This window comes from Paroedura picta, chromosome 7 (genome assembly GCF_049243985.1).
Source record: "Paroedura picta isolate Pp20150507F chromosome 7, Ppicta_v3.0, whole genome shotgun sequence".
NCBI lineage: Eukaryota > Metazoa > Chordata > Lepidosauria > Squamata > Gekkonidae > Paroedura > Paroedura picta.
The window spans coordinates 48193071-48265159 of NC_135375.1; the positions used below are offsets into that span (position 1 = coordinate 48193071).

General features: G+C 41.7%; 1 long non-coding RNA gene across 2 annotated transcripts; it reads left to right on the plus strand.

The window, feature by feature from the left end:
* Positions 1-8260: 8260 nt before the first annotated feature.
* LOC143841786 (uncharacterized) lies at positions 8261-57776 on the plus strand. Of its 2 annotated transcripts, none has more exons than XR_013232829.1 (5): positions 8261-8985; positions 11121-11200; positions 19424-19534; positions 31582-31668; positions 57482-57776. It is a non-coding gene; the product is annotated as an uncharacterized LOC143841786 (long non-coding RNA). The 2 variants fall into 2 exon arrangements; XR_013232828.1 differs by lacking the exon at positions 57482-57776 and adding an exon at positions 35030-35393.
* Positions 57777-72089: the final 14313 nt, after the last annotated feature.

The window sequence follows — 72089 nt, forward strand, 5'->3', positions numbered from 1 at the left end:
AGTGGCAATTGGAGAGGTTTCAGGGAATTCTGAACTATGTGCTCTGAGAATTCCTTTGTTTAAGATGATTTCTGCCCACTTCCTGCTTCTTCAGGAAGAGCAAGCAAGCAGCCATTAGACTTCACTCTCTCCATTTGCTGATGTGTAGTATGTAGTCCAACTGCAATCTAGCCACATGAGGCTTGCAATGTATTTCTTTTGTAAGTACTCTCTAAGCTTTTGTACTCTGCTTCAGTAAGGAGACTGAAGCTGATGAATATGATATGCTTTGTAAATAATCTTTCCCAGTAAAGATTATTCTCTTTCAAACCTCAAAGCACTGTGAGTCTGGATCTGTGCCTCATCCACTCATAACTGCATACTTTCAAATGCTCTGTTACTTGTCAGCTCCATTTTTCTGGAGGGACTCAGGACCAAGTCTAGTCCAAAAGTCCCAACAGGATGTTTACTAGCAGTGGGGTGGAGGCCTAGGATGGCATCACCATGGCATAGTTAGTGGGATGCCTGTGCTAGTGGATTCTGGTAAGTGTCAAAAGTGATATCATCACATCACCAGTGATTTGGGACAAGCTAATAATGGAGCAAAACTCTGTGATAGAAGTCATTTTACCTAGAGTTTCTGCCCAAATACCAGAGTATTATACACCACCAGCAATGTTATGACATCATTTCCAGTGTTCATCAGAAGTGATGTCCCTGTATTGCCAGTTATACTGCTGAGATGCTAACCTAGGTCACCCCTACTGAGAGTAAATACCCCTGCCAGTCATCTGATTGTTGGTAGGGGAAAGACCCCTGGTGGAGGCCTGGCAACCCTAGTTCTAGCCTTCATAAATACTACAAACCAAAGTGATCCATTAAATGTTATCAAAGAAACTGGAGGAAAACCTGTCTCTACTCTGTTCTTACTTTCCCCATGTAGACAAGGAAAACTGCATTTTCCTGGCTGTTCCCACTGTCAGCATAAAAGTACTGCTGTGTGGTTATTGTGATTTTCCCTCTAGCTTGTGGCATACTATTATTGCATATAATTGCCTAGTTACTGTAGTTGCTAGGTAGCCAGATCCTGGGTATGCTTACTGAGTAAGCGACAGTGAATTTAACGTGGTTTAGTGCCAAGAAACAACAGCAGCTACATGACTGTAGTTGCCAAACTTCAGGAGGTATATGATGGTTACCTGTTTACACTGATAGCTTCTGCTTTTTCCTGGACAGAATAGCCACAGAATATTCCATCCACAATGCAAATTCCCACTGAAGTCATTAATAACAAAAGGCCTTGGATTTTGGCCTGAATAGTAATTAAAGTTCTCTTTATAGAGATCAAAAGGCAAAAAAAAAAAGGTACAAATGAAATTAGTTAAGGTGGAATGGAGTTTTGCTTGTAAACAACTTCATCTCTATTATGAGGACAGTATGCCATCTATCAGCATTTAAAAATAAAGTGAAAGATAGCAAGGAAAGGAAACCCCCTAAAATTGATTAGCCAGAATGGGGCTTTTGATGTCAATCTTGTGGGATTCAGTGTGTTTTTCATTATTTAAGCCATAAAACATTTCATATTAAAAGAGTGGTTGTCATGGATGGGCTTATTATAAAGCACTAAAGTCTGGAATTGAATTATTTTATGATAACCACATATCCTAGAATAACCTTTCTCGCCATTATAAAAAAAAACAAGAAATCTTTATAATGTGGGCAAAGTATGTATTTTTTTATGTTTGGAGAATTTAAAGTGGCAGTTCAGAACATTTAATAGCAATTTGAGCTGACTGCTGTGGTTCAGGCAGATTAAACTGCTTACTTAGCATGACAATAAGACAACCAACTCAAATTATCCTTCAGTCTAAGGAGGTTTTTTTAATGTGGTATAATGAAGACCAGCTTAAAAAAAACACAAACTCTACCTATGCATCAGACTTGTTTTGCATATTGTCTTTTTTCCAATTAATACATGCAATACATTGCAATCAAACACATTTCATGCATGTATGTTCTTATGCAGCCCAATAGGAGTCCTCATTCCCCTCACATGCATGCCATTACTGTGCTCTGAAGCCACTGTAGTGATGTGCATTCAGGTATTCCAAGCCCCACCCCCCAAAAAAAAACCCCAAAATACCTTTTATTAAACTTCATTAAACAATCCTGATTTCTTTAATGGAAAGGCAAGAACTCCCTCCAAAAAACTTAAAAACTACAGGACAACCTAGAAGGTAATTTGTCTAAAAGTGCTTGCCTTTACTGAAGCTCAGAGTATTACACACTACTTTTGTTTGTTTTTTTAAAAAAGAAGTTAATCTAGACTATTATACCATTGTTTTGAAGACACACAACGTTGCCTCTTTTAGTATCCTCCTAGATCTGGCCTAGTTAGGGAGGAACTAAAGCCTTATTCAAAAATTTAATTAAAATTGTTTAAAAATTAAACAATTCCTAAAACAAACCCTTATTAGTAAAAGACTATTTAGCAGCACTTACCCAATAGCCCTGGAAACCAGAAGCACTTCCTTGGAACAATAACAGAACACTGAACCTCAACATTGTTCCTCCCCAAAAGCAGCCTTCTAGAAATTAAAAGGAAGAAATAGGGGGTGGGGGTCTTGGAACTACTGGGGGGAAGTTGGGGAAAGGACTTAAGGTAGAAAGCAAGAAAACTCTAACCCAAAAACCCTTCATACACCCAAACCACTCCAAAAGAAGAAAAGGAGGGAAGCAAAGGAAACAAGCAATGAAACCCCACCCCCTAACTAACAAAAAGAAGAAGAAACAGGAAAGGATGGTGGAGAAAAAGAATTCAAGTAAAATAATAGAGTTTTTTTTTTCAAGACCACGCAGAGAACCACACCTACACACATAAGCCCCCCCCCAAAAAAAAGAACCAACAATGAATACGTTAAGATGTTTTTAAACCAAAGAACCAAAGGCAAGAACAAAAGCAGAAGGAAGTTTCAGGAACCCTTGGCCTCCCCTAACACAAGGTCCAACCCACAAAAATTCCACAAAAACCCTAACTCCAACAACAACAAAACTCCACAAAAATAACTACAGCCAGAAGCCATAAAACCAGAGGAAACTAAAATCCAAGAATAAAACCAGAGAACAACAACAACCAATAAAGCCCTGAGGTCCTTGACCTCAACCTCCCCCGCTGCAGCCACAAGGCCTCAATAACAACAAAGATTCCATAAAATGCCAGAAGCCACAAAATCAAAAGGAAATCAAACCTAAAAATAAAACCAAACAGGAAAAAAACACGAGGCCCTTGGCCTTACTTCCTCACAACCTCACTACTCCAAAACCTATCACCCACCAAGCCTAAAGAATAACTAACAGTAAGATAAGAAAACTTTTTAAAAATGTTTAGTCAAACCAGTTGCTCTCTTCACTCTTCTCCAGAATGGCAGGCAGAATCTGATTCAAAGTCTACAGCAGAGAGTCTCTCAGGGAGCAAGAGTCAGGCTCAGAGCAGCAAATGAAAAGAACATGAGTGCACGCTCCAAAACCTTATCAGTGATGATGTCTAGGGTGTAGTCTGCATGGAGCTTTTATTGCAATCCCAGGTCGATTCAGTCCCTGCTGTCTACACAGAATCCGATTTCGGTTTTGATTTTTGGCAATTTAAATATTTCATCTGCAACAACCAGGATTGATCCGGAGTGACCCTACCTTTTCTTCACGATATCCTGGGCAGAGTCTGCACTTACTTTGTTTATTCCATTGTCAATCCTGTTGAATTCAGATCAATTTGAACTCAAGTCTTGCTCTCCCTCCCCTCCCCAATGAAACAGGAAAGTGTTCTGCACGTGGTTAGGGAGGCTCAGAAGAGGGGGGGGAGGCAAATGGAGACTCTTTCTTTGTTTTCTTGAATGGGGGAGAGGATCCAAGAAGTCAGAGGAGGGAGGAAAAAATCCTTTCTTTTCTTGAAAGTGGGGGAGAGGATCCAAGAAGGCAGACAAATTGAAGTTGAGAGAAATTAGGGGCTTCTCCTTTAAGGTAAGTTTGTCACATGACCACCTGTGGCCAATCATGGGTTCTCTACCACAGAGGAGAGCTCAGATTCAAAACAATGCAATTTTAAAATATATTGAGGGTTAAAAGCACTCTTAAGATATCGTACAATAAAGGTAGGGTCACTCCAGATCAATCCTTCTTGCTGCAGAAGGAAAATTTAAATCGCCCCAAATCCAAACAGAAATCGCATTCTGTGTAGAGGGCAGAGACTGAATCGACCTGGGGTTGGAATAAAAGCTCCGTGCAGTTTACACCCTGGAGTGGTTTTAACCCTCAATATTTGAAAAATCACATGACTAACGGTGCAGCTCTCTGCTTTTTCTGCTTTTCCCCAAACTAACTTGTTGTCGAGCCTCCAACATTGTACAAAAGCCCTGATTGGTTAAGGCATCAGTTCTAATGCTTCCGGTTGCAAAACTTTCCTCCTAAGATTTATTTTTTCTCTTTGATTCCCTCTGGAATCTGAGCTCCAGCAAAAATTTGTCTTGTTCTCTGAGAGGCTGCTGGCTGGCTGGTTGGCTGCTCGGCTCTCCCCCCCCCCCCCATGCTCATTAGAGAAAGAGCCTCGTGGTGCTTCTCCACTGGCAGTCAAAAGAGGAGAAAATTCCTCCCCCCTCTCAGCTCCCCAAATCAACTGCAGAGCACTTTCTATTTCAAGTAGGGGGGAAAGTAATGAGGAAGACCCAAGTTCAAATCGATCTGAATTCAACAGGAATAAACAAAGTAAGTACAGATTCACCCTAGGTTGACCAAACACTTGCTTTTATGCTCTTTGGCCATGCACAGAAGAACTTCAAAAAAGAACAAACTTCTTTCATTGGCTAAAGAGCAATGTTCCTCCTAACCTCAAATCCTATTTGCCAAACCCTTTCCCCCACCTGTTCTCTGAGGAATGGGTGGGGAATTGGAATTCACATTTGAAACCTTTAAACAACCTTTATTCATTTTATTTTTATTTCTTGAATTTCTATACCACCCTTCCATAAGGCTCAAGGCAGTTTACATAAAATGTCATAAATATACAACAAAATCAAGTGACAGCAACATAACAGTGGTTCCAAAATTGAACATACCAGATTATAATAAATTGCAAGCTGCAAATTGCAATTATGAGCTCTAGTTTCCCCAAAAGTACTTTTGCCATTGGGATGCAGAGATGCTGCCTTCTTGTTGCCCTGGAGACCAGAGCCAAAGGTGGAAAAGACCCCTAATGGATAGAACTGAAAGTTAACTTTTTAGCCCTTTAAAGTTTAAACCTCTCCAGCCAGCAGCCATTCGGTATAGCCAAATAAAAGCTGGATATTTTTGGCTTTATTTGGTATCTTCTATACCAATAGACAAAAGGATTCTCTAATCTGTGTCGATCTTAAAACACCCTCCGACTGAAATACCAATAAAGCCTTAAACTTTTTTAAAGCTTTGCTATTCCATCTCAAGGATAGTTTATTAACCATATTTGGGTTTCAGGACATGAAGTCACTAGTTCTAAAAAAGACATAACCTTCCCCTCCCCCAACAAAAGAAAGAAAACCAAAACTGAATCAAGGGTAAGTTATATTATTTCAGAAGCAAAAACTGAGTTTCTGGGATGAAAGGTTCGTTTTAAAAATTCCAGTTCTGTTAGGTTCAGGTTGCAGTGCAGGTAGTTAGGTGCATAATAGTATATCCCTTTCACTTGCTACCTAGAAAGAGTTTGGCCTAGGATTATAATGAGCAGCAGGAAAGAAACACAATGGGACACTGGGGGCTAAGGAGAAGGCTAGAGAGTAAGGGGAGGAGAAGGAGGACAGCTCCATAGCTGCTTTCCACCATTTTGTCTTCTGGCAAGAGTGCTGCAATGAGGAGGTTGCACAAGGTCCTCTTCACTGAGGGTGCTGCTGGAGCACCCACAGGTGCTGGCACTGGGCAGGGGTCTGTTGTTCAGGCAGCCTTTCCTGTTGCTGAGGCCCAGAAGGAAGAGGAGGAGCTGCCTGAGCAGTTTTTTGGGGGTGAGTCTTGGGGACTAAAGTGTTCCAGCTCTGGAGATGATTCCAATGACACAGAGGTTTCTGGAGGAGCTAGAGGAGAAGTTGGATGCCCCTGTTCTGGGAAATACCAATATTTTTCTGGTACAATATACTTGGATCTAACCCCCCCCTTATTTTTTTTTACTTGCACGCTCCTAGTAGACAGTTGTTTAAATAAGGAGTGGACAAACCAGTCAATCTTTGATTAGAAATAAACAGTATATTTTTCAAAAAGACTTTGATATTATATGTTATCAATTCCTGTTGTGCTTGTATATTTTCACAAGCCTTATGGGAGTTGTAGTCATCCCTCTGCATGATTTAATTACTTGACCATTGAAGTATCCATGATCCTGGCAGAGAATTTATTTCATTTACTACACAGTTGCAAAAACAACTGCAAGGCTGAAGGAAAGGAAACTATTAACACCACATTTACTATGCAGTCACAAAATTGTTCATCAGCTGTTCAAGGCAGACAGCAGTGAAGCAAGGAGATTCAAGGCTCAGTTCATGAGTGAGTGTGGCTATCAAAGTTCATGACACCTCTAAGTATGACTATTTTTGCATAATCTCAAACTTACTATTCAGCATACAGACCCCTGTGGGGGCTAGCAAATGATGGGAAAGGTTTTCTAAGAATATAAGATCGATTTTTTAAAGTATTCTCATTGCATTGTTCATCCATACTGAAAGACTCTTTTCACACTGGAATGAACAGACAAGCATATTAATAAATCAAACACTGGTTCAGTTTATCAGTCTCCCCCCCCCTCTCCCAACTGTTCCCCCCCACAAACACACACATTACTGTTGTTGCCGCCTCTTCCTTCTCTCTTGGAAAAAGTTAATCAACACTCTGTGCTTGGGTGGTTGAGATGGAAGCAAAATATCCTTCTTCCATATCAGGCCCAGGTACACTCTTTCTCCAAATGGAGAAAGAAACAATAGTAAGTCAGTGAGCAGGTAAGCAACTAAGGGATGGGGGGAGGAAGTATAAGGAGGCTCAAGACAGGTGACTTGAACCAGTGCTCAGTTCTGCAGCACACCAATTTCATCTTCACTCAAGCATTATAGTTTAGATAGATGATGCTGGCCCTGCTTCAGTTATCTCAGATTATTCAAAAGCTTGGATTAGTGGTACCACACTCTAGATCAGTGGTCCCCAACCTTTTTATCACCTGGGACCGGTCAACGCTTGACAATTTTACTGAGGCCCGGGGGGGGGGGGTAGTCTTTTGCCAAGGGACGTCGCCGCCACCGCCTGAGCCCCTGCTCTGCTTACTTTCCTACCAGCACCCCTGACTTCCCGCCACCCTCTGGGGGGCACTGCTAGCAGCAGCTGCACAGTGCCAGGCTGAGGGGGAGTCCCGGCCATGGCGGCTGCCGGACAGCACCAAAGGTGAGCCAGCGGCAGAGTGGCAGGGCAGCCCCGGAGGCAGCAGCTGGGGAGGAGGATGAGGAGGAGCTGCGGCCTGGTACCGACTGATCCACGGACCGGTCCCAGTCCCTGGACCGGGGGTTGGGGACCACTGCTCTAGATAACCGGTGAGACTACAGTCCATTACTGGGGATGTGGACTAGGGGAAAAATTTGATTTGTGTTTTCCTGATTTGATACAATTTAAATCAACCGAATCACTGATTTAGCATAGCAATTTGAGTTTGGCTGATTTGGGGAAACTTGAACTGATTCAGCTGAATCAGCCACCAGACGGCTGTTCCTGCCATACTGCTGATCCTCAAAAGGCTCTGCACAGTCTCCAGATCAGCTGTTTATTGGGATATTTCTTCCCCACAGAACCCTCTGAGGCTAGGCAGAGCCTGCTCTCCTTAGCTTCAGATGAGTCTACAAGGGCAACATTTAAAGTCCCCACCAAATAGTTAATCATCAATCACCTGATTTCTTAATCAGCTGAATCTTGAATCAGCTGGATCTAGCTCAGATTGATTTGGGCTTCTCTCAGTTGATTTAAACTGATGGGATGTGTGATTCAGCTTAGATAAACCCAAAGGCTTCATCACATCTGGGACATTGCAGTGATGTTCTGGTATTTGGGCAAAAGTCCTATTGGTAAATTTGGCTTATACCATGGCGTTTCCCCCCCAAACACAAGAGTATCACCCTGATGGAATATCAAGGGCTAATGCTTCAAAAGCCTGATAATCTTTGAGTGACAGTAAGTTCAAATAGAATTCCGTGGAGAGTGTCAGCCAAGAAATGACTGTTGAGAATGGACAGTTGAAGAAGGGATAGTTTAGCACTTAATGAGAACAAGGAGGCAAGGGCAGAGTGAGGATCATGGAAGATTTCCATTCAAGTGAAAACAAGACAGAGCTTCTAGTCTAGAGAAGTAATCCTTGCCCAGTGAAAAGGGAGATTACACTTCAAAGAGAAGTGGTCTCTGGTTTGTGTATATAGGAGGATTTGGGGGAATTTGTTGTTGATTCCTGCCTTCTGAATGTTGTGTTAGTGTAACTCAGAAAGCTATACTTGTGAGTTAAAGCAGAAACTGAAAAGACAGCTTCCGTCCCAAAGTTTTCAAGACACAGTTGAAAAAACAAAAATATTTTTACTTGTTGGCAATGTACTAGTAGGATTACAAAGTTACCTCGATTTTTGTATTGGTTCACCTCATACATCCTACCCCTGATTCTACTTGAGCTTTTCCCCTCCAAGTTAAATAAAATATTTTGTTTATTTTTGAACTTTCAAAAGTCTCTCATATTCTATTACAAGCGTAGAAGATTAGCAGGTATATTTATCTCTTCCGTCAAGTCCCTGGGCTTGACCAACATCAAATTATATAATTACGTGACAGAGTGGGATAGCCATAGACCAACAAATAAGAAGAAAATAGATGTAAGGGCTGCTCAGCAAGAAAAAGAAGAAGAAAAAAGGGGAGAAAAAGGTAACATGGCGACATCACCATCATCTGGATGTAGTGACGTCACTTCTAGGTCACGTGAGTAGTGACATACACCTGTTGCTGCATATCAAATGAATCTTTCTTTTGATATAAGTTTCCCCAAACAGGCCAGCTGATCAGCAGTGGGAAGTGGGCCTCCACTAGGGGGTCTGGCAATCCTATTCCAGGGCTCTTATCTTTATTATAATTTCACTGCCAACACATATAATAGCTGGCCAGGTGCTGGAGCTGAGCTGGAGTGTCTTTATAGGTAGACAAGTGAACAAATCCAGGGAGTTTCCAAAAAGTGGGGTTGTTTCAGGTTGGGAGTCCAGAAATCAGTTAGAGTTCCAAGGTATGGGAAGTCAGCATCTGAGTATATTTGTTTCCATCCCTCCTCCGCATCTTTCAAGCTAACTAGCCACCTGCATGGCCTTCATTTTTAAAGCCTTAACCCTTTAAAGCCTTAACCCTTGGGCATAAAATTACTTTTTTACTGCCTCTCTGGTTGTTTTATAAATAAAATGATATTTTAAAGCATATTCACATCGTTTCATTTTAAATAGTGGCATGGAAACTTTAATGTTCAAGAGCATTTACTAGTACAGTGTGTGTGTGCTGTCCTCCCCCATTTTTGTTATTACATCTGTAGCCCATCTTTCTAACATCTGGGATGGTGAATATTCCATTAACCAGCATAATCAGTGGCTAGAACTGGAAGAAACCTCTTGTCCCCACAAGATTCCCAAAATATTAGAAAAATGTCAGAAGTTCTACTGAAATTAACATATAAGGAAATTAAATGGAGGAAAACAGCTGTTCCTGAAATGACTGTTATGAGAAAGTGGTTGACTAAAAATGCTTTAAGACCTCAGAGGCTAATTTTCAAAAGAACAAAAATGTAAAAAGAAGGTGCACACCGACAGTGGCTGGAGCATACAAAGCAGGGAGTCGAATAAGGTTCTCCTTACATTGTTACCATTCATTCATGAGTAGTATCTCTTGAATAATGGGCATCCTTCTACTTCCCTCTGCTCTAAACAGTTTCAAATAACCATGAATGAAAAGGCCAGCTTGATGTAACAGTCTGTTATTTTTAGGGAAGAGCGCCCTTAATAGGAACAAAGCTAAAATTCAGTTTTGCATTACCAAAGAAGCCCTAAAAGGAAATTTAGCTTTGAACAAATGTATTGCTAATGGGATTTAGTTTGTTCTATCTAGACAGACTTTATTACATATTGATGTCCGTCTTTACTGGGAACAGTTGTATATTTGCTTTTCAGCAATTGTTTTATGACAACTTTGCACAGAAAGGCTCCTTTTCGTTTTTTGCTACTCTATTCTCTAGTACTCAAAATGTGTAACAGAACAAAAAAAAATGATTTGGAGCCTAGCCTGTTCCTAAATAGCTTTGGATACTACTTTATAGTTAAGAAGTGAGTGATCGTGTACCACTCTCAAAATCCAATAACTGTTGATGAAAGGCTGGTCAACATCACCTATGGAAACCTGTTGACTAGAAAACATAGGTTGACATTTTACAAGCCTTTTAACTCATGAGAAGAATAAGGTCATTTGGAATGCGGTCATACCTATTTCTTTCCCTTATAAGAGCTACATTTGTGTCCAGTAGCATGTTAGAGATCAACAAGATACCTGATGAAGGGAGCTTTAACTCACCAAAGATCCAAATCTTTTTTGGTGTCCAAGTGCTACTAGACTTGGATATAGTTCTTCTTCTGCTGATCAACACAGTTATCCCTGACACTATTTGCCTTATAAGTTACCCATCAGGTTTATATTATATTAATCATTGTGGCACAGAGAATAAAATGTAGGATTTGGATATAGGAAATACAGATACTCATACAATTCTTATATTTGGAATATGAGCTTCAATGATTCCAAAGTGAATGTTGCAGTCTTTGGGGTTCTTCTCTGTGTCCAAGAAAGACAAAAATTCATAATCCTTTTCCATGGCCAGATTATCTGCTGCTGCCAGACAAAGAAAGGAAGAGCTCGTTCCTCTTCCTCAGTATTTTGTCATCTTACCTGTTTCATCAGTCACTGATAGGATATTCCTGAGCAGAGTTTCTAAGATCATTGACATAAATCAACTTAGATGTAGATATGTTTAGAATAGCTCCCTGTGTTCTGTGTGCTCCTGAACATACACTTGTAATATTTTCCAGGATGTCTAACATCACAATTTACCAGATTGCATTGGATGCTTTAAGCAGTGATTGGAAAGAAGAGAAATGGAAGAAGGAAGGTTGTAATATTTTTCCAAGTAACAGCAATTTTGGTGGTGTTTCTGGGCCTCAGCCATAGGCCTGGCAGGATAGATATTTCTTACAGGCCCTGCAGAACTGTCTAAGATCATGCAAGGCCCTGATCTCATTGTGTAGAATGTTCCACCAGGATGGGACTGGGGTTGAAAATGCCATGGCCTGGTTTAGGTCAGTTTAACTTCTTTGGGGCTGGGAACTTTGAGTAAGTTTTGCTCACTAGTTCTTAAACTTCTAGGGGGGATATCATGGAGGTCTCTCAGATATGCATATCCCAGACTATTTAGGCCTTTAAAGATGCGAACCAATACTTTGAACCTGATTTGGTCCTCAATCTAGAGCCAGTGTAGTGTCAGGAATCAAGCTGAGCCCAGCCCGTAGAGTCCATGGTAGAGAGACATCCAAGATACAACAGGCAGTTGAAAGTCCAAGGAAGATCTTTATTAAACGGAAACTATAAAATCACTGGAAACAGCCAAGATCTCCAGAGCAAAGATCTTGGCAGTTACGAAGATACAATAGACACCTCAGGATTATTATAGAGTACATTCGATAGGGGAGGGGGACATAGGCATTTAGGCGGGAGAGCATAGGGCACCAGAGGTGCAAGAATTCCCAGCTGGCCAGATGGCTCGGCTTTGATCCCAACAGTTACATTTCTGTTGAGTCTCCACTGTCTTTGCAAGGTCAAAGGAGCAATTCGATAAGGCAGGCAGATAGTGACACCCCACTGGGAAAGCAGGGGAGACATGGAGACATAACTGCATTCTGGACCAGTTGAAGCTTTCAGATCAGCCTCAAGGGCAGCCTTGTGTAAATCAAGTTGCAGAAATCTAGCTTGGAAGTGACCATTGCCTGGATCACAATGGCTAGATCAGGGTAAGGTGCTAAGTGCCATGCCTGACAGAGATATTGCCTAATGGTAGAAATGGCATAATGGTGTAACAATAAAATCAAGGCAAATTTAGTTTTTAAAAAATGGTGTCTATGGAAATCAGTTCAGATGGAAATGGGCTACCCTGTGAGGTAGGTGAGGAGGAGGAGGGGGAGGAGGATGACGACAAGGACGACAGATACCCTGTGGGGTAGGTGAGGCTGAGAGAGCCCTGATATTACTGCTCGGTCAGAACCATTGAGTCTGCCATGAAAATGCTAGAGGGTGTCACCCCAAGGGTCAGTCATGACTCAGTGCTTGCACAGGGGATACCTTACCTTTTTACCTGTCCCTAGAATATTTGGCCACAGTGATCCATGCAATGGTTATTTCCATATTAGACTTCTGTAACTTGCTCCGTGTGGGCCTTCCCTTGTCTCTGACCTGGAAATTGGCAGTTGGTGCAGAATGTGGCTGCTAGGGGCCTCATGAGATCATCTTGGAGGGCCCATGTCCAGCCTATGCTGAGGCTGCTGCACTGGTTACCAATTAGCTTCTGGATCAGATTCAGGGTTTTGGTTCTTACCTTTAAGGCCATCCGCAGCTTGGGCCCTGCTTATCTGAGGGGCCCAGATAACCTTATGCCCCCTGCAGGGCCCTTTGCTCTGCAGGTATGAATTTGCTAGTTATCCCCGGCCCCTGGGAGGCATGACTGACCTCAACCAAGGACAGGGCTTTTTCGGTCCTGACCCCGACCTGGTGGAATGAGCTCCTGGAAGAGCTGAGGGCCCTGATAGAACTGGCAGTGTTCTGCGGGGCAAGTAAGACAGAGCTCTTCCACCAGGCATTTAGTTGAAGCCAGGCCAGGAAGATCAGGTCCCTCCCTATATAGGCCCTTGTAGAGCCCTGTAGGCATGCCTTTAGTCAACTGAGCAGGGGCACCTCTCCTGAGGATGACGGATATCGGTTTTCCTTGGCATTATAAGATGTGGTCAGGATAGTGGGAGGGTTATAGATTGTTCACCATCATTGTTTTATGGGGGTTTATTCTTTTATTGTAAAGTGTCATGAGCTGGCCTGGTTTCGGGAATGGAGGTGAATAAATCCAAATATAAATAAAAATAAATTGAATGGATGGCATTTGGGCTACTGAATCTCCAGCCATGTCAAAAGAGTTTTCATGGGTAAGTGCAGTATATAGTCAGATAATTAGTTTACCATTAGTACATTTCTGAGCCCCAAGAGAAAGCAAGCAAGCTTGCAATGAGCACAAAGACTTTGTGACTGTGCTTTGGGAGTTTGCATTAAAAGAAATCTAGAGAAAAAGCCATGAGATCAACTGTCCTCTGAACCTGATAGAGTCAATCAATAGTGATTTTCTTCTCAGCATGTGACACAGTGTCCCTGACTTTTGTACAGAGTCATGGAGGGGAGGGGGAGAAATCGTTGAATTTGTTATTAAGAAGAATTCTCCCACACCCGCATGAATTCATCCTTAATTATTTGCTGAAACTCATAAAAGAGAAACCACATCAGATCCTCCTTAGTGCATAACTCCTTATTAAATACAAAACCCCAAATACCACAAAACTTAAAAGAAAGCCAGCAAAATGACACAATGTTAATGTACTGTGAATGTGAATGTTACAACATATGGAGAGCAAGTATATAAAACAGCAAGACTTGCAGATCTAAAATTAACACACTTCAGGCGCCTGCAGAGATCAGAGTGGACTTCAGAAAGAACACACTGATTAAGCTAAGAGGATCTAATGAACACTGTGGACATACAAACAAACACTGTATGCTCAAGAGGAAAAGGTTCTTAGTTTAATCTTACTCCTGTGAGCAATAGAAGCAATCCCAGTGATAGTTTACAAGCACTGAAGTGAATTTGTTCAACATCTAGACTGTAAATCTAAAGAACAATGAGCAAGTAGGAGTTAAGTTATCCAGAAATCAAAGACAATGCTATTATGTTCTGATGTTCTGATAATTTGTGATAAAATCTGGGGGAGCAGCGGAAATGATAGAAAGGGACTGTCTTTTCTTCCCTTCTTCCCTTCCAATAAGTTCTCATTCTCTCTCACACTCACACATGCACACACTCTCTCATGCTTAAACATTGATCATTCTGCCATGACTTGGAAGGGCCTAGCATTTCCTTGAGACATCAGGGCCTCTAAACACGCACCTTTATCTCTTTTACTAGTTTATAGTTGTGCAATACTTTCGGGTAGCTGGGAAGCAGACTTGTGCCAAGCCGATGCATCTACCATCTGGGCCACATATTTGATGTGATGTTTCAAACGAGACTGTGTTCAGTCTACCGGCAGGAGGGGAATAGTGATACAGAAGCAAAAAAAAAAAAAAGGGTAGTTAAATACTAGTCATGCAAAGGAGCAACAGAGCAGCAGAAGATATTTGTAGCAGCAACATCAGTATTCTAAGAACATTTCTGAAGTGTTACAGCTTCATATTTTATCTATTTAAAATATTTAAAATATATATGCCTACTTTTTTCTAACCACCAGTGGCACTCAACATGTGTGGGTGTCTGGAAGGCTGTCCTGTGGTCTTTAGCAGGGGAGTGAGACAGCTGGACCACGGCAGCACCAAGTGAGCGGTGTGGGTGGGTGGGTGAGTGGGTGGTTATCTGGTGGCAGTGGGGCTGGGCAGAATGGCTCGAGTCCCCATGCTCCAGGCAGAAAATGGTCTCGGTCCTCAGCAGTTTGACCAAGACTCCCAATACACCATCCCCTAAGGATGATGCCTCTCTCCAACCTTACCCACCTGCCAATGAGGGAACCTCTAAAGGGACCTGGGAACAGAAGGACAGGCAAACACTGCCAAAGTAGCACAGATCAAGACACTGGGTTTTTTCCAGTCCACAACAATCTTGGTTACTCCTGGGTGGCCAGGCCCACCAACACACAGAGGTGACAAGTTCAGGCAATTGAAGGAAAAGAGAGAATGCTGTCTCAGCCCTACAGCAGCCTGAGGCTTAGTGGAACTGCAGAAGACCCATAAAGCTCCTTGTCCACTCTGGAAGGAGAGGAAGGAGACATGGGAAGATACCAGTCCTGCAGAACAGAGTTCTGAGATGGTGAAAACAGGAGAGAACATTCACCCAACATGGAAGAGTTCTGAGAAGTCTCCAGCTTCAATAGGAAGAGCATGCCTTTAGGCACAGGACTGGCATTCAGGCTGGGAAAGAAATCAAGGTAGGGTCAAAGAGTGGAGCCCTCTTGTAACCCCAGACCAAGAAACAAAGGAGCCAGGCTTAGACCAGGGAGAAGGTTAAAAGGGGAGACATGGGAATAGTTGTGATCAAACATGGGAACAGAAAGGAGCATGGAAGACTTTGCTGGTGGAGATTCTGAGAGATTGAAATTGGAGTTGACAATTGGAGTTGTCTGCATATGGCAAGCTTCTATTGCATGCCTGGAGTGAAGTCTTTGTGGCCAGACCAGATGAGGTAGAGCTGGAGGGTTGAACTGGAGGTATCCAAAGGCAATCTCCACAGCAGCAGGAGTGGAACCCCAGGACAGGCAAGGGCAACCTCACGAAATCATAAAATTCATAGAATCATAGAATCATAGAGTTGGAAGGGGCCATACAGGCCATCTAGTCCAACCCCCTGCTCAATGTAGGATTAGCCCTAAGCATCCTAAAGCATCCAAGAAAAGTGTGCATCCAACCTTTGCTTGAAGACTGCCAGTGAGGGGGAGCTCACCACCTCCTTAGGCAGCCTATTCCACTGCTGAACTACTCTGACTGTGAAAACATTTTTCCTGATATCTAGCCTATATCGTTGTACTTGAAGTTTAAACCCATTACTGCGTGTCCTCTCCTCTGCAGCCAACAGAAACAGCATCCTGCCCTCCTCCAAGTGACAACCTTTCAAATACTTAAAGACGGCTATCATGTCCCCTCTCCACCTCCTTTTCTCCAGGCTGAACATTCCCAAGTCCCTCAACCTATCTTCATAGGGCTTGGTCCCTTGGCCCCAGATCATCTTTGTCGCTCTCCTCTGAACCCTTTCAATTTTATCTATGTCCGTGAAGTGAGGCCTCCAGAACTGCACACAGTACTCCAGGTGTGGTCTGACCAGTGCCATATACAATGGGACTATGACATCTTGTGATTTTGATGTGATGCCTCTGTTGATACAGCCCAAAATGGCATTTGCCTTTTTTACCGCTGCATCACACTGCCTGCTCATGTTTAGTTTACAATCCACAAGTACCCCAAGGTCTCGTTCACACACAGTGTTACCTAGAAGCGTATTCCCCATCCAGTAGGCATGCTTTTCATTTTTCATTTGATCAGTAGTCCCTCCACCCCCTCATCTAGATCATTAATAAATATGTTACCGGGCCGAGCACCGAGCCCTGAGGTACCCCGCTACTCACCTCTCTCCAGTCTGATGAAACACCATTGACAACAACTCTTTGAGTGCGGTTCTCTAACCAATTCCCTATCCACCTAACTATCTGAAAACTCAGATTGCAGTCCTTCAACTTATCCATCAGAACATCATGGGGAACCTTGTCAAAAGCTTTACTAAAATCCAAGTAAATGACATCAACCGAATTTCCCCGATCCAGCAAACCTGTTACTTGGTCAAAAAAGGAAACTAGGTTGGTCTGGCAGGACCTGTTGGAGACAAAGCCATGCTGACTTCCTTGGATCACCAAATTGTCCTCCAGGTGTTTGCAGATCGCTCCCTTTAATATCTGCTCCATTATCTTCCCCACAACAGAGGTCAGACTCACTGGTCTGTAGTTTCCCGGGTCATCCTTCCTCCCTTTTTTGAAGATCCAAATAACGTTTGCTCTCTTCCAGTCCTCCGGGACATCTCCAGTCCTTAAAGAGGTCCCGAAGATGATGGACAAGGGCTGTGCAAGTTCTCTGGAAAGTTCTTTGAGTACTCTCGGGTGCATTTCATCCGGACCAGGGGATTTGAACTCATCCAGTGCAGCTAAATGCCTCTCGACAACCTCTCTATCCATGTTAACCTGCCACCCAGACACTATCCTTTGGCTACGGCCATCTCTAGATGTGCCTAAACACTTTGACCTGTGGAAAAAAAACAGATGTAAAATAGGCACTAAGCCTTTCTGCTTTCTCTGCATCTTCCGTTGGAGTTTGTCCATCCGCACCCAACAGTGGGCCTATTGCCTCCTTTATTTTACGTTTGCTCCTCACATAACTGAAAAATCTTTTCTTGTTACAATGGGCTTCCCTGGCCAATCTTAGCTCACTCTCAGCTTTGGCCTTTCTGATGATTGATCTACAGTGCCTAGTAACCTGTAGGTACTCTTCTTTAGGGCTCTGTCCTTTCCTCCATTTCCTGAACATTTTCCTTTTCTTTCTTAGTTCCTCTTGAAGTTCTCTGTTCATCCAAATAGGCTTCTTAGAGCTCCTGCAGTGTTTTCGTCTTTCTGGGATAGTCATTGATTGAGCATGCAATAGCTCTTGTTTGAGTAGTGCCCACCCTTCACATGCTCCCTTCCCTTCCAGCATTCTCGTCCATGGTATGACACTCATCATGTCTCTGAGTTTATTAAAGTTTGCCCTACGAAAATCCAACATCCGCGTGTGGCTACAAGCTTCCTTGGCTCCCCACCTCAAAAGGAATTCAATGAGGACATGATCACTTACCCCTAGGGTCCCCACCTCCTTCACCTCATCCACCAACTCTTGCCTGTTGAAACTGCTTAAAGGAATCTCTTCCATGTCCTGTTTTTAAATCCTTCCCCCCCCTTCCCATGCTTCCTTTAATGATGCTTACACTCTAAATGGATTTGGCCATAGTTATTCATGACCTCATCACACCCAGATTTATGTGTGGCTGTCTTTGAGGAATGTTTATAAACTATAACTGGTACAGAATGCCATGACAAGATTATTGACAAGTCCCAACTACAAACTGGTTCCAATCCACATGACATTGCCAACCACCCACATGTGGGAAGCAAACTGGTTACTATATCCACCATTTTAAAGCATGAGTTGGTAAATCCCAAAAAGTGGATTCAGCAACCTAAAAAGTGCTATCACATGGCAGGCAACCAGCAGCCCCCAGCAAAAGAAATCTGTGGAGGCAAAGAAGGGCTACATCTGCCTCCAATGTCCCATCTTCTCAACCTCCTTCCTTTCCCTTCTTCCCGGGGATGGGAAGTGCCTGGAGCAATTAATAGGCAGACACATGCCTCAGCTGTTATTGTTCCTTGTCTGTCACTGGCTTCCCCAGGCTGGCTGCCGGGAGGAGAGGTTGGGAAGTAGACTTGGGCCCACCAGTGGCACTCAGCATGTGTGGGTGTCTGAAAGGCTGTCCTGTGGACTTTGGCAGGGGGGTGAGACAGCTGGACCACGGCAGCACCAGGTGAGGGGTGTGGGTGGGTGCGCGGTTATCTGATGGCAGTTGGGCTGGGCAGAATGGCTCAAGTCTCCATGCTCCAGGCAGACAAGGAGCTGCTCCAGGCTAGGCTGGCAAGCTTTTTGTTGTTGCCGTGGCTGGGCATACACAGTGTGGCAGAAGAGGAGGAAGAGGAAGTAAGTGGTGGTGAGGAAGGAAGTTGCAGTGAGGGAGGGGAGGGAAGGAGGGTGGTGGACGAGGAGAAGGCACTAGCAGCCTGGAATTAATGCAGTGGGGGGTAGAAGGGTAGGCATGTAAATGAATAAGAGTGTATTTTTTTAAATTGGCAATTGCAGGAAGTTCTTCTTTCAATCAGCCTTAGCTCCCTCTCCTTTCTTCCTGGGATGGGAAGTGCTTTTTAAAAATGAAGAACTTCCTGTAGCAATGAATACACGCACACCGCCTGTCATTGGTTGTGCCTCTATGAATATGCAGATAGGTGTTTAAACGAATATGCAGATAGGTGTTTAAACGAATAATTACATTAAAAAGAAAACAGTAATCATGGGAAGTTCACATGTCAATCAGCCATTTGGACTGGTGGGACAAAGTGATTGACAGTGGTGGGCAGGCCAAAGCACAACAAGCCTAAAATGTGTTGCTCTCCTTGCATTTGTGAGGAGTGCAAGATGTGCGAAAACATGCGAGACAGCTTGAGAGGTGTGGAGTGCCAGTAAGTCACTATTTTTCTCACATTTTGTAATACAGCAGGCTTCACGCTACAATTAATTATGTGCGTAAAAGCTCCAAATTAGATTTTATTCATTATTATCTTTAAGGACTTTAGTATTATAAGTAGGAAATCCAGAGTAGCATCTTGTTCCACACATTCCTGCCTATACTTTGAGATTTTCACCTGTGACTGTCTTTTACCTCTCTCCTTTTTTTCTTTTCTTTTTTTTTTGGAAGTGAGAAATGGCTAAGAGCACAGTTGTTGCCCTTCAGCTTTGGAATACCCTCTCAAGCACTCTTATGGCCAGATTTGTTGTCGTCTGGTACAGGCTAAAAAAAAATCTCTTGGTGAGTAGTTCCTTTTCCCTTCAATCTTAAGTATGCTGTTTTACATTCGTCCTGATGGCCCATTATGCACGGCCGCTGAAACGGCGATTTCAGGTCACATGGAAAACGAGGAAGGGGAAGACGCGAAGCACACCGGTTATGCATGGGATGGGGCGCAACGGCGGCAAAACCCAGAGTAACCGATTATGCACGCGGTGCTCCCAGCGCCGCCTCTGGTTGCTTCCTGGTCACCTGGAAGCTGCGCTTTTTCGGCGGCATGCACCGAAGCTGCAGCCGGTTGCATGCCGCAGCTGGCACCGTGCATTATTGGTGATTTTAGTCGCCGCCATTCCACCCCGAATGTGCGTTATTCCCCCCGTGCATAATGGGTCGATGAGTTGCTCGTTCAAATGTGTCGTGTTGTGTTAAACTTAATTTTCTCAATTTTTAATAATTTGATTGTTGTGGAATTACTGTTGTTTATAGTAGTTGCTATTCACAAAACTTTGATTGATTGGGAGCTAAATTCTTTAGATATGAAGCAGAGCACATGGTCTATGCATACAGTAGTCTTGACGCCTTTCTTGGTCATGAGTCCTTTCAGAAGAAAAAATATACCTGATATTTGATCTTTGCATATCACTGTAAAACAATTTTCAATACATCATATATATTGACAGTGAATCCCTGAAATAAAATGTTCATTCTTCCTCATCATAAGTTGACTCAAGTGTGACAGCAATGACTGAACTGTAAAAAACGTATTGTGCAGCTATGTTATAACAAATACCATATGTAATGTCAAAAGCTTTCATAATGGTATATTTCTGAACTATATAACCACAATTTTCAACAAGCAATTCCTCATAGCAAATTGTATCAGATACTCCAGGAAATATGGAACCTTACTGCACCTTTAAAAGGAAGACTCCTGTATAGTTATTTAAATATTTAAATTTTCTTATGGATATAAACAGAACATTTCAATAATTCAAGCTCTTCATATTCAACCTCACCCAACTAAACGAACATGCTTTCTGTTGTGTTATTTGCTGGTGTACCTGTTACATTCATTACATGCAACGTATTTCATCCACTTAAAGTATCCTGTCTTCACAATTGCTCCTTTTCTTGTTGCTTCTGCAAAGATTGCTGTTTATGCCAAAGTTCAATTACTGTTCTCTTAGTGCATGTTTACTAGTCATTATCCTTTTAATGAGAGTCAGCAGAATTACTAATCCTTGTGAAACATATTAGCTGCAGCTGGTTTGATTCCTGGCTGTATTCCTTTTTCCTTTGTTATTTTTCATAGTAGCCTGTTCCTTTAATAGTATGACAAGATGTGTGAAAATGCAGTCATTTGACCCAAAATGTCAGGTGATCTAAAAGGCATGTTGTCAGTGCTAGAGCTAGTTTGTATAAGAATGTTTGGCATCCATTCACTGGCAGCTCAAGCTAAAAATGATAAAAGGGATTCCCATATCACTTGCGTCTCATTGTATTTTCTCTGCAGATGTCAGTTCCAGCACTGATGTCTCTCTCCCTCTCACCACTGGTGAGAGCTTCATCTTCTCTTTTTCTTTCAACATATAGTCCCAGGGTATGGTTGGAGGGTGTATGATATAGTAACTGTGCTGAAGCTAAGCCGGTCCATGCCTAGAGGGGAGACTTTTCAGGAACACATTCATTCCACATTCATTTCTGTCACTCAGGAAGAAAAATGGATTATACATAAAACAAATAAATTCTGCCCCATTCTTCAAGTTCAGCCGGTCTGACAGCATAAGCATGATGTCTTTTCCTAAACTTCAAACTATTCGCCAATTTCTGTTTTGTTTTCAAATATATTTAATCTTCTTTTATCCCTTTATTGCAATTGTATTGGGGTTTTTTTTGCTGTTTATATGTAAACCGCCATAAGCCGGCTGTGCCAAGAGTGGCAGTCTATAAATACAAATATAAAGTCCCCTATTTTGCAGCCGCATCTACTGTTCTACAACATTAAGTGGCTGAACAGTGTTCAAAACCTATTTAATGAAGATTGCAATCATGAAAAGGTTATGCAAGAGCAGCATATGAAACCTTCTGAACCTGCAGCACGGCAGGACTCAAGGCGAGACCTGTGGAAGGGAAAGAGGAGGCCAAGTGGTTGGAGGAGATCTTTCTCCCTCCTGTCTCCCCAAACCTGCTTACTTGGGGAGGGAAATTTAAAATAATTTATATTTCATTTTTGAGGGCATAATTTTTTGGTGCCAATATTTTTGAAACCTAAAAATGTCCCCAAATGTACTTCTAAACCAGGGGTAGTCAAACTGCGGCCCTCCAGATGTCCATGGACTACAATTCCCATGAGCCCCTGCCAGCGAATGCTGGCAGGGGCTCATGGGAATTGTAGTCCATGGACATCTGGAGGGCTGCAGTTTGACTACCCCTGTTCTAAACGGTATCAATGCTCCCAAAACTTTTGGATAAAAGTGTCATGCCCTTTTTGCCATCCCAAAATGAAATTAAAGCCATTTTTGAAGCATACACCACAATACAGATTTAGCCTGTTCATAACACTTGCATGTTATCTTAATCAGGCACCATTTCCAGAGTATTTCTTTTTGGCTCAGAATGAAAAATGTGCACATGCATGTTCTTCATTCTTCAGCCAACTAATTTGTAGCTACATGCTTGGAAAGTTATTTCTGTTAACCTCTTAATCTTGAGAAAATAATAGGACACATGATGACAGGCAGAAATCCAACTGGTGGACTGAAGCACCCCTCCCTCCATCTGGGACCCAACCTGCGACCATCCCATATGGAATCATTATCATGAGGTCAATTTAAAGGATACCTGAGGGCTGTAGGTATAAAGGCTTACCTGTTCCACTACACCTTTTCACTTTGCAATTCTGTCCTTATCTATCTTCACACGTGACACAAAATTCAGCATGCAAGTGTGCCCAGTCATCCACATTTGTTCTAGCCAATCAGTCACAGATTGTCAATAGCCACATACCAAATGTTCAATCAAATTCTAAAGCAAATCAAAGTATAATCCTCTAGAGGCAGTAAGAAAATATGCATGCATAAGGCATCATGTAAAACATACATAGGGAGTATTCTTGGGAGGAAAATGAAACTTTCTCTAAGCAGTCATCAAAGGAATGTAGAAGGACGGAGCCAATTTCAAATTAAGCAGGGAGTAACATGCCCATCACTAAATTGAATTGTCTTTTGCCAGTTGCTAAATGTTTATACTGTGAGACATTACAAGCCGGGTGAGAAGATAAATCTGAGCTGTATAGTTCTTTCCCTCTAAAATCTGTTTTTATCGCTGGCACAGCAATAATAGTTCCAAACATGCCCCCCACTCTAAACAAGGAGCCTCTAACATAAAAAAGGTTCACAACTCAAAACATTTCTTGCAGACATTTTTCATAAAATCCAATGAAACAAAATTTGAGCTGACTCAGAGCTTCTGGAAGGGCATTGAAAGAAGAAAGGAGGCTGATTATTATAAACAGACATCTATGTTTTATTTATCCAATCCTTTGTGAAGTGTATAATATATCTCTAACTTAGCCTTTCTCGACTTTTTTATCATTGAGAACCCCCTGAAATATTCCTCAGGCTTCAAGAAACCCCAGAAGTGATGTGATCATGCAGAATATGGTTGGGAGGCATAGCTGTGTACATGCCCACCTGGGCCCCCTTTCCTTTGTACCTCCTCCGGGCCCAACATTGGCAATTTAGGGGTTCAACAAGACCATCATACCACTCAATAAATGTTTATCAAATTAAAAAATATATAACAAATGAATTAACCCCCACCCATTCAGGAAACCCTTCCAGGGCCATCGAGAAACTCTAAGGTTTCATTAAAGCCTTGTTGAGAAAGCGTGCTCCGACAACATTTTAGTTGGAATATTTCCTTGCAATGCCTTCTTAGGCAGAGTTTCACTCTATTATGTTCATAGAAGTCAATGGGCTTATCCAGCTGTAACGCTACAGAAACTGCAGTGTTAGACTTTGTCCCTGCCATGTGATGAAACTTTCCATCAATACCTCACTTAGAATCATAGAGTTGGAAGGAACTTCCAGGGTCATCTAGTTCAATCCCCCCTGCACAGTACAGAAACTCACAACTACCTGCCCACCCATGGTGACTCCAATTTCATGTCTAAGTGATCCTTCACCAAAAATCTCCATAATCCAGTCTGGCCTGGAGCAAATTCACCTACCCACAGTGACAATTAGCAGTTCCCTGAGTATGAAGGAAGGGCCACAAGGATACAAACACTGGCACATCCCTTCCATCCCACCTACTCATATCTGCCTATGTTCATAGAATCAGGATTTCTGTCAGATGACTAGCTTCTGCTTAGAAACTTCCAAAGAAGGAAGAATTCACCACCTCCAGAGAAAACATCTTCCAATGCAGAAGAGCTCCATAAGTAGTGATTCAAATCCCTTCCTGAAAACCGATTGAAAGACAAAAGCCGATTGAAAGACAAAAGCATAGAGAAGGAAGCATGGTCACTCCTACCAAATTACCCCAACACCTTAGCCTTGGAGAACTCCATGTACAGACCATAGTCTCCCTAGGCAAAAGCAGCCACTTATTGCAAAGCAAAGAGATACATGCATCAGATAGGAACAAGAAAACACACAATGGGGTATTCCCAGAAGGCCTTCCCTTAGCCATAAGTAATACTACACAGCAACAGTTCCCCAGGAAAAAAACAAAACACTAATGTGAGAAACAGAAGTGATGGCAGTTCATCCTCCAAGGGAACACAGAAAGTAAGACACCTTCTCAACAGCAACAAGTTGGTTGACAACAAAATTACACATAAAGCAAAAAGATGTTCCATGGGGCATTTAAAATTTTCCACTTGTTCTGGTATCAAAAACTATTAAAGCACAAAAGACTATTGTGAAAGTCATGGCAATGTGGAACAACATTGTTCAGGCTTCCCTTGTTGTTAGCTACAAGGTAGCCTTGGAAGAAGTTCCAAGCCCAGCTGAGGTTCTGCATTGTCAGACCCAGTTACTGGAATGGGTTGTTGATCATTTTCCTTGTTGCCTTTCATCACACCTCTGCTGAATTTGTTAGGTTGGTGCTGCTTTGAACAGCTACTGATTGCTGCACGCCATTACCCTGCCTGGTTTAATCACATACCAGCAGTGATCAGGGGTGTTTAAACCTGGAGAAGGCTGTATGTTCCTCTTAGTAGACCCCAGTTGTGCAAACATTAAAGGACCCTCAAAGTGATCAGCCAGTGTGAGTCCCATGTTGGAGATTAGGATGCAGCAAACAGTTTACAGACAAGCATACAATGTTCATCAGCCACAATCATTCGAAAGCCAAGCTTCAAATATATTTGTCTGTCCACTATCTACCTTGAACAGCTGCTGAACAGCTTTGTGCCTGTGCAGTAGCTGTTATGGCAGAGTTTAGTTTCCCTCTGCTTTGCAAACCTCTTTGTCTTTTGCAGTCAGTAACAATATGGAATTAGGGATCGTAATAAAATGGCATGGAGAATACTATGAATCCTATTAGATTGTGTGGAAGTGCCCATGTGTGAAATACCCTTGATAACATGGATTTAGACTTTAAGTGCTTATTTATACTAACTGGCTGTGTTATTAATTTGGTCCACTAATATGATTGCCTGATGAGCAGCAAGTAGAAAGGACAGGTCTGTGGGGTAGAGGGAAAGTAGAACTCCCAGTGTGAAAAACTGTCAATTACACTTTACTGTTTGAATACATGAAAAGTATCAGACTACATAATATGTGAAGAGTACTTCTGATGACATGCCAGTCCTCTGATTGACCCTCATGGGGGAGGTCCCTCCCCACTGAGAGCCACCAAGAGGGGCTGGAACACCATTTGAAAGCACAAGAGGGTCTTTGATTGGCCCTCACTGGGAGGGCCCTTGCCCAATGAGAGCCACTCACAGGCTATGCCACTCTCCAATGGTGAAGTCAAACCACCATCAGCAAGGGCCTCCACCCCCTTGACAGCAATGCCACTTTCCCTGATCCTTTAGCATTCCAGCTGCTGTCTCCACTGACCTCCCCACCCCTTCCAAAAATCTGCCATCATTATCCCTGATTCACTGCCACCCTCTGAGCCCTCGCTACCCATAGCTGGTGGGGAAGGCTCCCACCCCCTCCATGAGTATGCCATGATTCCTGCCCTCTGGGAGCCTGGGGAATGCCCTCCTGCTGCATCTCCCATCCCTCTCTCCATGACCTACTGACTGCTAGGGTAGGCTGGGGAGGGCTGAGCATGTTCTTGTATCTCTCCTGGTCTCCAGGAAACAGCAGGAAGCTAGGTGTACATTCTGCTCTAGCCACACACAGCCTTCCTGGCCTCTGTAGAAGGAGCTGGAGCCCTCCTGGCTTCCAGAGAAGAAGGCAGGAACCTGGGTGCATACTCCACACTGTCCGTGTTGGTCCAGCAGCCCTCCTGGCCTATTCATGTGCACCTGCATCCTTTCTAACCTCCAGGGGCAGGAAGCCAGGTGCATGTTCTGCTCTGGCTCCACCATTCCCATGACCCTCCTGTCTTCTGAAGAAGGGAGTGGGAGAGTGTGGCCATGATCCATGCCCCCCACCAACTTCCTGGATTCCAGGAGAGCTAGGGGGTCTGTGAGGGCCCTTGCCGTTTAAAAAATGGATTTCCCTACTAGTTTCAATATATAAAAGGGCTCCTACTATTAATGCAACTAAGATACATATTAGACGTGATATTTTTCACCTATATACATGGAAGAAGTATTTCTCTGATAGAGAAAGCTCTCCCCTGACATAAGATGACTCTTCAGTTAGTGAAAGGATAACTCAACTCAGTGTTGCAGTAGAGGGAATAATCTACTATTCACCCTTAAAAGTGGTAATTCCTAAGGGTGGTAATTCCTAAATTTCCTGTGGAGAACACATAGAGTCCCTTTGTTGTCTATACACTGCTAGTGACTGCAATATACATGCCTCTCCTCAAGACATGACCACTGCAATATCTATGCTCACAAGCATGGGTAAAATTCTTTGAAGCAGCAACTTTTTATTACAAAGAAGTGGGGAATGAAGACAGAATATATTTTTCATCATAAACCAACCAACAATTTACGTTTTGTAAATGTTTTTAACCTTTCAATAAATGCAGCCTACTCTAAGTGATTTCTTATCTCTTAGCAACTGATTATTACCTGTCACACCCTGTGATATTTTATTGCAAATGACATCTCTCATATGGCAATTCAATCATACTTTCAAGTAATGTTCTGAAATATTTCCACTGAAATCAAAATGCACTGCTAAACAATACAAAAGTTATTTTATCATATGGGCATTATTTTTAAGTGGATATCATTTGCATATTGTATTATTTTTTAGAACCCAACTTTTCCTCATCACTACTTCTCTAACTTGTACCCTACATGAAAAAACAAATACAGAACACATGTATAGCCATAAACCTTTTTTGTGTTTAACTCTGTGCACACCAATATACAAACCCCTGCTAATAAAGGGAGCATTGACTCTCAAAAGCTTGTTGTTGTTGTTATGTGCGAAGTCGTGTCCGACCCATCGCGACCCCATGGACAATGATCCTCCAGGCCTTCCTGTCCTCTACCATTCCCCGGAGTCCATTTAAGTTTGCACCTACTGCTTCAGTGACTCCATCCAGCCACCTCATTCTCTGTCGTCCCCTTCTTCTTTTGCCCTCGATCGCTCCCAGCATTAGGCTCTTCTCCAGGGAGTCCTTCCTTCTCATGAGGTGGCCAAAGTATTTGAGTTTCATCTTCAGGATCTGGCCTTCTAAAGAGCAGTCAGGGCTGATCTCCTCTAGGACTGACCGGTTTGTTCGCCTTGCAGTCCAAGGGACTCGCAAGAGTCTTCTCCAGCACCAGAGTTCAAAAGCCTCAATTCTTTGACGCTCGGCCTTCCTTATGGTCCAACTTTCGCAGCCATACATTGCAACTGGGAAGACCATAGCCTTGACTAAACGCACTTTTGTTGGCAGGGTGATGTCTCTGCTTTTTAGGATGCTGTCTAGATTTGCCATAGCTTTCCTCCCCAGGAGCAAGCGTCTTTTAATTTCTTTGCTGCAGTCCCCATCTGCAGTGATCTTGGAGCCCAGGAAAATAAAATCTGTCACTATCTCCATTTCTTCCCCTTCTATTTGCCAGGAATTGAGAGGGCCGGATGCCATGATCTTTGTTTTCTTGATGTTGAGTTTCAAGCCAACTTTCGCACTCTCCTCCTTCACCCGCATCAACAGGCTCTTTAGTTCCTCTTCACTTTCTGCCATTAGAGTGGTATCATCTGCATATCTGAGGTTGTTGATATTTCTCCCTGCAATCTTGATCCCAATTTGTGACTCCTCTAATCCCGCATTTCTCATGATGTGCTCTGCATACAAGTTAAATAGGCAAGGCGACAGTATACAGCCTTGCCGAACTCCTTTCTCAATTTTGAACCAGTCAGTGATTCCATGTTCAGTTCTCACTGTTGCTTCTTGACCTGCATATAAATTTCTCAAGAGACAAATAAGATGCTCTGGTATTCCCATCTCTTTAAGAACTTGCCACAATTTGTTGTGCTCCACACAATCAAAGGCTTTAGCATAGTCAATGAAGCAGAAGTAGACGTTCTTCTGGTACTCCCTAGCTTTCTCCATGATCCAGCGTATGTTGGCAATTTGATCTCTAGTTCCTCTGCCTCTTCGAAATCCTGCCTGTACTTCTGGAAGTTCTCGGTCCACATATTGCTGGAGCCTAGCTTGTAGGATTTTGAGCATAACTTTGCTAGCATGAGAAATTAGTGCAATGGTGCGGTAGTTTGAACATTCTTTGGCATTGCCCTTCTTTGGGATTGGAATGTAAACTGACCTTTTCCAATCCTGTGGCCATTGTTGAGTTTTCCAAATTTGCTGGCATATTGAGTGTAGCACTTTTACTGCATCGTCCTTTAAGATTTTGAATAGTTCAACTGGAATGCTGTCACTACCACTAGCTTTATTGTTGCTCAGACTTCCTAAGGCCCATTTGACTTCACATTCCAGGATGTCTGGCTCCAGGTCAGTAACTACCCCATTGTGGTCATCAGGGATGTTAAGCTCGCTCTTGTATAGTTCTTCTGTATAATTTTGCCACCTTTGTTTAATCTCTTCTGCTTCTGTGAGGTCCCTACCATTTTGGTCCCTTATCATACCCATCTTTGCATGAAACGTTCTCTTCATATCTCCAATTTTCTTGAAAAGATCTCTGGTCCTCCCGATTCTATTGTTTTCTTCTATTTGTTTGCACTGTTCATTTAAGAAGGCATTCTTATCTCTTCTAGCTTTTCTCTGGAATTCTGCATTCAATTGGGTGTATCTTTCTCTTTCTCCCTTGCCTTTCACTTCCCTTCTCTCCTTAGCTATTTGTAAAGCTTCCTCAGACAGCCATTTTGATTTCTTGCATTTCTTTTTCTTTGGGATGGTTTTAGTTGCTACCTCTTGTACAATGTTGCGAACCTCCGTCCATAGTTCTTCAGGCACTCTGTCTATCAGATCTAATTCCTTAAATCTATTTGTCACCTCCACTGTGTATTCGTCGGGGATATGATTTAGTTCATACCTGAGTGGCCTAGTGCTTTTCCCTACTTTCTTCAATTTAAGCCTAAATTTTGCAACAAGAAGCTCATGATCTGAACCACAATCAGCTCCTGGTCTTGTTTTTATTGACTGGATAGAACTTTTCCATCTTTGGCTGCAGAGCACATAGTCAATCTGATTTCTGTGTTGACCGTCTGGTGATGTCCATGTGTAGAGTCGTCTCTTGGGTTGCTGGAAAAGCGTGTTTGCTATGACCATTGTATTCTCTTGACAAAATTCTACCAGCCTGTGCCCTGCTTCATTTTGTACTCCAAGGCCAAACTTGCCAGTTATCCCGGTTATCTTTTGGCTTCCTACTTTAGCATTCCAATCCCCCATGATGATAAGCACATCATTTTTGGGTGTTGCTTCTAGAAGGTGTTGTAGGGCTTCATAGAACTGATCAACTTCATCCTCTTCAGCAGCAGTGGTTGGGGCGTAGACCTGGATCACTGTGATGTTGAATGGTTTGCCTTGGATTCGAACTGAGATCATTCTGTCATTTTGGGGATTGTATCCCAAGACTGCTTTTCCTACTCTCTTATTGATTATGAAGGCTACTCCATTTCTTCTGCGAGATTCTTGTCCACAGTAGTATACCTGATGGTCATCTGAATTAAATTCACCCATTCCTGTCCATTTTAGTTCACTGATTCCTAAAATGTCGATGTTCAGTCTTCTCATTTCTTGTTTAACCACGTCCAGCTTGCCTTGATTAATGGATCTGACGTTCCAGGTTCCTATGGAATAAAAATCTTTACAGCATCGGACTGTCTTTTCGCCACCAGTTACTTCCACAACTGAGCGTCCTTTCGGCTTTAGCCCAGCCGCTTCATTCATTCTGGCGCTACTCGTACTAGCCGTCTGCTCATCCCCAGTAGCATATTGGACACCTTCCGACCTGAGGGGCTCATCTTCCAGCGTCATATCGTTATGCCTATTGGAACTGTCCATAGAGTTTTCATGGCAAAGATACTGGAGTGGTTTGCCATTTCCTTCTCCAGTGGATCACCTTTTGTCAGAGCTCTCAGCTATGACCTGTCCGTCTTGGGTGGCCCTGCACGGTATAGCTCATAGCTTCACTGAACTACGCAAGCCCCCTTGCCACAACAAGGCAGCGATCCTTGAAGGGGGCTCAAAAGCTTAAACCCCCTGAATCTTGTTGATATCTAAGGTGCTAATGGATTAGAATCCATATCTTCTACTGAAGACCAATATGGGTACCATCTGAAACAAACCCCTTATCATAGAATCAAAGAGTAGGAAGGGACCTTCAACCCCCCTACATAATGCATGAACTCATAACTACCTGCCTATCCACAGTGACCCCATGCCCAAGTGATCCTCACACCACCACCAAGTGACCCCATGCCCAAGTGATTGCCCACCACCATCAAGTGACTCCATGTCCAAGTGATCTCCGAAACACCAAGTGACCTCATGTCCAAGTGATCCCCACCTCCACCACTACCAAAAATCTCCAGAATCCAGCCTGGCCTAGAGGAAATTCACCTACCCTGCCACAATACCTTTCAGCACACTGTCCAAATTTTTGAGCTGAAAAAGCTGCCTGGTTCTTTGTCAGACCACTATCATTTCAAATGCATTCATCCATGCAATTTTAGTTATTGGACGAAGAAATCTAGTATGGATTTGTGAAAATATTTTAAAAATTAGATTCATATATGATAGCTTTCTAAGCCAGATGCTTTAATATACTTAGAAATAAAGCTAGTCATGTTGAGAAATCAATCCAAGGGCCATTCCCATTAATTTGATAGAGAAACATGTCTACTAGGTGTAACCTCCTCAGCACACGTACAAATGTTAAAATGTTATGTAGAAAAATGTTCCATCTTCACATGACAATTTTGGTAGCCTAATGGAGAAAAATGTTTTGGAGAATCTTAATAGCCATAGAGTTACATCCTATTCTTAGTCCTATATAAACTTCCTGGTGTCTCTAGATTTTTATGACAGAATGTAAATGCTGAATGAGGAAGAACACCTGTCCCAATTAAAAATGCGTTGCCTATCACAATAATGTGGGTTGCAGAGGGTTCATCCTTAATTGATACTGATCTGGGACATGAAGTATCAGTGTAATATTGCACAATTAGCTTGACTAGCTCTGCTCAGTGATTACCTTTGGTGAGCTAAACCTTTAAAAAGCCATTCAGATGGGATTCAGGCATGATTCTTTAATCAGTACTAGAACTATAGTGGCAGGGGGGAAGCACTACTAAAGCTAATCACACACAGTGTCTCCAAGGGAGGCTTCATTTGTGAATTTCCCAAAAGAAGGATGGCACAGCTGTCATGGGTTCATGACTCCCCAAATGCATTTCTTTTTCTCTTCATTAATCTGTCACTAATTCAATCTATCATGCCTGTGTTATAATCATATCTTACATTTCTCTCCATTACAGTGGAACAAATTACAACATTCTTCATTTCTGAAAGTCTCAGCAATTATTTTGGCTGTCGATACCATCTTCATGTTAAGGTGCCTTTCTGTAAGTAAGTAAAAGGAGGAAGGCTGATGGCCAATGGGTGGGAGCTCAGTCCAACAAGATGGGGTTTTTGATGGGGTGGTTCAGATGACTCTTGATGTAGAGGTTGTGTTTCTCCTTAAGGATCCTCTTTGCAGCTAGGGAGAATTGCCATTGGACCTACCTCTGGTCCTGAATGTCCAGGTGACATTCAGAGTCCCATGTGTCTGTCATTAATTTCAGTACCTATTGCATTCCCTTCAGGAAATTGTTATCAACATTAAATATATTGCCATCATTCCTTTACTGGTAATTTCCACATTATATGACTGCATTCATTTTCCATAGGGTTCCCCTAGAAAAGGATTTGTAAACTATAGTGTTTCAGAATGAGTTTTCTAGGTGGTTAGCTGGGATTCACAATTTTTAGCATATCATTCCTGTTTACAAAAGTGACCTTACTTCCTGTTGTCTCTGAACATAATTTAAAATGCCACCTTTAAGCAGTAAAGACCGAAAGAGAAGAAGAGTTGGTTTTTACATCCCACTTCTCATTACTCAAAGGAGTGTCAGTGTACCTTACAATTGCCTACCCTTCCTCTCCCCTCCACAGACACCTTATTGGGCTAAGAGAGCTCTGACTCTATGAGAGCATCTCTAAAATGACTGTGACTAGCCCAAGGTCACCAAGCTGGCTGCATGTGAAGAAACAGGGCATCAGACCTGGCTCTGCAGATTAGAGGTCACTACTCTTAACCACTACTCCAAGCTGGATCTCTGGGATTAGGGAAGCAGAAAGACTGCCTCCGAGAGATGACTTTGCTTTTGATGTCCCCATCAGAAACATAACTTGAGCTGTTCCTAGCTAGGTAGTATATAGAGATAGAGCTTCTCATTGATGGTGCCCATGCTATGGAATTCCTTCCCTAGAAATATTAACCTGCTGCCAACCCATATCTTCAGGTTGCAAGTTGGGGGACAGAATACTGTAAAATTATCTAAAGTTGCCACTTTGCTAGCATTACATCTCATTTTATTTGATATGTTTGATAGAAATCCATGGGATGGGACTTGGTAGTAGCCAACTAGCTTCATTGGGTTTGATTCCACATGAATTCTGTGTATGGAACTGCAATTTACCCACCTACCTCCTCCCCAAACTGCTTCTTCTCTTTCCCAAACAGCTGCTTTCTACCCAGCTTCTCCCCAAACAGCAATTTTCCCACTCACCTACTCCCTGACATGGTACTTCTGAAGGATATGAAGGGAGAGCAAAAGGAATAGAAGATTATCCAACCTCTTGCATAAGCATAACTTTATGATAAAATTGAACCCACTGATTTGAGCTATAGCTAGTTTTCTCAGACTACATGCACTCATTGTTAAATTTCCAAGTCTAAAAGTAATTATTTGAAACACCCAACTAGATAATAGTATCTTGATCATTATGTAAAGCTGACAAGTTTCTAATCCATTTTCTGGAGACTATATTATTATTGCGACAGACAGCAAAATGAATCTGTGTATCACTCTAACAAACCATCATGTTCAGTGTTTCAAAAAGGATACATTTATTTCCAAGACATTGAGATTTTGTTTGGTGGGTTGCATTTCACACTCATTGTCTTGATGTGCATTTAAAAAAATGACAACACAGCAAAACATCAAACAATCGGCAGCAATTTATCTATGTAGACTGTCTTTCCAGCTTTGCTTGAGTAAGTAGAAGCATCCTGCTGGCCACTGATCCCTCTCAGTTTTCCAAAATGATGACCATAGATCCAAGCCACACAGCAAATTAAATCTCCTGGGAGACCATCAGAATAAGGCTTAGCAGCTCAACATCTATATAAATCCTAATGTCTCAATGCAACATTTGTTTTTCATTTTTTTCTTAGAGCAGTTAGGTGAACACAAGATAAACACACTTCGGCAGTTTGCGCCATTAGCTTTATGTACAGACTTCATCCAGTCTTTAGCTTCTATTTGTGTAGGATATGGATGTTCCACACAGTTGTGCTTCTCCTAGACTAATTATGCACAGTGGCAACCAGGCCAGGCTGCCAGTTTCTCATGGCAGGGCAACATGGCCTACACTTCCCGTGTATGCATGGGAGATTAAATCCTTCAGCCCATGCACTGCTCCAGGGCTGGATGGTTCTCCCACCTCACAGCAGCGGTGGCAAAAGGGGGAGGGGGAGGGATGTGGAGGTCCCACTGCAGGACAGTGGGACAGCGGCATGCCAATATCCTACCATCATGTGGGTGTATAAACATCCCATTCGGCTCCGCAGCACCATGAAGCCTAATGGGGCATTTTGTGTCCCCATGGGGACATCGGGAGGAAAGAGCTGGGCCTTGAAGGCCTGGCTCTTCCTGCATGCATGGGCCTGGCCTTGTTGGGCCACTGATGGCCACCACAGCAAAAAAAGGAACACAGAAAAACCAGCATTCCCATGCTGCAGGCCATCAGAAACCCTAAAGCAGGCCAGGGCCAGGAGGGAGCCTTGATAGCTCTGGCGTTGTGCATAAGTGAGGAGTAGCCCCACTGTCATGCAGCTACTGGCCCGCCCTTCCTTGCCCATGCATAATCGGTCCTATTGTTCTACAGTGTCCCACTCTAACCCATCTGTAGGGCAAAAATGTCCCTTTTCCGGTAATAATTTTTATTTTCAAAGAAAGAACAAACTCAGAAACCAGTGTGTATACATACGCACATTCTTTAAAAAATTGTCAGAATCTTCCTTCATGTTGATATTGCAGTCAGATATAACTCTGGTTACCTAATCAGTTTAATTGGGTAGATTATATTGATTATCTACAGAATAGAATAATCTCAGTCGTTAAAAATGGCTTTGTGAAGATGTTAATTGAAGTTGACATTCAATCGCAAAAACAAAACAAAAATTGTTTGAAAATAATCTTAAACATGTTTCCTGATCAGAAGTTTTAATTATATTATTTGTTATGCCACATTAACCCACGATTAATCAACTAACCAACTAGACTGAACAACTCACTAAAGCCTTCAAAGAGAACTGAATTTTTCCCCATTTAAGTTGCAGAGATAGTTATTACATATCTAGAATCATTTTTAAGTACAGCTTTAAGTGTGCTATCTTACTTAAAGTAATAAATGAAGAAAGATCTCTTTTTTTGGTAAATGAGCTTTTAAGTGCACAGCTGTCACATAACATTTGCAAGCTCTGCCTAAATCCTGAGGGCTAGAGGCTTTTTTTAATTCAATGAAAGCAGCAATTTTAATTAATTAGCAGCTGGGGCTTTAAGGATATAGTTGAACTCAAAGACTCCTCAGTAAAACTGGAGGAGTATTCAGGATTGGTCTAGTGAACAGGAACAGATTTTTCACTTTGTCTATCCACAGATCAGAATTGATTTTAAAATTCCTTGATTTACTATCTGCAATGGCAAGCACAATGTTGTGGCCTTCTGAATGATTTGCGATGTCAATACAGCAGTTTATGATATTGGCTTGACTGACATGAAGCATTTCCAGAACCATTCAGATTAGCAGATGTTGAAGGCAATTCTGAATTTTCTCAGGTGGATGTGGTCTGGGAAATGAGAAATGTTGACTTTCTTTGGCTTAAGAACATAGATGTGCTCCTCAAATTTTTGAACTTCTGGGAAGGCAATGATCAGCTGGCCAGTGAATCACCCATTGTTCAGTGCCCTAATTGATCCTGCCTGGAATGTCTGTCTACACTGCTGTGAGAAAGAAAATGATGTCAGGAATAAAATGAAACTGGCAGAACACTTCTAATATCTGACCTAGTTTGTTTTACTTATTATTGCTGTATACCAGTGGTCCCCAACCTTTTTATCACCGGGGATCGGACAACACTTGACAATTTTACTGAGGCTGGGGGGGTAGTCTTTTGCTGAGTGACGTCACCGCCAACGCTGCCTGAGCCCCTGCTCTGCTTGCTTTCCCGCCGGTGCCCCTGACTTCCCGCCGCCCGCTGTGGGGTGCTGCCAGCAGCAGCTGCACAGTGCCACACCGAGGGGGAGCCCCAGCCATGGCAGCCATTGGAGAGCACCAAAGGGGAGCCAGTGGCAGAGTGGCAGGGCAGACCCTGAGGCAGCAACCCGGGAGGAGGATGAGGAGGAGCCGCGGCCCAGTACCGACTGATCCTCGGACCGGTCCTGATCACCGGACTGGGGGTTGGGGACCACTGCTGTAAACGAGCCGCAAGGGAGTGGCGGGCTATAAATCTAATAATAATAATAATAATAATAATAATAATAATAATAATAATAATAATAATAATAATAATAATAATATGCAATACTGGTATTTATTTTTGTTCTTCATTATGGCACCTACGCTGCCATCTTAAAGCGGTATAATCTTTTGCATACATTCTTCCCCACTGGGAGCAAAATTTTCCACACAGAATTTATCTCCTATTTAAAAGACATAACCAAAGAATATGAACAAATAGATAGCTAATTACTAAGTTCAGTGTTTGAATACAAAATGTCTCCAGCAGCCACAGTACCATATAGCTTCTGTCCATAGAGGTTCCATGATGCCTAGCATAGCTTTTCCAGTGGTCAAAAGGGATTCTTCTTCCCTTTTCCACTAGCCTAAAACCTAATTGGATTCATCTGCAGATATGTATCTCATCTCTTTCTACCTTACTATTATGCACAAAAGGCCGGTGTTGGGGCTGGACCTGGTGTCATCTATGTTGACACTAGTGTTCTCGCAATTTGTTGCTGGTCCACCCATCAAGCAGGTCATACCCTGGATCTTTGGTGCAGGGTTGGAAGTAGAGTTGATGGTGGTGAATTCCATCCCATGGTCAGATCATCCTGAAGACCTGCCATCCCTTTCTGCATAGGTGGAGAGCCAGTTTGGTGTAGTGGTTAGGAGTGCGGACTTCTAATCTGGCAAGCCAGCTTCGATTCTGCGCTCCCCCACATGCAGCCAGCTGGGTGACCTTGGGCTCGCCACGGCACTGATAAAACTGTTCTGACCGGGCAGTGATATCAGGGCTCTCTCAGCCTCACCCACCCCACAGGGTGTCTGTTGTGGGGGGAGGAATGGGAAGGCGACTGTAAGCCGCTTTGAGCCTCCTTCGGGTAGGGAAAAGCGGCATATAAGAACCAACTCTTCTTCTTTATTTTAGCCTACCCACAAAGATTTATAGATCCAGAAGTTTCCTGAATGCTCTGCAGGATCCTATACCCCCTGGAGACTCATTAGGTGAGCTGGTCACTGACTAGCATAGCCAGATACAGCTGCCATTGACAAGATCGCTCCCTGGTACCCTCTCCATCACCACTTAAAGTGTGCTTCCTGGTATTCTGTGGAGTTATGCAAGAGGATAGAAGCTGAGATGGTTAGAGCAAGTGTGGAGGAAGACTTGTGACAAAACCAAAGAACTTGTCAGAGGTTCCTTATGAGATCCTATGAGATGGCAGTGAAGCCTATGAAATGTGAGTTTTATGCAATCTCCATTGTGTCCACCAGCTCTCACCCATCTCAATTGTTTTGGATAATTCGGTCTCTTACCACCCTGGAAGATGGGCACTCAGCTATAAGGCATTTGTAGGCTATTTCATGGATACATCTCACATTCTGCCATTACACTCCGCTCACTTTTAATAGAGTAAAAGAACTGGAAGCTCTGTGGCCACCTTTGGAGGATACTTTTGATGGCTTCAGGCAACTCACACAGACTGAGGTGGATAGGTTGCTAACTCACCACCTGCTGTCTTTAACTCTGTCCTTCTTGATTGCTCAAGATTAGTAATGAGAGGATAGGAAGCTGCCTCTGGGAGATTGTCAACCTCTCCATGGGGTGCTCCTTAGGGAGCTAAAACAGGCAGTGGTTTGACCATTGCTGGAAAAAAAACATTATTGGATCAATGGGATCTGGCCAACTGCTCTGGGAGTGATTTTTGATGCCTCCTTATCTATGGAGGCTCACCTCACTAGCATAGTACAGCTGATGTTTTATCATCTTTGCCAAGCTTACTAGTGCCCTTCCTGTCCAGAACACCTAGCCACAGTGATCCATGCAGTGGTCACCTCCATGCTGGATTACTGTAACTTGCTCTATGCAGGTCTACCCTTCTCCCTGATCCAGAGACTGCAATGAGTCCAAAATGCATTACTGAGGGTTCGTATGAGAACACCATGGAAAGCACACATCTATCCAGTGCTCAGATAGCTGCACCGGCTCCTGACTGAATTCCAGATCTGGTTCAAGGTTCTAGTATTAACCATTAAGGCCATTTGCGGCTTGGGCCCCACATACTTGAGGGACCACCTGACTGACTATGCCCCTGGAGAGTGTTATGCTCTGCCAATTCCAACCAGCTGGTGGACCCCGGCCCCTGAGATGTATGTTTGTCCCTGACCCCATGCTGATGGAATGATCTCCCAAAAGCTCTGCGGGCCCTTCAGGAGCTTTTGCAGTTCGTAAGGGCTTGCAAAACAGAGCTGTTCTGCCAGGCATTTAGTTGGGGGCTATAAATTAACTACGATATAACATATATTGGCCTCCTCCCATGAGACCATGGAAGACCCCCACTGGAATAAATAAGATCTGAAGAACTGTAACACTGGCAAGCTAATTATGCTGAGAACTGGAATCCTAAGCTTTTTTACAATTGTATAAAAATTTAATTGTTCATTGTTTTCTTCATTGTGATCACCGTTTTAATGTGTTCATTATCTTGTAAACTGCCCTGAGCTATCATCCAGGAAGGGTGGTTATATAAATCTAAATAATAAATACATTAATTAATAAAAATAAATTATTGGTTAAACTTCATGCATATGAACATATAATAACATCAGCCAACTGAATAAATGAGAACACTGATTGTCAGATAAGCCAACAAGTGTATTATGTTATTGGACCCAATTAAACATGCTCTTCTTTAAAGAATTGGTCCTATGTGGGCAGTTATTGCCCCATTTTTGTTGCTGAATGTGCATGTTTGGCTCTTCTTATCCTGTGGATATAAGTGCTTCATCTATTTGTTTGTATAGCCCCAATGAGATGTATGATTTTGTCAGGGTTTAAAAAGAATAGTCTGTGCTCCAAGGAACCTGAAATCTTAACTTTGAGGCAAGTAGTGAGGAAAGCAAAGGGTATAATAAGATTTCATTACATTGATATCTACTTAGTCTTCATAAGATAGATAAAGAGGGCATATGAAGCCAGTGATGGCTTTAAAGGGTGTCACTGCAAGTTCAGAAAAACAAGTGTGACACCCACAGCCCTCCCTTTTGGATTTCCACTGGCTGGGTTGTCACTGTCAGGGTCCAGGGCATGGTCAGCTGTCTACAAAAGGGTGCAGAGGAAGGTGTTCCTCTTAAGAGTCCTTCTCCAACAAGTCAGTTGTTTCTGGGGACCTGTGGATGCTGCTGCTGCTGCCGCCAAGCTCATCCCTGTTCTGGTCCCCAGGTACCACTCTCTTCCTTCCTCTTCCAGCTGTTTTCCACTCCTTCCTCCCTTCTCTTCTAACCCCCCTACTCCAATGCCCTCCTATCTCTCACACCATTTATTCTATCACTATGTCTACTCCTGTCTCCTTCTCCTCCTCTACCGTCACCACCCCCCCATCCCTCCCCTAGTGCTTCCTTTTATCCTACCCATTTTTCCCAGATCCAACTTCCCTGCTTTTCTCCCAGTTGGTTCCTGCCACTGTCCCTTTTTCCTTCCCTGCACCCATTGGCCTCCCCCCACCCCCCAGTCCCCAGTTGCCTCTTAAGTGGGGTGGGCTCTTCCACCCCTGTTCTTCACCAACCCCACCCCAGTAGGGTACAGTCAGTATTCAGCATCTCTGACCTCAGTGCTTGGCTCGTCCTGGGCCTGCAATGAGGCTTAGGTTGGTTGCGTTGACTGGCTGTCCATCAAGCCCTACCCTGGAGGCAGAGTAGCATGCCATTTGAGCTCTTCCACTTCCGTTAATGGGATTAGAATGGTGTAACTTTTCTTGGGTTTATCCTGTCTGGTCAGTGCTTGAATGGGAGACCTGCTGGGAAACCTCTGGCTGCTGCCTTTAGTTCTTGTGATGCTGGACAGTTCTAAAATGAAAGAAATGCAATGAAAATAAAATAATTGATCAAATTTTATGGACCATTTTCTTTCTATAAATTTAAGATTCTTTCCAGCAATTAGATTATGAAATTCATTATAGAAGACATATCAAGGCTGGGCACCAAATATAGAATGGATAATAGGCAGCAAATTAATTAGCTGTTATCTGGTTTCCAGATCACAAGGGAAGCTCTGTTCTTCAAGCTATCATTTCTGACATGCCAACCTTGTGTTTGCAGAAGGTATCACTTTGGGCCATGTTATTGAATAACATTTGAGACATACAAGATGACAGTTTGATAGGTCAGCTTGATATCTCCCTTTCTACATAACAAAAGCAAAGTGATTCCTTAAGGGGAAACCAGGGGAGGGGTGCAGGAAACATGAGTTTAGCTTTCCATCATAAAGGCTGAGAAATTCAGACTCTGTCTTTGCAGATAAACAACTTGCAAACCAATTTCTATCAATCATCATACAGCCAGAATTCTTAAATGTGTTCAACACAACTATAATGAATGGAAGAAGCATAAAACTGGTTTTGCGACAGATTAAATTGTGAATACCTCTAGATTTGTATTTGGTTGTTTGCTACTCTAAAACAGTTAACCACTTCCATACTTTCGAATATTGTTTGTTTAATAACAACAATGTAAATACATAATTATGTAAGAACATAACTTTTAAAATAGTTTTAGAAGACTTGGCTGTGTATTGAATTTATCCTTGATACTGAAATTTAACTCCAAAGTCTATATTGTTTGACTTAAAAATATAATATGTCTAAAGAGTCAATTCATATGCCAATGTGTCCAGCATTTTCATAGAAATGTAATCAAAAAGTAGAAGCAAAATTGATAATATGACTTTTTTAAAAAAATCATATTTCTCAGAAATTATAGAAATCCCCACAATGTTGAATATCTTATTTAAAAGTGTTCAGGTGATTTTTCTGAGGTATATCATTGAATTAGTGCCTCATAATTTATTTATACCACTGAAGTTGGAAAACGAACCCATTAGAATGTCTTGATCTGGATAGTCCAGGTTATCCTGATCTTATCTTGAGTGCTAAGCGGTATCAGCTCTGGTTGGTATGCAGATGGGAGACCACCACGGATGTTCAATGTTGTGACAGCCTTGTATGGCTGCCCATACAAGGGCAGCCAAGGCCCTTGTGCAACCTAAAAGAAATGTTGCAGTGAAATTGCACAACACCCAGATGCACAACACCTAAAACAACTACAAGGATGGAAGTTACAAATCATTGCATTTACCTATCTTCAAAGAAGGAATAAATAAAGCTATCTTTTTAAAGGAAAATGTAGAAAGAAAATAAGAGGAATAAATGACCATATCATTAAAAAGTGAATTTTGGGGAAACAAATTCCTTTCCCTATAATAATACTAACTTAAATTGTATTTGAATTTATTTCTGTTTAAGTGCAGCCGTGACTTACTGCAGCCGCCATTAATGAGGCAGCAGGGTGGGGTGGGGTGGAAGGGATGGCACACTGTGTGGAGCACACTCCTGGGAGGGCTGGGGCATGCATAACACAGAGGTATCATGCTGGAGGTAAGGGAGTGGGAGGAGCAAGTACTTGGAGCATATAAGGCGCCATGTGCTTGGGAGCGGCCTTTTCCCCCTGGCCAGCTGGCAGGCAGCTTCCCACCCTCCAACCCTATAATTATGGAGAAAACAGTACATGGAATTCAGCTTTTCACAATAACAATAACAGAGGTAACGATGCAAACAGGTCCAGAGCAGAACATATCGGTGGATTTCTGGGAGGGAGCAGGGGCCCTAGAATCCAATTTTTCCCAAGGAACTGATCTTTATTGCCCGGAGATGAGTTGTGAAACCAGCACTCCATATTTATCACACCATATTTTTTCAAAGCACACATGGGGCTCATATGCCCATCAGCAATGCAGGGTTGAGAGATGGGGATGAATTGAAAAAACTGGAAGCTGCCATTCATGATGCATATTTTTTTAAAATATAAATATAGTAATAGTGAATTTCTAATGCATCAAGTTTCAATTTGGAAAACTGGTAATTTAATAGCTACTACCTTTGAGCAACTCTATAGATTATTTCAGAAATATCTCTACTCTGAACTACCACTACCACCCCAACAACAAATTGAGGGCTCCTGAGAAACATATAGTGGCCCCTCATTACTGATGACCTTCTGTAGTGACAGGGAAACAAAACACCCATCAGTCCCTTAGAGACAAACACTTATTTGAACTGAGTAAGAGTGACATGACTGTTGAAGCCAGCATCTAATTCAAGTCATTTTCCTGGATGCAGTTCCAGTTATGCAGAAGAGACACATGTTCATACTCAAACATGACCACTTGTCAGAAGTCTTCTCACCTATTGTGATGCTCCTTTGAATGAAGTGAAGAGACAACAATGTTCCCCAGTTCAGTTTTACTTCAAAATATAGTTAATTGAAGGAAACATGAAATTTATTTTCATTACAGTGCAAGGTACAAAGTCCGGTATCCCAGAAAGGCAGTGTAGGAAACAAAATCAAATATCTGTACACACAAAATAGACACAGATGACAATCTAAGAGCAAACAAGTTGTGCAAGAATATCCCCAGAAGACAGAAAGTGCAGTCACATGGGATACCTAGCTGCCCTGCCCAGCCACAGCAACTACCCATCTGGGCAGGCACCAAAAGGTCCTAATTGCTCCTTGCTTAATTCTGTTACATGACTAAATTATAAAATGATCAGTAATTGCTATCTTACCAACATACAACCATATCATTTTCTCCCTTCTAAAAGATAGTAATTATGGCTATGCACATCTCATATCCTACTTAGAACAGAGATGCACCCTATCACTTTTACAAAGACCATGACCTTCTCTGATGCTTTCACTGCCTTGTAATACTACACCTTGAAACACTGGTGCATGACATTTCCCAGTGTGTCATTATTGCAAGAAACAAAATATAATTTCTCCTATGTCAGCTAATGCATCACATTGATGCTATAACCCTATTTCAGTATGAAGAGGATGCCAGGAGAAATTCAGCCTGTAATTTTATTGACTTTCTAGCTTTTTGTCCCTTGAAGTGTTTGAGGATGACAGGTTATAAATGTTAATAACATATTCTAAAAAGCAGACTGGCTTACTTTAGGCTGAATTAATACTAGCATATTCACGTTAACGTTGTCCTCATCAAGTTACAAGAGAAGTCATTTTTTCCCCTTGTCTCCTGCCATGGCTGAAGTCAAAGCTTATATATCTAAGGGTGTGGGGAACCCTACATGATACTTTATACGTGCAGCAGGGAAGATAGTCAGACCATGACTTCTAAACTGTCCTTCACATTAGGGAACTGAATGAACGGTTCTGTCTGTGTTCACCCAAGTCTGTGAGTTCATTTTTCCAGTAACAGCAATACAACGATGGCTCTAGTTCCTGCGGATGACAATCCAAGTGCAAATGACATGAGAGAACAATGATAGACTTCTAACAAAACAATACAAAAAAGCCTGGTTACTTTTCAATAGGAAGGATATTTTTCCTCTTCTTCAGTAGTGCACCTTGGTTACAAAAAAGATATATCTGGTATCCCTAGCAAAATAACAAAGCATTCAAAACAGAAGACATCTCTAATTGGTTGACTGTGCCTAAGGGTCACTCTGCTTGTTATTGTTTTGTTTTGTTTTTACAAGGAGGCACATTTTAGTCCATTTCTAAACGGACTAAAGCATTACACATCAAGCATTACACTAAATAGCTAATTAGATTGTTTCAGGGTTCCTCCCCCCCCCCAAAGTATGATAAGCAGAACCATAATAATTAGAACTGCCTAATGCCAGTATGTCGTAAACTAAAATGTTTTATAAAATTATACTACCAGACTTTAATTCATATAGCACTTGGTTCCTCCTAAAACTTTTGCTTACATGTATGGGTGACTATTTTCAGTGCAAATTCTTCAATATTGTGTTATATTGTCAGATGATTACAAGGATTAAAGTTGGGTGAAAACATTGTTAATTTGCTTAGCATAGTGTTTGCTATTTTAATTAGTATTTTAGTATTTGTTTCACTAAATCAGCACTGTTCCTTGAACACTGTGGTACCATTAGAATTCTAGGTGAGTGGTTTCCACTTGATACTGGGAATGACAACTAGAATATAGTTTACCAGGAATATAATCCAGAGTGTTTAGGAACAATCACATGCAACTGACTCCTGACCTTGATGGCTCATACTAGCCCAATTTCATCAGATCTTGGATGCTAAGCAGTGTCAGCCCTGGTTAGTGGCTGGATGTTAGACCTCCAAAGAAGCCACCATAAATTGACGGGGATTTGACAACACTTTCCACCACCACATGCAACTGAAATCAGTGGCACACAGGTAATTTACAGGCACAAATGTTCTTTTTAATATTAGTACAGAAGTGCATTCACAGGACAACTACACATGTAGGCTAAATCACATGGTTTTCCAAAGAACAAAGCCTTCCTAAAAGCATTTTAGCATGATCACAGCAAAAAACAGAAATCTTTTGTTTCCCTCCCCAAGTAAAGAGTTTGGGAATAATCTCTCATTTAAACTTTGATGCTTGTAAACTAGAAAATGTCTTTGAGTTCTGTCAGGGTGAATTTGGCTAACTGTGATCATCTCATTCAAAAGCATTCCATAATCTCACAGGGACTCATGCTGGGAAGAGCCTTTCCTAAGTATCATTTTCAACCTCTGCTAAAATATAATTTGCTCAGCCCTTAATATACTTTCATTTGGAACTTGGCATTTTCTATGTATTGCAAAAGGCTAGTTCATCCCCTTAATTATAGTAGCTTAAGGGGAAAGTTGCACATTTACAGATAAACATCTGTTTGTACGTTCTGGCTTTGGTGGAATGATTTTTTATTCGATTTCTATTACCAAAAGATCTTGTACAAAGGAGATGAGTACCACTTGGGTTCCAATTTTCCAGGGCTTTTGAATTCTCATTTCTTTTACTTTGCCTGCAGCTAAGTGGTTGCAGTAAAAAGAGCCTCCTGGATGATAAACTCAGAATTTTATTCGCCCCCTGTGTTGTCCTACAGGCTGAATGAAACACACAGCTGTAGATCTGTTTTACCATGTGTATTGTGCTGGTGAAAAGTGGATCAGAAGGCAACAGCTCAGCATCCTGGAAAACTTTGTTTCTCAGATGGTTATGACTCTCCAGCTTTTAAGCTGTTAGATACCGAGTGTGTCATACAGATGGCTCATTCATTCCCTGTGGAGTGATGTTGCTGTCAGAAGCATACTACCAGATGTACAACTAAGGAGCACAAGAACTCATGGCTAGAATTAAAAAATCAGGAAGGAATGGGATTTTTAAAAAATCAAATGAATGTTTTTAATGATATTCTTACTGGTTTTCAACTGTGTAATTAATACACTTATTTAGCATTCAGTATTCTATTATATGCATATACCCATATGTTTTTACTAAGTTCTAGAAGCGAAGAGCTATTTTTATACCTGCTTATTACTACCTGGAGGAGTCCCAAATAGGCTTCCAAACACTTTTTCCTTCCTCTCCCCACAACAGAAACCCTGTGAGAAAGGTGGGGCTGAGAGAGTTCTGCTCTGAGAGAACAGCCCTAAAAGAATTGTGGTTGGCCCAAGGTCACTCAGTTGACTGCATGTGAAGGAGTGAGGAATCAAACCTGGCTCTCCAGATTACAGGCCACCAACCTTAACCACTACATCATGCTGGCTCTCAAACACTCACTGGCAGTCTTCAAACAAAGGTTGGATACACACTTTTCTTGGATACTTTAGGATGCTTTGGGCTGATCCTGCATTGAGCAGGGGGTTGCACTAGATGGCCTGTGTGGCCCCTTCCAACTCCAGGTTTCTATGATTCTATGATTCTATATCCATTCAAGCTAGTATAGGAATGTGCTAGCCTTTGACTAGTGGGATTCATCATGATGCAGAAGGAAAGGTGGCTAAACACATCCTTATTCATGGTTTATATATTTGTGAAACAGCCTGGGGGGTGGAATGTGTCTGGCTGTCCAAGCTGGAATAGGGCCAATCAGAGTACAGCCAGCAATACACCAGAGACAGAGAGAGAGAAACAGAGCCCTGCCAGACCAAACACAAGCCCTAATTTCCTCCTATCGCTCCTGCTGTGAGGGAGGCAGAGAGAGAGACATAGAGAGAGAGCTGCCCCAAGCTGATGACAGAGACACGGAGACAGCCGCCCCTGCTGTGATGGAGGGAGAGACAGACAGACAGAGAGCTCCCTCAAACTGCACACCAGCCCTCCTTCCCTCCTATGAACGAGCCCTCATTACCTGCTAGGCCTCCTGCTTCAAGGCACACCGAGAGACATGGAGCTAGAGGGAGAGGGAGAGATTGCATTGTCTAGTTATCTGCATTACTATCTACTAATAGAAATTGTAACACCTGTACTGAAACATCTCTAAATAATATTACTATGTTATATTGAAAAAGATTTGATACTGGGCTACTGAAAACCTAATAATGGGAAATGCGAATGGCGTATTTGACGTTAGAACTTGTAAGTTCCTTTTCATTTCTTATGACATAATGGAACACTATGGTTTATTTCAGATTGTATCCTATATTTGTTTTCACTGGATATTGGCTCAGGGGTAGAACATTTGCTTTGAAGACAAAAGGCCCCCAAATTCAATCCATGGCATATCCAATTAGAAAGGACCAGGATGTTTGTGATGTGAACAACTTGAAGACCCTGAGAGTAACAGGCAGTAAAAATAGATATCACTGGCTTGACAAACCAACAATGTCATTCTAAGTAGCAATGTGCATCTGGCTGTATCCAAAACAAAAATTTTCTCAGATGAATATAGATCAGAGTCTGTTTTTTGGCTATCCATTATAGTTGTTACCAGATAATCCCCAAAATATTCAGCATTATCCAAGAATACCAGATAGCTGCAGTTTAAGGGTATTTAAAGAGCTCCTCCTTTTAAATGCCTTCAGAGTCAACTCTCAGTTTAGAGAAGTCATCAGAGTAAGGAAGGGAATGATAAATCTTGTAATGGATTTATATTTTACTGTATGAAGCAGAACTTAATAATTCCTATTTTGCTTCAGTGAGTGTATCAATTTGTCTGGAGCAATCTTTAGAAGTTCAATTCTTTGGAAATTTGATGCAGTACTGTTATGTATGGCAGGATCCTGCCCTATAGATAGGCATGCTGTTGTCAACAACCAGCAGCACTCCTCAATAGTCTAGGCTTATGTTAAAGCCACACACTGTTAAAGTCTGCCAGGACCTACTAAAGCATACTAGGACCAGACTCCATCTTCCCAGCCATAGGTTTGACATGACAGCTGCAGCCTAAGTCACGTTCGACTCATATCTCATTCCCCACCCCAAAAATCCTCTTTCCCCCTTTGATTTCCTATCTGACTAACTGTTAGTATGCAAAATATATTTCTTTTTATTATTTTCTTTCCAATAAAGATTGTTATTATTTTTCTATAACTATCGGTTCCAAAGAGTGCAATCACCTTGCAAACATTGGCAAACAATCATAAATACTACGTTACGAAACCTCTCACAAGCAATTCCACACTGAATTTCTAGTAACGGTACTGCTTTGCTGCAACACTTCCATGAGGAATGTTCAGTCCATTCATTTATTTAGTGTGTTCGAACTCAGTGTCACATGTGATTGTGTTTATATATATATATATATATAATAAAATAAAAATGCAATGCTTGGCTAGTAATGGAATAAATAGTCATTATTAATTATATTGTTCTCATTTATAAAATACTATCATAAGATGTCTCTACAATATATATTCCACCACACTCTTTGCAACATTTAGAGATGTAAAAATTCTATTTGGCTTAACCACAAGTTTTACTCATTGATACCATACTTTTTGGTGATACATTGACCCTTGAACATAATTCTACTATAAATATCTTGCTTTACATGGAATTTCTCTATAAAGGAATTATGCCTACATAACCTCAGTAATAGCATCAAAACATGATGCATCAAATGAATTTATGATCTTGGACCTATTTAATTTACAGTGTTTGGGAACTGGTTTTCATAAAAGGACAAGCAACTGATATATTATGTGAGTTAATTAGTCACACCTTTTAATGTAGGTAGATCATTTCTGACCTTAAGTCAGGTTTTTCCCCCTGAATTTTGCTGTTCACCTGTGATGTTTAGCTTAGTTTTTACTTATAGGAAGCATACCAATGGCTGCAATCAGTTGTAAGCTAAATTGTGAATCTCCTTGCTTTACAACCACATAACCGAAGCAAATGTCAAACAGTTTTGAAGTTGTGGAGTAGCTACAGCACTGGAGTCTAATTTCTTTCCGCATTGCAAACTTATTTTTTATCTGTGCAGTATATGAAATCGATTATTTCACAAGGTGATGAACAGTCAAATGAGATAACTGAGGTGTAAGATGGAGGTACTATGCTTCCAAAACGGATGCATGAAAACATGCACATACAAAATAACCCTGACAATAATGTCTTAAGCTCCAAGCTGTATGACTTAAAAAAAATAATTGATTGGCTGAGTTATTATGTTGCTAACTCTTTATTTAAGCAACTGACTGTGGGTGGTAGGTAACAATGTGTCATCTGCTGCAGGGAGATACCAGAACTCCCATTAGGTTATGCATAAATGCCTATGTATGAATGGTTGTCAATTGCAATATCCAGTAATCTTGAAGTTACATGCCCAACAGGTTGCAGCTGCCTGTGAAGAGCTGAACTGCTCAACTATAAATCACCTGTCTGTCCAAGATCAGCAAGCAGAATAGCCAGACATTTAAGCATCCCTGGTTAGCAGCTCTCTTCCTATGTAAAACTGACATGGATAGACATGGCTCAGCATCCTGTCTTGCATACCTGAAATGATCAAGGCAGTAACAACATTTATGGATCAATTTTATATCCATTTCTCCCACAGCAGAAGACACCTCTAGGAGAATAAAAAGAAGAGTTGGTTCTTATACCAGAGAGGAAAAGTGGATATAGTTCTCTTCCTGCTTGAGCTGTATTGTGCAGTAGGTTTTGCTGTCCTTTCATTTCCATTTAATTTTTCCTTCTAATTTGGGCTGGGATTTTTTACATATGTTTAGTAATAATTATTTTTAAAAAGGAAAGGCAGAAATATAAAGCTGCAAAGTACTTGAATATATTATAATATGATATCGCACTAAAACTAATCTTATGAAGAACAAGCATTAGAGCATCTATGGTTCTTCCCTAGAGCTTCCTTTCCCCTGGCCCTTGAGGCTAATATTCAAAACCACTAATATTGGGATCCACATAGACAAAAACACAGACACACACAGAGCATTGAGGTTCTACTAGGCAAAATCAAAATTATCCATTTCTTCCACTTTCACCCAATGACAATAACCTCACTGAACATTATGGACTGGAGAGGAAAGGAGGGTCATGTCTAAATCCTTACTTCCACCTCCCATGTGGGTGAAAGATCTCTTCCCGAGAACCTGGAATGCCTCTGCTAATCAGAACAGACAAACTGATAGACTAGTGGTCTGACTGAAAGGCTGTAAGGCAGCTTCATGTATGCTTGCAAATGCTGCATTCAGCTGTGAATATGCCCATATGCCTAACAGCACAATCCTGAAGTCCTTTGAAGCCCACTGATGACAATGGCATTAGAAGTTTTAACTCTGTTTATGAATTTACCTAATTGGCTTGAACCAATGGAAATTCATAATAGTGCCCCCTCTCAATAACAGCTTTATCATCTGCAGCTATTATACAAAGATTATTATCTATATTGTCAGAGTTCTTCATAGTTCAGCTTTCAAGAATATTTTATTTAATTCAATTGCATGTAAAGATTAATTTCTGATAGATCAATAGTTGCAACAGCAAAAGCTCATTAGATGCAGAATTCATTTATATATTTAGCAAGTTCAACTACTTCTGCTGTCTAAAAATATAGTGAGTCAATGATACTGATATGTATCTTCCATGTCCAGGATGAAATTTACATCATTTATGAAAAATGAGAAATGAATGCTATGATGAGAATATAATGAGCCTATGAGGAAATAATTGTTTTACCACTCATGCAGTTTGAATCCCACTCTTTAAATTGACCCTTGCCACTCATTCCAGATAGCAGTGGCAAACAGTAATTTTACTGACAATGAAACTGTCAGCCAGAAAGGAGCATTTGTGAATGTGCTTGACATCTTAATCCAGCAGTCGATAGAGCCACTTTAAAAAGATATTAATGAGTTCAGCTATAGTTTCCAAAGAATATGCAGGCCCTTACTCCTAACTGGGGGGGAAATGAGGTCTGTGTTGGCACATGTCAAGGTTTTACTAAACATGCCAGAAAATGAAAAACAGGGAGGAGAAAATGGATTTAGACATAGATATAGAAATAGATTTCCCCCCCTCTATTAAAGTAAACACAAGTTCCATTACACTGGATCCACAAGCACATCCTGACTAGTAAAGAGAACAGTTGTGGATATATTAATTTATTTGGATCCAGTACCCAACAAAAAGGATCAGATATTCAACTAGTGATGGGCAACATTATCTCCCCCCCCCCCCCGCACTGCTTACAAACCTTAGAATGAAGCCAATTCTTTTCATCATAAATTGCTGCTATTTGGATGCTCAAGCCCCTTTATGCCACCAATGAGTTTATGTGAGTAGATTAGAACCTAACAGCTTCTCCAACCCCAGCTTCACTAGGTACTCCTTTACATGCCTAATAATTATAAGAAAGACCTTGGCTCCTTGAAGATTTCACCCATGTGCAGAAAGAAATAATGTGTTTTTGTGTCAGTGCTCAAGTTAACAAGAAATGCAATTGGATTCAGATCCGCTGAAAAGTACTTGAATCAACCTTGATTCAGACATGAATTGGCCAAATTCAGTCCAAATTGCCATTCCCCAAAACATTTAAATGGCTGAATCAACCCTGTTTAAATTGCTGGATTATGATTTGGTGCAATTCATCAATTTAGACAAAAAAGCCATTTAAATTTTAAGGAGGAAAAAGGGGGGGGGAAGTTCCCCTTTCCAACTTATCTGGGCTTGGGGGTGGTTGAGGTAGGGGCAGCAAACTTGCAGTGCAGCTGTAGGAGCAGCTCCTTTGCCTGCTTTTTAACCATATTTTGAAGGAGTTAGTTTCATACTCTGCTTTTCACTACCCAAAGGATTCTCAAAGCAGTTTACTACCGCCTTCCTTTCATCTCTCCACAACACACAGTGAAGTATGTGAGGCTGAGAGCACTTTGAGAGCAACTGCTTGTTGACTATAGCTTCTGTGACTAGCCTAAGGTTATCAAAGCAGGCTGCATGTGTAGGACTAGGGAATCAAACCTGGCTCTCCAGATTAGAGGCCACCACTCTTAACCAGGGTGTAAATTGCACGGAGCTTTTATTCCAATCCCAGGTTGATTCAGTTCCTGCCGTCTACACAGAATGCGATTTCCATTTTGATTTGGGGCGATTTAATTTTCCTTCTGCAGCAAGAAGGATTGATCCGGAGTGACCCTATCTTTATTGTGTGATATCTTAGAGTGCTTTTAAACCTCAATATTTTAAGATTGAGAAAGCAGGCTGTTTTGAATCTGGGCTCTCCTCCGTGGTAGAGACACCCTGATTGGCCAAAGGTGGTCATGTGACAAGCTTGCCTTAAAGGAGAAGCCCCTAATTTCTCTCAACTTCTGTCAGTCTTGGATTTTTTTCTCCCTCCTCTGCCTTCTTTGATCCTCTCTCCTCCCCCCCTCCAAGAAAAGAAAGAAAGAGGCTTGCCCCCCCTTCTGAACTACCCTAACCACGTGCAGAACACTTTTCTGTTTCAATGGGGAGGGGGGGAAGAAGAACACCCAAATTCAAATCGATCTGAATTCAACAGGATTGACAATGGAATAAACAAAGTAAGTGCAAAATCTGCCCAGTGCACCGAGATGGTTTCAGATTGAGAACTCCACAACTAGGAATTGGCACAAAGATGAGGTCTAGATATACTGACTTTCTCTGTTCACTCCTTTCATTGTACTTAATCACCTCCCAGGTGGCTCATCTCCTGCTCACTTCCTCAATCAAGGAATTTATTGTGTTCTATTGCCTCCATTTTTTAACGGATACATAGTGAAAATGGGGAAATTGATTCCCCCCTGAAACTATTTACATATCTCTGTGAGCTTTTGTTGTCTACTTGTGAGATCTTGAGATCAAGTATCTTTAGATCAGTTCTTGTAATCACATCTCAAATAGATGCTACTGAATTTGCAGCTGCAAAATCATAGACATTGCAACCTAGCCAATATTGGTCACTTAGATGATGCATCTGATCCCATCATTCTATATACAAGTCAACATAATAATGGGACAATAATTCTGGGATATGTGGGTCACTGTCCCTGCCCACATTCTATGTGACTATTCTCAGCATGAGCCAGAACCTCATTTTTAGACCAATGGGAAATGTAAATGAACTATACATTGAACATCTTACATACATTTGGAGAACTAAAACCAGTTTATAATAAAACAGCAATAACAACACTTGGATTTTCACAGCTTATTTGTATATCCCCTAGTGAATCCTCATGCAAAATCAAAAATCTCATTGTTCAGTCAGGTGCCATCAACAACATTCGTAACACTTGCTATGAGGAATCTATTGTTATTCACAAGCAAGGTACAAGAAAGTATATGGGATGTCTAAAATTTAAGAAATAAGTTTCTCACAGGCAGGCTGGCAGACAATAGTTGTGTAGAGTTGAATGCTTTAGAGAAACATACATTCTTTGTTTCCAGCAGAAAGACTCTCCAGAGATGACATATAGTAACTCTTTGGATTTACAATACTAGTTCTAATGTTGCATTAAAGAGACCAGTGTTCATGGGCATGCACAGCATTGCAGAGCCATTATATAAATAGCCATAAAGACAGGAAGCATGATCTATTAGTCTTTAGTCTGAAATGTTCTTATTGACTTTTATGGAAAGGAATATACCTCCAGAGAAAGAATATGTAACAGGAACACAGGATATTATGTAGTCTCTGAGTTTATAGATTGATTCCTGCTATCAAATTTGCAGTCCTGGTGTTGTTGCACATTAGAAGCCTGGAAGATAAACTTAAAAGATATTTATTTTGTCATCTGCTACACTTAAAATACATGTATGCTCATTGTCTTATTTCCCCATACAATGCTTATCTCACAGTGGTGGTTCAAAACATAAAAGACTAGAAATGGATGCTCAGCTCATCATCAATGAAAATAATTTGCCAACTAGTATGCCTTCGTAAGATATGTAGTCAGGGAATATCAATATGGCTATCAGTGACTGAGGCCTAAAAAACTGTAGATTCTGATTACTGCTCTTTTTCTTTGGTTTATTCTGAAGAATAGCTCTTTGTTTGCTTGTCATACATACAGACACTTCACTTCTATTTTGATAAGATTTTCTAGAATTCTGTGATGTTACATATACAGCTGCTCTGCTGGTCTTGCCTTTTCCTCACATATGTAGATTTTGCTGAATTGCTCTCTTTTGGGTTGGTTTCATATATAGCAAGGAGATGGAACATCTAAACAAGAAGGGACTTCCTAGTTGACAGTTTCAGTGCAATCCAAATATATTTATTCAGCTGAACTACACCCAGGGAAATGGGCACTGGGTTGCTATCTCTTAGTCCTCATGCTGCACCAGCTCTCTGTCAGTTCTCATAAACAATGAAGCATTCAACAACACAAATCAAAATCGGAGATGCTGTGAAAATTATATTCAGCCAAATTTATCCCATGTTTTTAGTGTTCAGCATTACATCACTGTGTTTCCAGAGTAGATCTGGAAATCCTACCTTTCGGGGTTCATATATGCAGAGTATTGCCAGGAGCAAAATGTTCTTTTCCACTGAGGCCTTTGGAGGCATAAGCACAGAAACGGTGAAGGAAAACAGACCATTTTGTTGAAATCTCTCTGGTAATGTATATGAAAGAAATCAACAAGTCAAAATGAAAGTGAAAATATGCCCTTACAACCCTTCAGCCGATTGGGAACCCCCACGAACAACAGTGGGCAGATTCCTAGAATTTGCCAATGCACCCAGCTCTGCTATGTGGTCTAGCCTGAGCCAAGGTTCTATAATAGGGTGGCTCCCCAAGACTTATATACCAACCTTGATCTTCACCCACATGTGTGTGTTATTCCTATAACTGTCCTTGGAGGGGAGTAATAGATCCCAAGGCCAACTGCAAATGGGGTGGGATGGCAGGTGTCCAGTATAGATGCTCCCTACATTCTAATACCAGGTGCCTGGATTTAACATATAAACAACCCACTCCCAAAGTGTAATAACAAGAGACAAGCAAATATTAAGGAAGAAAAAAAACATATTTTGAAGAGAGAAGATCTTCAGCACCCATAAAGTCTTCAGGGCTGTCTCACAGGGCTTCTTGGACAAGATGGAGAGAATGTGACTCACTACTAACTGATCAAATTACAACAATCTTTCAAAAAAGTATCACTAGAATTAGTCCTTAGAGATAATAATGGATGTCAAAACGTTTGAATCAGCACTGTCTTTGTACATATGCAGTTTTGCCAAAACCCGGTGCAAACCAGTTTGGCAGGTATTCACGGCTGTTTGACATGAAGTGATCAGGTGATTGAAACTAATTGGACTGATGCCTTTGAACATGGTAAAAGTCACAGCATTCCTAATCCAAACTAGGAATTCCATAAATTACATGGTTAAAGTACTCAACAGCTGAACATACTTTGTTCCAAACACTGGTGAGCCAATCTGTTCAGTTCCTGATGAACAACTCAGCTGCTAAACATAACATGCCTCCCAACTTTCTTGCTGAATTCTCCCTTTGCAGAGATCTAGTGAGAAGTTTGAAGGTGAAGGTGAAGGTATTAGCTGAAAATCTCTGGCTGTTGTCCACCCTAACACTCCAGCTTCTCTCTCTATTTCAGCCAGACCTAGGGAGAAGTTTGGGGTAGGAAGAACAGAACCAACTAGCTTATTTTTCCCCCTTTAGCTTGGGTTGCCCAGAATATTAACAGATTGCTTCTGCTCTCCTGCAATACAAACTGTGAGTGTGAGACTTATTCCTAGCCCCCATGCCTGCCTGCAAGTCAATTTGTATGTATACATCTGTAATGAAGAGAGAAACACAAAGTCTGCAAATAAAGTTAAGGAAATAGAAGTTGTAGCAGACTGTTCAAGCTTCAGTTGTGGATTTAATTTTAGAAAAAAGAGGAGTGGAACACAGTAAAAACAAATTAAATAATAATAAATTAATCAAATGGTAGAGATCAAATCAACTTTATTATAAATACTTACAATATTTAAGATGTCAGTTGTTATGGACTTGAAAAAGCATTTTTTTAATAAAAAGCATTTTTAAAAATAAAAAAGTAAATTGTAGAGAAAAATTGTGCTGCAGATCTCAATGCTTTAGAGGCATGTTTACTGGTTAAATGTAAATTAGAGTAAAACATAATACAGAAAAACTCAGAAAGTGGTGATTTTAATAGACAACTGTTTTTCAAGACGGCCATGTTAATATGAATAGATAAGTTCCACCAAAAAGAAACAGCATCAGGGGAAAGGAGTAACTACATTTCCCTTTTATCTCAGCATTTTTGTATGAATAGCCAATCTCAGTCTAAAGAATGTTAAACTGATTAGCTGTGTTTATTGACATCATAGTTGTAGGCTAACACACATGTTGAGAAATATTATCTAACTTATTAATAGGACTTAAGACTTGCAAGCTGTCACAAGTGCTTACAAAGGAAAAGCATCACAATTTGCTTTTCCAGTACTTTAGCAATATGTCAAATCCTACGCTTGTAAAATATCTTTTACAAAAAGCCCTTAGAAGGTTTAACTGTGTTATTAACAGCTGCTTCTCTTCCTATGGGTAAATTGCAGTATAAAGTAGAAATAAAACAAAATTAAGGCAGCCACATACGATTTAAAATTATATCTGAGCTTCAGCTTAGCAAAGGTAGGTGTTTTGCTTCCTCTTTCAATTGTTTAAAAATAATAAATCATCTTATTCAGGGTTTAAAAGTATTCGCCAAAGATTTTCCTTTTCCAATACTCTGTGTAAACTTTAAGCATGATTAGATTTTTGAATTTGCAATGGAAACCTCAGAGAAAAGAATTAACAGAAAAAGTTTATCATTAGATAGGCCCAGTGTCCTAACAAACTCCAGTGTAGTGTGCCACTATTCAACATCTTTATGTGCCCTCTATCTCAGCTTGTCCAAAGAAATGGACTAGGGTATCACCAATATGCAGATGATGCCAGCTGTACCTGGTAATAAGTGGCCAGCTGAATACCCCACCCGAATATCTGGCCAAGTGTCTAGGATCCATGATGGAGTGTCTCTAGCAAAGCTGCCTGAAGATCAACCCCCAGAAGATGGAGGTCCTGTGGCTGGGTAGGATGGGTCCACAAGAGAAAGTGCACCTCCCTTGTCTGGACAGGTGCAGTTGGTAGTTTCACAGATCATCAAGAATTTGGGGGTGATCCTTGATGCCTCCCTTACCTTGGAGGTGCAGATCACAAAGATAGCTCAACAGACATTTTTCTATCTATGCCAACCTACTAGCACCCTATCTGGCTCCAAAACACTGATCCATGCAATGGTAACCTCACCAAAAGCAAACAGATTAAAAGGTCCATTTAAGTCTAGAAGTATCTTAGACCAACAAGAATTTTCTGGATATGAAGTTTGGAGAGTCAAAGCTCCTTTACTCAGTTACACTTCTATCCGATGAAGGAACATTTGACTCTTGAAAGCGTATGCCCCCAAAATCTTTTGGGGCTCTGATGTGCTGGAGTAGTTGGATCGAACATTCCTTTTGCAGACCAACATGTCCACCCTCTTAAATTATCTTCATTCTTCTGTGATGCTTATAAGAACTCACTTTATAACCTGTTGAAGTTCAACAAGACCTCTGTGTTTCAACTGAAATGGTCAGCACATAGGGCACCACTGCCACACCTTAATATTCTTCATTTTCTGTTATGGAGTATATTTTGTATATATTTGCCACATTTCTATACCCATATTAATAATACTATTTCTGCTTTATCTTCAGTTGCCAGCTGCAGCCACATATAAGTTCTTGTTTATGATCTCCCATGACAGTGGGAATTTATGTGAAGGACACCACTACATTTCATGGGAATGATCACATAGATCTTTCTAGTGGAATCTGAATTCAAGAAGTGGGGAGTAGGGTATGCATTTGAAAAAATATATAGTTTTCATTCTGTATTGTCATTTCAAAAAGGTCAGGATTACTGTTTTCATTAAATGTTAGGGGCATATTTATTGGTTTGGAAAGCCATGTTGGGGGGAAATTCTGTTTTTATTGATCTCAGAAGGAATTCTGACTATTACTTTCTGTGGGAGGGGATGGCAAGCTTTCTGGAGCAGCTTCTTTCCCCATGACATGGCAGCAAAATTTCTGCAAATCAAGTGCTCTCTTTCTAGTAAAGACCCCTTGTGTTTCAAATGAATTGGACAAAGCAAACCAGTTTCACAGCCCTTGAAGAAGGTGCTGCTAGCTATCCTTCTGTCCATTGTTCCTAATGATTAAAAACATGAAAAATGATCAATTTCCCAATGGTTATTTGTTCACAAAATGACACTGAAATTTCAGCAAATCTACTTCTCCTTCTCTACTACAGACTTCCTGGATTTATTGTGAACCGGACAAAGGGATAGCATTTTACAGCCCCCTGAAGAAGATGCCCCCCCCAGCCACCATTCTCTTCATAAGGGAGGAAATGATTTCTGGAACAATTTCAAATGGAATACTCTACCAAAAAACAACAACTAATGAACAACATATGATGAAATATAAAAGAAAACTATTCAATTGATTGACCAAAATATTGTTGCTATTTTATTCATCTCTTGCAAACTGTTTCTATTATTCCAATTTTACAGATGGATTTACAGAGTAAGACTAATAAAGAATGATCTTTCTACCCATAGTCTTACCTGTTACCCTTTGCGTATAATATTCCTTGGTTTAGGGTAGTCTCTCTTTAATGATGTAATCATTCTGTCCTTCAAAATAATGTCATGTCCCATTGTGCTTCCTGTACTACTTCCCCTTCCTTTCTGAACATGTAATCACTAAACATTATAAATTTGAAGTTGTGTGCAGACAATTCATTCCCAATCTGATTGGCCCTTCCTGGGGTTTTGCCACCAATAGGGAGAGAACACTCTTCCAATGAAGGCCAATCATGGTTATCTGTTCTTCCTTTTCTTGTAGCTTGCCGGATGGAAGAGGTGATGGTTTCTCTGAAAGGCCATCCTGCTGGTAAGTTGATCCATCCACAGCCTCTTCCCACCCTCCATCTCCCCCAGGCAAGGATGGGAAGCCAGCTGCTTCTTTTGCTTCCTGTGTTGGTCTCATGTTTCAACTCTCTGCTGGAACACAGCAGCCTTCCCCATCCATCCTGGCCCTTGGGAGATATGGGAGGATGAGAAGAAGGCAGGCACACACAAACTCCCCCCATGGCCTTTAGGAAATGTGGAGGTGGGAAGGAGGCAGCCCACCCACACAATCTTCCCTTCCCAGCCTGCCCTTTGGAAAATGAGGGGGAAGAATGCAGCCCACCACCCATGGCCTTCCCCTAGCAACCTGGCCTTTGGGAGATGTGGGGGTGGGTGGGAGAGAGGCATTTTCCGTGGCTTTCCCCACCAAGCTTGGACATTGGGAGATGTGAGGAAGGAGGCAGGAAGAAGGCAGCACTTCCCCCACAGCCTATCCTGGCTGGCTCAGCCTTTCAGAAATGTGGTTTGGTGGGAAGGAGGCAGACCCTCCTACAGCCTTCCCTGTCTGGCCTGCAATTTGGGTGATGGGGATGGGTGGGTAGGAAGCAGCCCATCCTCTATGATCTTTCCCAAGTAGCCTGGCTTTTGGGAGATGTTGGAGTGGGTGGAAAAGAGGCAACCAAAGAGGATCTTCTCCGCCCAGCCTGGCATTTGGGAGGTATGGAGGAATGGGTGGGAAGGAGGCAGTCCCCTGTGGCCTCCACTGCCTGGGCCACCCTGTGGAAAATGCCTTCCCTGCCTGGTCTTTGGAAGATGTGCGGGGCAGAAAGTTGGCAGCCCAGCCGTCCATAGCTTGTGTTCAGCTTGGCCTTTGGAAGATGTGGGGTTTTATGGGAAGGTGGGGGCAGTGGGGCTCTGTGTAGACAGTGGGGGTGGCAGCAGGAGGGCCAGTGCTCTTCCAAAGCAGATGTTTTCTCCAAGAGAACTGATGCCTTCCTTCCCTCCTCCCTTCCTTTCCCTGCCCTCTCTTTCTTTTTCTCTTTCAACCTGACTTTCTCTCTTTCATCTTCCTGAAGGTTTCCAGGCCCCCTCCTGGAAGTTAGAAACCCAGCTGACTGCAAATGGAGAAGGAGGCAGAAAGCAAACCCACTCTAGAGATCTTAAGATTGAGCAGGGAGGGGGGAAGGGCCAGAACCCACGAATGTCCCAGTGCAGGCATATGTGCTAGCACCAAGTATTCCTAGGTGCAATGGGCTTTGCCTCTAACATGCATATAATTATTCCCCTACTTTCTCCAATCCTTACTCTTCTTTGTTTTTGTCTTAAGGCACAGTGATAATAATAAGTAAATAGTAATCACTGCCGGTGGCCAAGTGGCAATTTCCCATCATTTTGACATCATACTTAATTTTAAGGGCTGAATAGGGAAGGGGGGGAGTTACCATCAAGAAAACCTAAAATATCATTCTACCCGTATAGTTATACAAATTGTCCATCAGCATCCCGTTGGCATTATTAGTCAAATCATTCCAAAGTGATAGCATTAGAAATCCTACTAGATTGTCTCTACTCAGAATGCTCTCCTCGCTTAGGCCTTCTGCATAATCATCCCACTGTCTGAGCAGTGGATACTGATCATATTGTGTTTTTTTATTATTAAAATGTGAAACCTTTTACTTTTTCTGAATTACTTTGTCATGGTTCTGCTCTCTCTCTGAAATCTTTCTTACTTTTTAAGCAACTTCTTTTGATCTTGCCTACACGGGTTTCTAACAGATATTTTCAGAGGATTTTTTTTCTTTCTTGTGGAAAGCTTTGGCTGTTTATCATTTTCAATTATTATTATAAATAAGATATGAAAGAAAGCAAATCTGCAGAAAAGAATGTTGAACAAGACTAGTTACCACAATCTGCCAGATCTCTTTAAAGTGTTTCATGATTGAAGTAAAAAAGGATGCAGGAAGTTGCACTTTGGATCCACTGTAGATATGCTGCACATATTAAAATATACATTGGCACCAACTCAGAAACATTTCTGTTCCATGGTACCTTGGAAACCAAATGTACACCAATATTTCCCAGAATGGGCAGTTATTAGCTGGCAAATTGGTCTCGATCCAGTTTAAATGCATCCCAGAAATGTCCAGGATATAAAAATACCTATAGCTTGCACATACCTACAGTAGAAATTGCATTCACATTCCATGACCAAGAGAAAATCTCTGGGTAATGTCTTCTTGGCAGCATTACACTGAAAATAGTGATCACTGTGGTTAATTATTATAAGCTCATTATGGAGCCAGTATTACTTCCAGATATAACTTCAATATCTCTCAGGGCCAGTCCTGACATTACAATCTCGGTGCTTAAATTTTATGAGGCCAATACAGAATTGAATAAAGGCTGGAGAAACTAAACTCTGTTTCATCAAAAAGGGCAGAGTACATTGTCTGAGAAACAGTTTAGAAATATTTTAAATATATAAGTAACAACTAAATAATGTGTGTGTCAAGCTTATAGATCTTTCCAACCTGAGAAAGGGTTTTTGTTTTATCATGTCTACATTTTTATTGATGGCATTATTATATACTATGACCACATAGTCATTGGATTAATGAGCTCTATACTGTCTACTCTTGTCTGGCTGTGGTTCTCCAAATCTCATGTAACGAGAAGCATATCCAATAATGCAACCAGGAATACTTAATTAAAGTTGAAAGGCACTGTATGGGTCTGCTCGGAGCCTTAGCCTGGGCCTTCGGGAACTCGTTTGGGCTCAGCAGCGGCTCGTGTCTTGCATCATGGTCAGCCTCCTGCAGGCACGATGGGGAAGGCAGAGTGGGGTGCTCACGGCTGTGTCAGCGCTTTCATCCACTCCCTGTAGTTGGTCACCTTGGCCGGGGAGGGTGGCAGCAGTTCTTGGACGCCCTCCTGGTCCCCACCTGACCAAATAGGGTCTCCACATGGGGCCGTCGCCCTGTCTGTGTGCCTTCTGGTCTAGGCTGCGAGATTGGTGAAGGCCAAGGCAGGTCTCCCCTTCCCTCTGCTCCTGGGCCACTCGCAGAATGTGCGCGGGTGTATGGCAGGCAACTCCAACCAGCCAGCAAGATTTCGGCACTGCTGAAGTCCTGGCAGCATCTGGGGAATCACGGAGGTGGTAGGGCAGGATGGGGGGAGCAGCTGCAGCAGGGATGCGGGCACTGTAGGCATCTGGCTGAATGGCAGATGGGGCAGGCTTGGTGGGCTGGTGCAGCGGCAGCATTACAGGGAGCAGAGGGAGAAGCATCATTGTTGGGCAGCCCGCGTGTGGTATGGCAGCGGGGCAAGCGGCCTGTTGGTAGGCCTGGTGGTGGGGAGCGGGTATAGCGGTGGTGGGCACTTACAGGCTGGACACCCACGGCAGCGCGGGGTGATGGGTAAGGTGGCATGTGGGGAGGGCCAGCTGCTGGTGGGCCAGTGCAGCTAGCAGAAGGCAACGAGCCACAGGAGCACTCTCCTCGCCACCCAGGAATCGTCTGGCAGTGAGGATGTGTGTGCGGCCGACACACGGTTCATAGAGGTGGGGCTATTTAAAAAAATATGAGGATCCAGTCTTGATGAGTTTGCAGCATGGCAGAACTAGGTGATCTTTTCCCCCTTGACTCTTTTTAAATTGCTGAAATAGGCTGTTTAGATGCTTAAACTGGCACAGGATAGGACAAGATCACCTGTCCCCCCGTCCCCCTCCACCACCATTGCATGGTGTGTCCGATAAGGTGCAGAGCCCTCAATGTTTTTAAAATGGACCAAATTCACCTCTTAAATGGCAACAGTGTCCATGACTTGGATCCTTGGATTCTGTAATGTCCATTTTTTGAGTGCCTAACATTGACCAAATAGTATGTGGGAGGGGATTGTGTGAATAAAGTTGTGGCCATGATTAACGCCAAATGGGGAGTGGTATCTATTTCAGCCCCGAATGCCATCCTGCCAGTCAATGCACATGACTACTTACAAAAGTTAAAAACAAAGACGCAACAAATATAAATATATACTTTCCCTAACTTCTGATGCTTAGGCAAGAAAAAGTCTGCTTTATTGAACATTTTTTTCTGTTGTCAGCTATGATGAAATAGCTGCTGTATAGCTCCAAATATACTATCTAATTTCATGACATGAACTGTGCAAATTGTTCTCTGTTTCAGTCCTTTAATCTTCTTTTAAAGTTTTGTGGGCATTTGTGTCACATTGTGTTTTTTTTTTTAAATAATAATAATAAAAAAAAATTCTTTGGCTACTCCATGACACCTAAGCTCATTTCTAGGATACAGTCGCAAATAACTGAGTAGACTGATTGGAATGCGTCTATGTCACTGCTGCCTGCCAGGAACACTGTAGTCTTAGAAACAATGTTCAGCTGATGCTGCAGGGTCATTTCCAGATGTACATCTAAATGACAGCTTACCTTGCCAAAGAGCTTTGGCATTCCCAGGGGGTATGCAGATTTCACGGCAGGTAGCAGGTATTTTGTTTTAGCTATATCCCTTGATATTGAGCTGCATTCCCATTATTCTTCTTGAGATATTTCCAGTGTGCTTCTTGTCCATTACAAGTGATCCTTAAATAAAAATGCCATTGTTTTTTCAGAACTCTTTAGGGCCTCAGATTGCAAGAAATAGATTCAGCCTTGATATTAGTGATGATGCCTATTAGACATCCTGGACATTAAGACATGAAATTAGGATAAATTACATATTAAGAATCAATCTACTCCTCTCTTCTTAATGAAATTTCTCTTCATAGCTATTCTATTCCTGCTACTTTTGCACAGAGCTGACATTAAGCAGTAGGGATTGCTCAATTTGTAAGAAAATTGATGCTGCTAAGCATATCTAAAATGTCTGAAAATATGGAATTTATATAGGACTAGTATTAAAACCCATTATAATCAAAGAATCATAGAGCTGTAAGGGACTTCCAGGTCATCTAGTCCAACCCCCTATAGAATGCAGAAAACTTACAACTCATTTTGCAAGGAAATCCAACGGGTTCTAGCAAACTGTTGCACATCATTGGGGAGAGGGAAAGAAGGTGGACTTATGAAAGGTGAGGGAAGAGGAGGTTGTTTTGTCTCAAAATGGCAGAGCTATGGCCCCAGTGGCAGCCAGTGAGGTGCACAAGCTCATATCAATCAACAGCAGAGCCAGAAATTTGATGGTATCTGCAGAAATCACTATGGGGTGCAGTGGAGCACTGCAGCCAAGTAGGTATCTTGTTTCTTTGCCAGCTTTGCTTGGGTTGGGGAAGAGGAAGTACTTTGTGCTTGCTTTCTTGCTTGCTTGCTTGCTTGTGAGAAGGGAAGCACTGGTGTGCAGGCCCTTAAAATTTTCATCCCAAGCATGCCTTGCTCTCACTTTTTTGTTGTTGTTGTTGTTGCTGTTGTTCTTTTGTGCATATAAGAAACAGTCTGTGGCTTCCACCAAGGTGAGATAGCTCAGCAAAGGCAAGAGATGACAAGGAGCCTTTCAAAGTTTTATTTGTTTATTTATTCTCAATTTTATATGCCTTCCTTCCCCTGCAAAATCAGTATGCATATAATATATATGAGCCTCTTGTGGCGCAGAGTGGTAAGCAGCAGACACGCAGTCTGAAGCTGTCTGCCCATGAGGCTGGGAGTTCAATCCCAGCAGTCGCCTCAAGGTTGACTCAACGTTCCATCCTTCCGAGGTCGGTAAAATGACCGCCAAATGGGGAGTGGTATCTATTTCAATCTGGTGGGTAAACGGTAATGACTGGGGAAGGCACTGGCAAGGCCACCCTGTATTGAGTCTGCCATGAAAACGCTGGAGGGCCTCACCCCAAGGGTCAGACATGACTCGGTGCTTGCACAGGGGATATCTATACACACACACACACATATGTAGTGGTCCTGGCAGTGGTCCAGCTTGTGCTGAAGAAACTATCCTTGGAACCGCAGAAGCCTGCCAACTACCACCCAGCCTCGCACTTAGCGTTTCTAGGGAAGGTAGTGGAAAGAACTGCTGCGGGCCAATTGACAGCATTCCTAGAAGAAATTTCGGTACTAGACCCTGCTCAGTCATAGGGTCTGAGTCATAGGCCTGATTATGGTTATCAGGCCTATGACTCACCCAAGGCATCAGGTTGCCGAGGCAGAGGTGAAAGCCTGCTGAAGGGGAGGTGTGTTGCTGCAAGTGGCAAGCCTTGGAAATGGGGGTAATTAAGCCGTGCACCTTCCTGGCAAGTGGGGGGGGGGAGATACATCATCAACACCTGCATGCACTCAGCCTTTTTCCTCTCAGCAACACCGCAGGAAGATTCCCTCCTAACCACCCTATACAGCATGTTATGGTTGTTAATCATATTATTGTTAATAATTATCATGTTCTTTATTGTTTGTCACAGCTGGCAGTCCGGCATGGGAGGATCCTTTCAGGGGACACCAGTTTATAAATCAGCCTCCCTCGTTATTAGGGTCCACAAGAGATGGCCCATGTTTGAGCATGGCGCCTACCCATCAGGGTTGGCAAACTCACATTGCCAGGTGGTTTGGGGAGGCATTGGATCCCCATTAAGCCATCCTCCCAGGATGGGCCTTCAGATGGCAAGGGGAATCAAGCTCAAGGCTTATGCCTAGGTTTGGCCCCAGGACGCCATCTGGGACCAGGCTTATTATGGTCTGCTGACCGTCCTAGCTGGATTCCTATTTATGCTGCACCAGCGCTCCAGTGAGAATTGTAATAAAGCTGTGGCCTATTTTATTCAAAAGCTGTTGGTGTTGTATCTTCTTTCAGCAGGAAAAACCTGCCCTCCTGCTAGGCAATAACAAAATGAGCAAATTATATGTTTATTATGATTGTTACTTTCACTTACTTTATTTTAGCTTTGACCACTGATGAAGAGCATTGGAAATAGGTGTTAAATACCTGAACCCTGCCAAGTAGAATTTTTGTTACAATATGTAAACATTTCTATAAATATTTCTATGAGCAATGGCTTACCAGGGAGTTTTGAAATCAATATATATATATATATATATATATATATATATATATAGTTTTATTTTACAGTAGATTTGTTCACGGAATTAGTCATTACTACACACTGGCCTGTTTGCTTTTGCATACTTTCACTTTGTTCCATGTACTCCTTTTTGGTTTGGCCAGCTGCCACAGCCATTCCTCACCTTCAGCCACTGCTACCTCTCCTTTCTGCACTGCTTCAGCCACCGCTACATCCTTCTCCTGCTCAGCAATGCTTTGTTTGGAGCAGCTGGGTGCAGGGTGGGGCTGAGAGCCACTTGCCAGGGAAGGAATAGGAGTGAGATGCAGAATCCTCCAATATGCTGACATTACAAGGAAACATGTCAGCATATTGGAGGATGCCATGCCTCACAGCAGCTCCCAACAGCCACTGCTTTAAGAGGTGGGTTATCCACAACACAACTAGTCTTTTATATTGTGGAGGATAGACTTTATTCTGAACACAGATATGCTCAATTTTTTCAAAGTACAAAGTATTGCTTTCTTCATGAAGAAAATTTTTCAGAGACTATAGAGGTTATATAGAAAACAAATCAGATCAGAAAATCATAGGCACCTTAGTCTGGTTAGAGAAATTCTAGTCAAAGAAGCAACATAAATTAATGTCTGGGAAGCTATAAATAGTAAAGAGACTTCTTTTAAAATGTGGAAGGTGTGCCCCAATAACCTGAACAGGAGAGAACACAGGATATAGTAAAAGAGGTGTTAGTCAATAATTAAGCATACAAAAGAGATTTTGAGCATTAGGTTGTTAAAAGCATCTAGACAAACCAACCAGAGGAGCACTGAGATGTACAAGTTCATTTTAAAAGTACATTAAAACATTTTTACATGACTAGTGGGGAATCTAGGCCAATACTTCTTCTGAGTAATTTAACAAATAAAATGAAGAAACTTTTTATTGGATGAACAGTTGAGTCAATGAATGCAAAGCTGTAGTGAAGGGCATACTTCCTAAAAATACTTAAGAAGCAGCTTACAACTTGCAATGTTAATGTTATTGTTGTTGTTACCTGAATGATGTTACCTGTACTATTTTGTTGTTTCATGTAAACCGCCCTGAGCCTTCGAGGAGGGCGGTATATAAATACAATATAAATAAATAAAAAGAAATAAATGCACATATGCCTTATTTATGTGCATAATAATTGCATATGGTTTCAGACATTTTCTAGCAAGTAATTAATGAATGCACATTTCCCCAGGTAATACAGCAAATTCTGTGATACCCTTCACATTAGTCCATGCCATACAGAGCTTCCTCCCAATTGCAGTATGTGAGCATAAATAGTAGGTATCATTCTCATGGGTCTTTCTTACTTGGACTTCACCTTTCTTATCAGCAGGATGACAATCAGGTGGAAAAACACATGCAATCATCACTTAATGTTGCAGTACAGTATTCCCGCACACTGTGTTATATGCATAGGATTCTACCATGGACAAGTTGCTTACAGGAGTCAAATTGGAGTCAAATAAAGGGTCATATAAGGGGGGCTACATTAACTAGTATCAAAGAGATATGAGACAGATTTAAATCTCTTTGATATATTTTCTTCTTTCTGTTCTCATTGTACCTAAAAAAAATGGAGTATTTCTTGGCTTTGTTGCATGCGACTTAAGCAGCATATAAAGGGAGTTCCTTAAAAACCTATCCAAGACTATCTACCCTCAGCCATCAAATCATCATCATTTTCATTAAGAAGCAAGATATGAATTCCTTCTATATATTCATTCTACTCATGCATTCCCTGCTATTCCTACCTCTGCTGTGTAACAAAATTCCCACTCAGCATCCTTAACTTTCTAATCTTGCTCTCAGTGCCAGTGATGCTCAGTAGAAACAATGGGACTTTCTATAGGTCAGTGCTAGCAAAGTAATTTGCAGTGGCTGCTGCACGTAACAGGTGTTAATAAATTACATTTACACAGAAAAGGATGGCTAGGTAATGCCTCATTCTGCATCATTCACAAATCATTTTCTAAGAGCCAGGTCTCCTGCAGTGCAGCAGACTATGTTAGAGTAAGCAAGCGTGCACAGAAATGCATTTGGGGCTTTGGAGAAAGAGAAACATAAAGGGGATGAAAAATAAAATATGAAGTGGTATTCACACTATTGAAAAGCTTATACTGCTAATATAGCAAGTTCTATCTTATAGTGATCATTAAAATATTGCTGGGATAGTAATGTTCCTTCCAAACCATGAAACTATGGCAGAAGTTCAACACACACACACACACAGAAAACACAAAGAGAAAACCTTAATTCTGTTTTGGAACTTATCACCTGTTGTACAGGATCAACCTTTGTTTATATTACACCAGCGGCTATATACCCTGCTCATGCTGAATGGCAACTGCATTGAGAAAATTGTTGTTCTAGACATGTAGGGCCAGTATGGTGATGGAGAGAGAATTCTCTTTGTTATATTTCTACATGATCCTATTCACCTTGAAAAAAGTATACCAAATAAATGCAAGAATAATCACAGGGCATTTGGTCTCCTAGACTAGTAGAATCAGATCATACTTCAGTGAAGTTTGGCCCATTCACTAGACCCACTTTTCTCAACTTTATTACTACTGAAAAAATCCTGAAACATTCTTTAGGCTTTGAGAAACCTCAGAAGTGGTGTGATCAGGCAGAATATGGTTGGGAAGCATAGTTGTGCATAAGCCCATGCAGGACCCCTCCCATTTGCATTCCCTCCAGGCCCAACATTGGCCACTCTGGCAGGAGGGAGGCATGTTAATATGACCATATATGGTGATATCACCCCATAAATATTTTAAAAAAAATTAAATATATAAAAAATTAATTAACTCCCACCCATTCAGGAAACCCTTCTAGGGCCATCAAGAAACTCCAGGATTTAACAAAATTCTAGTTGAGAAAGCCTACACTAGGCAGTTCTAGGGAATTTCCTAGGGTGCCAGTGGTGGAGAGGTGCTATCCAGCCCTATTGCTTCACACATCCACAGCATTGGAGGCCTATGCTGGGAGGTACCATCAATATGCTGATGACAACCAGCTCTACCTCCTGATGGATGACTGCCCTGACTGTCCCCCAGAAGCACTAGCCTGGAAGCAGTGATGAGATGGCTCTAGCAGAGTCGTCTGAAGCTCAACCCTTCAACTACAATGGCTACTAGTCAAATTCCAGATCAGGTTAAAGGTCTTAGTAATCACCTCAAGGCCATATGCGGTCAGGGCTCAGTGTACCTGAGGGACCCACTTTCTGCCTACGCCCCTCAAAGAGCCTTGCACTCTGCCGCAAACTGTAAAGTGGAGCAGCAACAAGCCTGCAGTTCCCTTTAACTAATGGTGTATTCATTAATACAACTTCAGGGCTGATAGCTTGGTTTGAAAAAAATAAATATAACAATACTTAGCTAAGTCTTTAAGTAGTGGCTGGATAGATTCTTATCATGGATGCTTTTGGCTTATCCTGCGTTGAGCAAGGGGTTGGAAATAGATTGCCTGTATGGCCGCTTCAACTAAATGAAAATCCTGGCATTGGATATGGTAAATGTCATCCAGCATATACTAGAAGCATTCATTATGCTAATTTGGGTAAATAGATGAAGGGAAACCTCCTTGGTGCATTCCTCTTTGTAGACAGGTGTAACAATAGGAAACCTTATCAGGCAAGTAGTACAACATTAGAGGACACTTTGTTGAAGAGAGGAAGGCACTAAGGGCAGTGAAAAGGTAATTTGAGAGGTAATTTGATTTTGTGAACTCTGTATGACTTTTGAAATTCAGCATGAAATTTTGATGACTGTCCACAGCTAATCTGACAGGATGATAGGTCAGGCACGAAGGCTACTGGATGTTCTTTCTTCTTCCAGATTCAAGATATGTTCAGTGAAGGTGTGTGCTTTTCATTGGATTGTAACCAAATCCCTAAAATAATGTTCTATGCTGTGTGCATTAACATTTGTCAACTTTAATTCTTCATTCATGTACACACAGGCAGTCTGAAGAAGCTTTTTGCTTTAAAGCTATATCTTTAATTATCGTTGGAAGAAAAATTATAGTTTTCAGGAAGAGAATGAGGAGAAAGGAAGGATGGGGATAGTAGTTCAGAAGTCTGTATGAGAAATGAACAAGATACAACAACTAAGCAACAACTAAGCACTACACCAATTTGTCAGAGAAACTCAACAATGGCTCATGCTTCAACCACAAATGATATAATTATATCAAATGTAGCACAAAGTATCATTGGAAAGCTGGGCTAATGTCTCACTATTGGAAGATAGGCTTGAAGGAAAAACAGGTTCTGCCCTTGTCATGCAGGCATGTTTAGTCATCCACTGGACTAGCTGAATAAGTGTGCATGCCCACAAAAGCTTACGCTCAGAATAAAATGTGGTTGGTCTTAAAGGTGACACTAGACTAAGATTTGTTATGGGACTAAATGGTTCTTCATAGAAATAAGCAGGAATTTTAAAGATCTTCTTGAACTAGCACTGGGAGAGATCTCTTTCTTGCCCACTTAGTGGAGTTTCTGGGGCATGGCAACATGTATCAGAATGGTATATATGCAGGGAAAGGAAAACAGCATTAGTTGCTGTTGCACACACTGGGGCTAAAATCTGCACAGTTTTTATTCCAATCCCAGGTCGATTGAGTCCCTAGCCATCTCCACTGAATGTGATTTCCATTTTGATTTTGTCCTATTTAAATTTTCCCTCTGCAATAAGCATGATTGATCCGGAGTGACCCTACCTTTCCCCCGCGATATCCTAAAGTGATATAATCCTCAATATTTGAAAAATTGGCATGAGAAAAGATGCAGATTGCTGCCTGTTCCGAACTTGCTGCTGATCCTCCATGGTAGAAAAGCCCTGATTGGCCAAGGGTTCAGTTGAAAGGCTTCCTTTTTCCCAGACTGCAAGCTTGCCTTAAAGGGGAAGCCTTAACTTCTCTCAGCAGAAGTTCCATAAGCCCTAACTTCTCTCACTCTTGGTTTTTTTCTCCCTCCTTTACTATCTCCAATCACCTCCCAGCCCCTTTAAGAAAAGAAAGAGTCTCCTGTTGTGCTTGGCTCTGCCCCTCGCCCTTCTGAGCTTCCCTAACCAGGTGCAGAACACTTTTCTGATTCAATGGGGGGAGGGGAAGACCCGAGTTCTAATCAATCTGGATTCAGCAGGATCCACAATGGAATAAACAAAGTAAGTGCAGATTCAGCCTGTGTTAATTGGTGAGCACTCAGAAGCATTTAAAACATTCTTAAAACTTTTGAACAAATTGATGGATTAAGGAGGGGGCAGTCTTGATGCTGAGCATCATCAACCAATCCCTTAGCTGCTAAGCAGCATAATGAGGGAAGATAAAGAAGTTGGCCTTTCTCAGCACAGATAATGGGCAGGCTGGAATGAACAGAGCTAGAAGCAATGCTCGCAAGTTTGGAGCAAGGGGGGTATTGCCCGTATGCAGAGAGGTTATGTACTGGTTATGTTGCAACCTGTATTTATAAGCTGAGTGAATCCCCATAATGCAGATTGGTGATTTAATACAACCTAGTTGAACCAATTAGGTTTTTGCAGTTCTGTTCATGTGAAAAGATGGTGCCATTTCAAACCAGCTGACAACCATTAACATCACTGCAGACTGCTTAGCTGGATACCAAAGATTAGTATTTTATTGACACACAGCATATGTATGAACGATCTACATGATTTGTGACTAATTTAATTGTCTACTTTAAGATTTGCCTTCTGAATGGAATGATTATGTAGCAAGGATGAAAGTAATAGAACTCAAGATAAGGGCAACTGAACTGATCCCCCAAAACCAGTTTCCAAGTTGGGACTGATAAACAGGATGCAAGTTCCACTGGCAAGGGTTTGTGCATTCCCAACAGCAAATTAAATTGTTAAGAACTACAGGAAAGCAACATGCTGAACACTCACAATCAGGCTGACCAACAGGCAAACAACTCCGTGTTTGTGACTGGGGAACAGGATATGAGCTGAACTGACAAGAGCTTGAATTGCTGATTCAGAGAGGAAGGTAGACTCAGTCAACACAGGAGAAGCTCATTACTTTAAGATTTCAGAAGAGTATTCCTCATCTGAAGTTCTTAATTGTTAAATAGCTTTTATTTTCTGATCTTAGCAATGACAAGAGTCTTAACAAATTATGGGGAAAAGGGAATTAAAACATTATGAAGTTAAATAATAACTTTATTTTTATAGCCCATTTTTCCTGGGTGGCTCATGGCAGGTAACAATACCATATGTATAATTAAAGTTTACATGCATAAACTGTTCCCAAGTATTTCAAACTAAAATATATTAAATTATATTAAATTATATTCTTAAACTGCCTTTGTAAAAACCTTGCAGAGGGTGGCCAATTCTATAGGGTGAGTTGGTGCTTTGGTAGATAGTGTATTGTTGTTTTGTGGGTAGGGAGGCCAGTGTTTTCATTGTGTTTATTTCCTGGCCTCAGGGGAACAGCTCTGTCTTGCAGGCCCTCCTGAAGTGTTTAAGGTCCTGGAGGTGACTCTTTAGCAGGTTTATCATCGTGGTGCTGCAATATTTGCTGGCTCATTGAGGCTTTTTTATGCATGTCCACTTATGGGAGTTTTCATTATCTGATCTAAATGAGGATGATCTATTTCAGCTACCATGCAGATGCAAAAGCAACTTTCACGATAGACACAAAGACATTTGACAGCTGCAAAACTGGATGATGGTGAAGGATGGTGAGATGAAGAGATCTGGGGCTCAGATCACAAGTGCCTGCAGCTGTAAATTGATGCTATTGCTGTTTTCTGTACTTCCATTTTCTATTGCTAATTAAACATTGCTATTATATAATGAAGTGCAGCTGCCTTTCACTATATGGCATGTATGTCATTCAAGAACAGGAGTTCCCTTTATAAAGAATTTGCATGGTATTTTCCGGACCTATTTACTGCTGCTTAGTGAATGTTGCTTAGCCTGTGATTCA